At 29.6% G+C, this 72089-nt stretch overlaps 8 protein-coding genes, 1 long non-coding RNA gene and 2 pseudogenes across 9 annotated transcripts in view; 6 read left to right on the forward strand and 5 right to left on the reverse strand.

Moving 5' to 3' along the window:
- The window catches only part of LOC126554451 (uncharacterized), a 3150-nt pseudogene extending 203 nt beyond the window's left edge, over positions 1-2947 (forward strand).
- A 1909-nt stretch (positions 2948-4856) lies between these two features.
- Positions 4857-5846, forward strand: LOC126554450 (uncharacterized). Its single transcript, XM_050209533.1, has one exon. It carries the CDS (start codon positions 4857-4859, stop codon positions 5844-5846), a length of 990 nt encoding a protein of 329 aa, XP_050065490.1.
- A 200-nt stretch (positions 5847-6046) lies between these two features.
- Positions 6047-7210, reverse strand: LOC126554453 (uncharacterized). Its single transcript, XM_050209534.1, has 2 exons — positions 6428-7210; positions 6047-6294 (listed from the first exon to the last, which is right to left on the reverse strand). The coding sequence occupies exons 1-2, from the start codon at positions 7193-7195 to the stop codon at positions 6247-6249; spliced, it is 816 nt and encodes a 271-aa protein (XP_050065491.1). The 5' UTR covers positions 7196-7210; the 3' UTR covers positions 6047-6246.
- A 1776-nt stretch (positions 7211-8986) lies between these two features.
- LOC126554460 (52 kDa repressor of the inhibitor of the protein kinase-like) lies at positions 8987-9916 on the forward strand (annotated as a pseudogene).
- A 3165-nt stretch (positions 9917-13081) lies between these two features.
- LOC126554455 (uncharacterized) lies at positions 13082-15047 on the forward strand. The gene is made up of 2 exons (XM_050209536.1): positions 13082-13332; positions 13965-15047. Exons 1-2 carry the CDS (start codon positions 13249-13251, stop codon positions 15045-15047), a joined length of 1167 nt encoding a protein of 388 aa, XP_050065493.1. The 5' UTR covers positions 13082-13248.
- Positions 15048-16636: 1589 nt separating this feature from the next.
- LOC126554456 (SCAN domain-containing protein 3-like) lies at positions 16637-18298 on the reverse strand. The gene has a single exon (XM_050209537.1). It carries the CDS (start codon positions 18296-18298, stop codon positions 16637-16639), a length of 1662 nt encoding a protein of 553 aa, XP_050065494.1.
- Positions 18299-28757: 10459 nt separating this feature from the next.
- On the forward strand, positions 28758-29488 carry LOC126554452 (uncharacterized). Its single transcript, XR_007606676.1, has 3 exons — positions 28758-28860; positions 28925-29032; positions 29404-29488. It is a non-coding gene; the product is annotated as an uncharacterized LOC126554452 (long non-coding RNA).
- A 15196-nt stretch (positions 29489-44684) lies between these two features.
- On the reverse strand, positions 44685-45212 carry LOC126554457 (zinc finger BED domain-containing protein 5-like). The gene has a single exon (XM_050209538.1). It carries the CDS (start codon positions 45210-45212, stop codon positions 44685-44687), a length of 528 nt encoding a protein of 175 aa, XP_050065495.1.
- A 4285-nt stretch (positions 45213-49497) lies between these two features.
- On the reverse strand, positions 49498-50660 carry LOC126554458 (uncharacterized). The gene is made up of 2 exons (XM_050209539.1): positions 50256-50660; positions 49498-49829 (listed from the first exon to the last, which is right to left on the reverse strand). The coding sequence occupies exons 1-2, from the start codon at positions 50575-50577 to the stop codon at positions 49498-49500; spliced, it is 654 nt and encodes a 217-aa protein (XP_050065496.1). The 5' UTR covers positions 50578-50660.
- Positions 50661-51643: 983 nt separating this feature from the next.
- Positions 51644-55353, forward strand: LOC126554459 (uncharacterized). Its single transcript, XM_050209540.1, has 5 exons — positions 51644-51761; positions 52163-52298; positions 52365-52535; positions 53262-53787; positions 55141-55353. The coding sequence occupies exons 1-5, from the start codon at positions 51644-51646 to the stop codon at positions 55351-55353; spliced, it is 1164 nt and encodes a 387-aa protein (XP_050065497.1).
- Positions 55354-71497: 16144 nt separating this feature from the next.
- The window catches only part of LOC126554454 (uncharacterized), a 719-nt gene continuing 127 nt past the window's right edge, over positions 71498-72089 (reverse strand). The window contains exons 1-2 of the mRNA XM_050209535.1: positions 71863-72089; positions 71498-71787 (exon numbers count right to left, since the gene is read on the reverse strand). The exon at positions 71863-72089 is cut by the window's right edge and continues 127 nt beyond it. Of these exons, the coding sequence (XP_050065492.1) occupies positions 71498-71787; positions 71863-72089 (517 nt within the window). The remainder of the gene's footprint in view (positions 71788-71862) is intronic.

The raw sequence follows: 72089 nt of genomic DNA on the forward strand, positions 1-72089 counted from the left end.
CAACACACCACAGTTGAATTTAAAAGCCTCTACTAATCAACCTATTCAATATCATCATCAAAATAATATTAATAATATAAGTATAAATTTAGGAGAAGTATTAAATTCATCAAACACTGGTTTAATGATACTTCAATATTATAAGTCAAACCAAAAATTGAATGACGGTATAAGATCAATGTTAGTAGATACTGTAATTAACTGGGTCATCACTAAAAAGATAAACATGTCTGTGAACCTGGCAGAACAGTTGGCAAATCAATTAGTGTCTATATTTCCTACAGAAGTGAAAGTAAATAACTATTATTTAATATTACCTAAAATTTTTAAGTACAATCTGTTTTGGCTATTTACAGGATTTGTATTTTATGAAGCACGATTCAAATAAAAACCCTAAGGGAAAATTATACGCTAAATATTATAATTCTATAAGGCTTCTTAAGACAACAGGTTTAGTGGCAACAAAGTTGACTTCTAGAAATCAAGAAAAACATAGTGGTCGTAAGCATTGCACAGAGTTTGGTAAGATTATATAGAACATTTTAAATTGTTAGTTGAATTGGTATTACAAATATGTTGCAAAAGTATATATAATTATTCAAAAACACTACCTTTATTAATTTAACTACAAAATCAAACCTCTACAGTTAGTCGCTCAAAAATGTTTCTTTAGCTTATTTAAGTGCAGTGCCTTTTCAATTTTGTACCTAATTTGATGCATTTGTATTACACTTTTCAACTTACTGATTTATTATATTTTGCAATAATATTATAAACTACTCTAATGTAAAGAAACTAGAAACCTTATTCTTGACCTTACCCTAAGTTTTAAATACTGATTTTTTTTTTTTCTTTTACTGTTATTAGAGCCGGAACAGAGTGTTCAATATGCAGTAGATGAAATAAAAAACAATAATAATTTTTCAAATTTTAATGATTTGGAAAAGTTGTGGAAGGAAACTGTAAATTATCGACTCAATTCCATTCAAAACACTAATTCTACAAAAGAAATAATGGGAATGTGGAAGCCTTACACATTGCCTTATGGGTTTAGATTAGTAAGTTCAATCAAATTTTTTACCAATTTCACTTATATAATATATACAAACCAATTAATTACAAATAAAAATGTTATATGATATACTTATTATAGGTTGACATTGATTTTAAAAAATTGTATCCAGAATGCCCAGACTTTATTAATTCTTATGAACAAAAACACATCAAGGTTAAGGAACTCTTCGAAATAAAAATAAAAGATAGTTCTAGTAGAAAATTATTTGAAGAATACAAAAATTCTTCCTGCATCACAGAAAGTAATTATATTTATTGTTACTACCATAATACAAAATTACTACACTATTTACATCAAATTATAAGTTAATCGTGAATTACTATAATTAATCCCATAGGCGGAGATTCTATATGAAATATTGAAGGGGGCTCAAATATTAGATGCCAAACAGACCTGTAGGGACAATTTTTACATTAAATCACTCATCAAAATCGTGGAAGATTTTCGTTATCACAATATCTTAAATGCTTACAAACAAAAAAAATAGCTTCATTACTTAAAACTTTAGTCTTACCTTTTTCAATACATAATACTGAAAGTTCTTTAAATTCTTTTTGTTGTATATAGATGTTCTTAGCCATGTTTTTATTTTCCTCATACTAGAAAAACCTTGATTTAAATTTAAATATTTCAAACATATTTGAACTAAATTATTTATTAAAAATCTAAATCACAATCTCAAAAGAAATGTATTCCCAATAACATCAAACAATAAGTAAAATAAAATTAAGTACAAAATAGTCAATACGGTTACGCACAAGGTTACGGAATTACTGTACGAATACGAATGAACGATACCCATCAGAATGTACGAATAGGTATTAGGTACATTTCATTCAATCATGATAAACGTTACAACGGGTCTAATACAGGTATAGCGTTTTTCCTATAATAGCCCCCTATCTGTTGGGTTATTAATTATTATCGCTTCTCGAGAAATAACAAATATTAGAAATGAAATTATATTTCCCCCATCTATAAATAGAACAGTACCTGTAATAATATGTTATTATATATTAATGGCCAATTGATACAAAATATGTACAATATAAACACAATATAATTAATGATTATTTATTATTACAATAATTACATTAATATTATTATTACAATATTTTATGTTGTGAATTGTAACTTAATTGTTCGGTATATTACCGTAAAAAATAAATTGGTATTGGGTCTTACCCCCCTGATCTCCGCCTATGATTAATCCTAATTCCATTGGACCCTATCCACGCTTACCTCTAAAGATAATTGTTATTATTGATTTAAATTATATAAAATTCTACAAATTACATTTTGTTTATAGGTGGAAAAAATACAGTTTTTTTTATTTACTACATTCCATATTTGTACCTACTTCTAAGAAAGTAACAAGGGATGGTAATGGGAAAAAAAATCAAATTAAATACTCAATTAGAGATTCCCAAGATACATTTTTTGTATTCAAAAATACAATTGGCGAAATTGAAGAATATATTTTGCATCTTGGAAATGAAAATATGCCTATTCAACCATTCATTCTTCTCGTTGGTACTCCATTAAACCATAAAGAAATTATTGTTTATTTTGATTCCATAAAGTATAGAATGTTTAATATTTTATCTGCAATTGACATATGTTTTAAGATTTTTCATCTTTTTAACTTGGAATATCCACCTGCCAGTAGTATTGTATGGACATTTATACAAAAATATTTTTACTGTTTTAATACAAAATATGACAAACCTTACCATACTTTGAGCCAATTTTTGTCAGATATAAACAATTAAATTAAATACTTTTATTTTCTTTCTTTTATTCGACCATTAAAATCATACTGGCATACATAGGTAATTCTTGCCACTATTCTCTATATATTGACAAAATATGTCAACCAGGATCTAACTAGATTCTTTCTACATATTATAAATTATCATATTATCCTTATTAACTATTACTCTTAGAGTTATATTTTAAGCTGTATGTATTTTTTTTAAATATAGATTTATAGATTACACATACGTTTTATTGCTTAAATATAATAATATATACAAATGTTGTTACTTCGTTAGCTAAAAATTTGCGTTACTTTTATATTACAATTTGAATTTTTTTTCAATTATTAATTTATACAACATAAGTGATTTGATGATATTGTTTTGATTTAATTAAGTTTCATATGTTACACATGCATTTTTTTATTTGAATTAAATAATATAAATGTTAGTTAAAAATTTGTTACTTTTATATTATTATTTGAATTTTTTTTTTAATTACTTTTAATTTAGCAGTACATTTTTACATCATAAATTATTTAAAAATATTGTTTTGAATTAATTTTAAACATTAATTTTTTTGTTTGAACTTTAAATATTGTGTTACTTTTATACTACAATTTGAATTTTTTTTAATTACTTTTATTTCAGATGTAAATTTTTACATTATAAATTATTTAAAGATATTGTTTTGAATTAATTTTATACATTATACATTAATTTTTTTGTTTGAACTATAAATATTATGTTACTTTTATACTACAATTTGATATATTTTTTTTTAATTACTTTTATTTTAACTGTAAATTTTTACAACACAAATTATATAATTATATTGTTTTGTTTTTTAGTTATTTTTTAATTAAGTGATTCAATGAGATTGTTTTGTATTAATTTATATGAATTTAATAAAATACATTTTACATTAACTTAAGTCTAATCATTTTGAAAATTTACAAATAAATAAATTGAAGATTAACAATTAAAATTATTGAAACAATAATAATTTTGTTGATTCAACAATGATATTTGTCGTATTAAAAAAGGTTTTTGTCTTGACAAGAATATATATAATTTTTATTATAAGATGTGTATGTTAAATTAACAATTAAAATTGCTAGAAAAATTATAATTTTGTTGGTTCAACAATGTTATTTGTAGTATTTAAAAACGTTATTGTATTGGCAACAAAACATAATTGTCACTATGACTATCATTATGATTATGATAAGAAATATATTATTATTTCAACCATAAATATTGTTGAATTGACAATTTGACTCATTGGTATTATAAATTCAAAACTGTTATTTTCAACAACATGGTTTATTAATTTCACAATAAAACTTTGTTGGCTCTATACTGACAATGTTATTATCAAATCTACGTACATCATTATCAATATGATTCAAGTTTTTTTTTCAGTGTAGAATAGGCATGATTATGACTTATCAGTTATCACCAGATTTTAATCAATATAATTATTTAATTTGTTTATCACGTGATAAAAAAAAAGTTGCAGGAATTCCGAGGATTTACTGGTGGAGTCCGCAGGAAAACCGAGGATTTTTAAACATTACCTCAGGATTTCAATAATTTTTATATGGCAACACTGGAAGGAGCACACCACAGCACATCGAACGTCGTAAAAAAAAGTTGATAACATTGAAAAAAAATAAAAAGCTGACATTAGTTAATCGTAAATTTTTACGTTTAATTAGCAACAAGTAAATATCTATTCCGTGTTAATATTGCGCGAAAACAATGGATAAATCCTTCTTGGATGTAGGCGGGGCGTATGTTAACGAATCTCCGATACGGGAAATGTTTTTACATTTTTTTTACCGTTTTCATCGTCCGCGCTCGACAATGGTGACGAAATACGTATATCCATTCAGAATCGCGATGCGCATACGTTACCAAGCGATAGTTTTATCTATATAGAGGGTAAAATAACGAAACCTGCCGAACTCCTAACTGAGATATCTATCGCACATAATGGTTTAGCAAATTTATTTAACGAAATGAAGTATGAAATAAACTCTACCGAGGTACAGCGGGTTAAAAAACCGGGAATAACTAGTGCTATGAAGGGTTACTGCTCGTATTCACCCGCCGATGCGAATATCCTGCAAAATGCTGCTTGGGATATCACTAACAAAAATGCTAATTTCGTGAAAGACAACACGTTCAGTGGCTGTATTCCGTTGAAACACGTTTTCGGTTTTTGCGAAGACTACAAGCGAATATTGATAAATTGCAGTCAACAACTAATATTGAATAGATCGATGTCGGATACGAGCGCACTACATTATACCAGCGTGGTGGGCGGGGACATGGCTACCGCGTCGGTTAAGGCGTTCAAAGTCAAAGTTCAGCTAACGCGAGTGTTGTGGAAAGTACCAGTGATCAAAGTCGACGATCGGGAGCTGTTGAAGCTGATGAAAATCATCGATAGCAAAAAAATGATAAATTGCGCTTTTAGAAATTGGGAGCTTTGCGAGTATCCGAATTTACCGCAAACGAGCAAACACTCTTGGATGGTTAAAACGTGCTCGCAGGTGGAAAAACCTAGGTGTTTAATAATCGCTTTTCTCACGAATACGCCTGGAAGCGTGGCGGACGGTTACAGCGGTGATTACGATACGTGTTCGCTGACAAACGTTAAAGCGTATATTAATTCAATCGAATATCCGTATGAAGATTTTAACGAAAGTTTCGACAAAAACCTGTTTACGATGTTCTATCAAAATTACACCGATTTCCAAAAACATTATTACGAACGGGATACCGCGCAGCCGTATCTGTCGAGAGAAAAATATAAAGAGTTGGGACCATTTATCTGCATAGATTGTTCGCGACAGACCGACGATGCTAAAATTTCTAACGTCGATCTCCGTCTTGAAATAGAAGCAGCCAATAATTTTCCCGCTAACACGGCCGCCTACTGTCTAGTTATTCACGATCGAGTGATGCAATACAATCCGTTTACCGGAGAAGTTCGGAAACTATAATATTTACTATTTATTAAAATGCATTCGACCCTTGTACGGTATATCTGTATTCACATTTTACCATAGAATGCATACGACACTTATATCGTAATATAACTATATAATATATATTATACATCCAATATTGAATATTTGTAATTATGTTTTTGTAATAAATGGAATAATAAAAAAAAATACATAACAACTTTTTTTTATTTTTTCTAAAATATAATATAATATGTAAGGAACAGTGCATTGTACAAATCTTATTTTATAACTATATTATGCTTATGACTAAAATAATAGCACCCTATACAAACATATGGTGCATATATATATATTTGTATATCATAATACATGTGTTTAATCTTAATATTATTCGGTCAGCATTCGGGATGTGGAGGTCAGACATTGGGCGTCGTTAATATGTGTACATGGCCGGCCCCTCGTTTTCGTGGAATCCAACAAGCTGTGAAAAATAATAAACGTATAAATGCATGTTATAAGATATATTTTTATACATAATATTACATATTTTATCGTAATACGAAATAATATTATATTATTACATATATTTTAATATTGTACTGTATAATAATCACCTCTTCAATGTCACCGGCCCCGTCATTGCTCGGGATGTAATCTATTCCGTTATTTTGAATATTAGTCGCCCAACACATCGCCAACTGTTTGTTCGCATACAATTTGATCTGATTTACTAAACTATTCTCGCTATTCGGGAATATATTCAACGCGTGAAGATCGGGGTGGATATTGTGGGTGGCTGTTGAAATTTCTTCTGCGGTCGATGATTTATCGGCATAAACATTAGTACTTAGATAAGTAGCTATCTGATCGATCTGAACCATAACTGCACATCGCGTGACGTTAGATTTGCGGGAGATCGATTCGCCGATGGCCCATTGCATTTCGTGTATTCTTAATAGATCACTCCCGCTCAATACCACTCGACATCCTTGTTGTAAGTGCGATTCGACGGCTAGCATCCTTTCACCGCGATAAGTAGTTCTGGACAACGTGTTATTTTCGTCTTTGAGAAAAAGTCTATCGCGGCTTTTAACCGCCGGGTCAGATATATTCGAGAGAATGTACGACATTAGTGAGAAAATTCGTTGCAGAAAAACACTTGTTATGCATACATGTCGTGATGGCGTTATAATCTGTACGGTCACGTTGAAAACGTTCGCGGCGTCAAGTCCGATGTTTATGGATTTCCGTCCCGCAAAGTCTATGACGAAGTTTGTGGAGTCGATTAAATCGTTAGGCGGTTGCACTATTAACGAATGTTGTATATTTTTTCTCGCGCGTTTGCCGCTAGCCACAGAGATAGTTTCAATTTTGCCTGTCATTTTTTGTCCTTTAGAATGAAATTCACTTGTTACACGTTAAGCGAATAGAGTGTTACTGATTTGTCTAAAATAATTATTGTACTTAGCTGGCCCGAAAATCCGCGTAATTATTTAAACTTAACCTATTCACGAAATACGGTGCACGTGGAGGGGGAATAACGTGATAACATGGAGATATCGTACGGGATGCGAGTCGAAAAAACCGCATCAGTCACATGTACGGATAGATGGCGCCACCGTCGAAGATAACATGATAGCGTGATAACATATCGTATTTAGCAGCTGATACGGGGCGGAAGAACCGCGTCAGCCAAATGTACGGACAGATGGCGCCACCGTCGACGACGGCGATAATAGGACATGATAATAGTGTGATGGGCGGGGCGACAGTGACGCGGTATGTTGCTCCGATTACGTAGTGTATGGGGGTGGGGGGGGGCTCAGGGGTCTTGTGACGTAGGGTGGGTTGATATTGGGAGGGAAGGGGCTCGGGGGTCTTGTGACGTAGGGTGGGTCGGTATAGGCGGGGTGGGTGGAGGGGGTAATGATTCGGGGGGTTAGGGTGGGACATGGTGGGTCGGCTGGGAGGGCGGGGGGGGGGTCTTGTGACGTTGGGTGGGTCGGTATAGGCGGGGGGTGGGTGGAGGGGGTAATGATTCGGGGGGTTAGGTTGGGACATGGTGGGTCGGCTGGGAGGGCGGGGGGGGTCTTGTGACGTTGGGTGGGTCGGTATAGGCGGTGGTGGGTGGAGGGGGTAATTATCCGGGGGTTAGGGTGGGACATGGTGGGTCGGCTGTTAGGCGGGGGGGTGAAGCGGAAGGTCACCAGAACCGGCCATTTCACCCTACTAACCTAAACTGTCAATAAAAACATTAAAATTATTTCGTGTTATTTGTGGTGAGTATAATAATTATTTTTTATTATAAATAGTTAAATTGTATATAATAATATAATATTCATAAAATAATTTCATAGAAACTGGAAGAAAGAAATTTCCCAATAACTATATGGATGATATTGTTATTAAAACAACTAGTAGTTGGCTACGCCATTCAAAAGAAAGGATGAAAAGAAAAGAGGCTAATGCCTAAGAAGTTTTATTTTAAAATTATTAATTGTTCTTAAGATACTTACAGTCATAAAGTTTTTTTTTTTTAATTTATATATAATTTATTCTAATAAAAATTATATATATTATGATTATTATTATTAACTTTTACAGCTCCTAATTGGTTTATTGTTGATTACTCAATGTTGTCTAAAGCTAGTTTTGAAATTTAACCAAATTATGTCCTATAGTGGGCCCAGATTGAACCGGCGAACTACTGAAAAAATCTTGGTGGGCCGGTAGCCAAAAAATGGGGAGCAAAAATTTTCAAAAACCCCCAAATTATTAAATATTAGGATTGAAGTCTTCGTAGCTTATCATATATATATAATACAATTAAATATAATACATATTAATTATAATTTAATCTACCTATGAATGGGCAATGCCTATTGGATAACCATAGGAATGATTTCGGACTGAAAATAGTATCCTAGGAATGCCTAAACATTATATGCCAATTTTATCCGAAGTAGGATTGTCACAGGACAGGACATTAGGAATATAACGGAAGTAGTATTGGATTTCCCATTACTTACCCAATACTCCAGTTCCGGATTACCGGGGATCTCCTTGGGTAATTCTAGTACTATGCGGGTAGGTACTAATTGTAGTTAATTAGTTTATGTCTATACTATTTATTTTGTAAATTGTTTTCATTCGTTTTGTAAAAACTTATAAAAATGTGTTCTAAGAAGTCATGTTCAACAAAATATTGTTACAATACAGGGAAATAAAATCCAAACTTGGCTTTTCATAGATTTCCAGCCAATGAAGAATTGTAAGTTTCTGTACAGAAAAATATGCTTCTAAATAAAAATAAATAACAATTGTAGATTAAATAGTTTGATATTATTTTTGGTAATATAATTTTAAATATATTTATACAATCAGAAATTACATTTTAATGATTGAAGTATAAACTAATATAGGTGTAAAAAATGGGTCAAGTAGTGTGGAAGTTCAGAAATTATGGATGTTTTTAAAACTGAAGGTGCTAGATTTTTAAACAAAAACTGAGTTATATGTTCTGATCATTTTAAATCATCTGATTATATTATATGGAAAGGTGTAGGAAATAAAACGTGAGTTTTACTTTTACATAGTATAGCCTTTAATTTTAAAGAAAATATTAGTAAATATTATCTAATTTCCTAATTATTTCAAATTACATATGTACATATATAGATTATTGTTCAAAGACTCTATTCCATCTGTATTAACATCATTACCTAAAGTTTTGAGTCCTTATGTGGTACAATCCATTACTAATTCCCAAGGTTAGTTCTATTTTTTTTTTATACTACAACTATTTATTATTTAATTACACTATTTGCACTATTTTATAATTTACCTTGTTTTTTTTTTAAATTAACATGTAGGTAAATCTAAAGTACAAGAGAAGTCAATGAATAAATTATGCCATCGTAGACTTTTTATTGAGTCAGAGTCTGAGTTGTAATCTCCAAATATTATAACTGTTAAGCCACTACCAACAGCTTCAGAAAATAATATTAAGAAACGTAAGTGTGTTTTTTAGATTCTGAACGAAGTGATGAAAGTATTGATTTTCCAATGATGTGTGGTTTTTTGTTTTTGTTTTTGTGTCTGTGTATAGCATAACTTATCGAAATAATGCTTGTAAGTAACTTTTAGATTTATAATATACCTATTATTAGTTAGTTAATTAATAAAATATATCTAATATTTATTATTCAATATTTTTTGTTTATTTTATTATGAAATATACAATCTGTAATATTTTTTACAATAAGCATAATTATGTGATCTAGTACAAAATGGCAATGAGTAACATGATCAAAAAAATTGCCCAGCAATCATACTTTTGAATTTATTAATTATTATACTGCATATTAATATATTATTTGTTGCATGTATGTATTTTTTTTGTTATTATTACTTATTTGATTTGGTATGGATTATGGATAATGGATTGTTGAATGTTGTAAGTAAATTTTAGATTTTAACAATTTCATTGAAAAAGTTTTGAGTGCTAACTAAGTTTTAACCTAACCTATGTTTGGAGTATACACCATATACAGAGTAGGTAGTTATTAACCACTGTTAATAATAGTAGGCACCTATTAATTAATTATTATAAAAATACTGTATTATATAAGTTACAAATTACTTGTACACCATATGCATGATCAACAATTATGCTCAGAAAGACAAAAATCATTGAAATTAAAAATAATTGCTTACCAAAAATTAGTGTCCAAACAAAAATTGAGAATAGCCATGCTTTAAAATAAAAGTCTAAATGTTTTGGAAAAAAAAAGCTTTTCCAAAATACCATAAAGAATAATTTTATTTTACAAACACAACTAAGACTTAGTCAAGTGAAAAAGAAAGGTTTAAGGTACAAGGAAAATTAAAAATTATTTGCCCTTAGTTTATATTATAATTCACAAAAATCATATAAATTCATGCAGATATGGCTATGTCTTCCAACTGTACGATCATTAAGGAATTGGCTTCAATTATTAGATGTTTCATGTGGATTGAACTCAAATATTTTTGAAATACTTAAAACTAAGTTTACGTCTGTTGAAGATAAGGACAAACTAGTGTCTATAATCATTGATGAAATGTCAATCAAAAAATTAATTTCATACAATTCAAAAAATGATTTATTTAGTGGTTTTGAAGATTTTGCAGATAATTCAATAGTTGATTTAAAAAATATTAAATACTGTGACCAAGCCTTAGTTGTAATGATAAAAGGTCTCACTACTCTTTGGAAACAAGTTATTGGGTACTTTTTTTCAAGTGGACCAGTCAAAGGATATAGGCTTCAACAAATTGTTGCACATACAATAACAAAATTAAAAAAATAGGACTTATACCAAAAGTGATGATTTGTAATCAAGGAACGAATAATTTGTGCATGCGTAATTTGTTTGGAGTCATTTATACAAGACCTTACATTAATTTTGAAGGTGAAAACATTTATTTTTTCCATGATAGCCCACACCTTATAAAATCTGTAAGAAATAACTTTAAAAAGTATGACATTTCCAATGATGGTGAAGTATATTCCTGGCAAGATTTGGTTACTTTTTATAATTTAGATAAAACTAAAACCTTGAGATTAGCACCAAAATTAAAAAAAAACATTCACATGGATCTATCACCATTCTCCCCAATGCGGGTTGGTTTGGCTACCCAAACATTAAGTCACACAGTTAGTTCTGGTATATTAACACTAGTGGCACTGAACAAAATGAGAAGTAAAGCAACATACACTGCCAAATGTATTTCATTTTTTGATATTTTTAATAGTATAACATATAATGAACCAAAACATTTGAGGAGACCATTGACCAAAGATTCCTGTCACTGGGAATTTTTAAAAAATGCTGATAAGTTTTTAAATAATTTGAAAATTCATAATAAGTCAGGAAAGCAGTCTCCGTGTGTCAAAGGATGGAGAGAAAATATAAATGCACTTAAGTTACTGTTTGAAGAATTAATCACAGAATATTCCATAGAATTTCTACTTACCAGAAGGTTAACTCAAGATTGTATTGAAAATGTATTTTCCATAATTAGAGCAAAAGGTGGTAACCATACAACTCCAGATGCTACTAAATTTCAATCTGCAATAAGAATGTTGATGTATAATAATTTGCTTACACTATCAAAAGAATGAAATTGTGAAATGGATGCCTGCCAATTTTTAACCAAACTTAATGAAATACAAACAATTAAATTACAAGTAAATTCATTTAATTCATGGGATAATACAGTTGAAAATGACGAAGAAACGTATAACAATATACTAGATGTATATTTGTCATTACTCATTAACAAATATTAACAGTATACTCATGGATCCACATAATTCATCTGCAGTAACTTATGCCACAGGATGGGCATGCAGTAAACTTGAACATCCTGAATGCATCAATCAATTGGCAGCAAAAAACAAAAGTAACACAGCTGTATTCAACCCATGTACTACTTTCATTGAAATGAAAGAATATGAAAATAGTGATTTGCTGTATCCATTTGATTCAACGATTGATTTTTGTAAAAGAATGACTTATTTATTTAAAGAAAATATTCAAAAAATGTTATTGGAATCAAAAGCCAATGTAAGAAGTAAAATTATTAGTTTAATTCAGACTGTATGTATAAGGACAATAAATATATGTAATACATTTAAACTTAAATTCATCAACAAATTTATAAATGTTTTAAATAATATTAACATAAAAAGTTGTAATAATAATATAGCTAAATACAAAATTAAAACAGCTAACAAAAAGTTAAAAAAAATTACCCATTCATAAAAATAGGATCTAGGACGTTTCGGCGATATGTCAATTCGGCGATGTCTGTTTCGGCGCGTGACCGATTCGGCGATACGGCAATTGACTTATATCTGTACATGGTCGTATTGTTGTAATATCGCCATATGGTGTGATATAGACATTTTATCTTTATTACTTTAAGTTATTGTTGTTATAGCTATGGTGTGTGGTGTAGAAATTTTATCTTAATTAGTATAAATTATTGTTATTATTACTACACTTGGTGGTCACGATATGAAATCTGGTAATTTTATAATTTTTAGTTAGTCGGCGGAAAGTAAAGTACTTATACGTATTATATAGTCAAGTATTTTGTGTGTAACCATCATCGCGATTTATTTTTTTTATCATTCGAAATCCTTATGTCAAAAGTAAAATCAAAAAGAAATAAAAATGTGATCCCCGTGGATGGTTTTATGTATATATTCGATTAGCTTAGTGCGGACGAAACTAAACGGTTTTGGCGATGTCGTCGTAAAGATTTGTCTTGTCCGGCTCGAATACATACCGATATTCATGGTTTTAAAGTTTTAAAATTTTCTGATAAAAAACATTGTCATGATTCTGAAGCAGCTAGAATAGAAGCAGACACGGCTTTAACGAGTATGCGACAACGAGCTGTTTTAACAATGGAACACACGTCTTGTGTAATTAACGAATGTGTAAACGGATTATCAGATGCAGCAAAGGTATACATTATATTTTATTTTTCTATTATTATAATCGACCTATTTTACGGAGCTATTGAATTGGCTCCCTAACTCAGGTAATCGTCATTTTTATGTATTTAATTGGCTTCCAAGATTTATGCATGGAGTTGGCTCCCTACACATTTATTTTATAAATCCATTGGTTATCAAAATTGTTTGAAAATAAATTCAACTATAGGTACGTCTATACGTTAAAAATATAAAAGTTGAAAAATTACGCGACTGTAATATTTTTAACAATTTTGATGGAATATTTGTATTTTAAATTATTTTAATGTTTAGTTGAATTAATTTTAATTAAGTCACGTGTTTTTACTTTTATTTTTGTTAACAATTTTTACGGACTATTCGTATTACTATTAGCATTTTTCTATGCATGCATTTTTATTATTTAATGTATAATTGAATTTATTTTAATTGAAGTCGCGTACTTACTTTAATATTTTGAGAACCACTTGTTAAAAATTATATTGGTAGCCAATTCAATATTGCCTGTCTTGGGAGCCAATTCAAGTCTTGACTAGGTACCTAACCTAATATTGGGAGCCAATTCAATGGTCACCCTATTTTACTGTCCATATACAGTAATAAATAACTATTTTAATTTATAGGGCGTTTTACAATCTTCCGAAGCTCTAAAACGACAAGTTTGGCGTATAAGAAATAATAAAATAGCAGCTTCATGTGATCCATCAGATTTATTATCTTTACAGATACCCGATGAGTATAAAAATTATTCACCATCAATCGGTATTAATGAAAATTTTTTATTGGCTGATAGTGGGCCTAGCAATGAAAGAATTTTAATATTTGGTCGACCACTTGGTCTCAAGTTATTAAAAGATTCCAAAATATGGTACATGGATGGAACTTTTAAAGTGGCACCTACTCTATTTAGCCAAGTTTATGTTATTTTAACTGAATTCTTAGAGGGAGTGCATCCTGCAGTTTATGCATTACTACCTAACAAAAAGGAACAAACATATATACAATTAATTAGTATGATTAATCAATTACAACCTGATCTCCAGCCAACATCAGTTTCTTGTGATTTTGAACTTGGTGCCATAACAGCAATAAAAAATTCATTTGAAAATATAAATAGTTTTGGATGTTATTTTTATTTAAGCCAAAATTTTTTGAAAAAAGTTGGAGAATTACATTTATTATCAAAATATAATAATGAAGCAAACTTTTGTGTTGCAACCAAAACTATTATTGCATTGACTTTTATACCATTATGTGACTTAGATATGGCTGCAGATGAATTGGCAGACGAACTTCCAGATGAGCTTTTACCACTATTTGAGTGGTTTGAAGAATTTTACATTGGGAAGAAAAATCGACGTATAGGACGAAGAAAACCGCGATATTCTCCTGTGATGTGGAATCTTCACCAACGAATATCATATGATACAGACCGGACGAATAATCATGCAGAGGCTGCAAATCGACGATTAAATATTCAAATGGGTACTCATTCAACGATATGGACCTTCATTGCGAATTTAAAAAAAATTCAAGCTGGACGTGACACGTACTATGCAAATCTTGTTTCGGGAAATAGTCCTCCAAGGAAGTTGAAAAAATTCCAAGACACAGATAAAATAATAAAAAGGTTAGTAAATAATTATGACGGGCAAAATAAAATGATATTTCTAAGAGGTATAGCAAATAATATTGCTTTAAAATAAAATTGTAGATAATTTTTTTTATATATTAGCTAAATAATAATGTTATACTTATACTCGTATGTTTAACTGTATTAACTATAAAAAATTATTATTATTTCGACTTATTTATTTATAATTTAAAGTGACTGTGGTATTTATATATGTTTAATTGTATTAACTAATTATCAGTTCAGTTCGTACAGTCGTACCGTAAGGTTGTGCTTATCTCTCCGTTACTGTCTTATTCTGTTGTAATTATTCGTAACTTTTATTTATGGCTTCCAATAATGTTAATTGTTATATTTGTAATCTTGGTTTTGCTGAACTCGATGTTCCTATTAAGTGTGATGGCTGTAACTTTTTAACACATAACAAGTGCTCGGGTCTTAATAGCAGTGAAATTAAATGTCTTGGTCTTAAGAATCGAAATTTGAAATTCGTTTGCTAAGCATGCAATAGCGGGTTACGTGATATTCCCGAGTTCAAACTATTAATTAATCGTTTAATAGCTGAAGTTAATGAGCTAAAGAGTCAGAAAAATGATAACAATGTTCAAAATCATTCTGAGGAATTCATAATTGGTGAAGTCGGGGAACGCAATATCAGAGCTTCTAATTTAATATTTTATAACGTTCCAGAGTTCAACTTAGACAATGCAGTCGACCGAGTTAATCATGACTCTAATAGTGTGAGTAATGTAATTGATTCAATTATTACCGGTGGGAATATTAGACCGTCTAAAGTTATTCGTCTCGGTATTCATGGTAAAAATAATCCCCGTCCAATTAAGGCTGTATTCAGCGCACCAGATGATGTGTTTGAGATATTAAAGTCAAAAAAAAAATTGTTATCATTACAACCACCTTCCACTATTGGTATCTGTTCGGATCGCACTCTTTATCAGAGAAACTATATGAAGAAACTTCGGGATGAACTAGACTCGTAGGACAAATGGTGAAATTGATCTAATCATTAAATACATTAGAGGAACTCCAACAATTGTTTAACTGAAACCTGGCTAAATGATAATGTTTTCGACTCTGAACTTGGTTTCACTAATTATAATTTATATCATTATGATCGTAATAATTTGTCCTATGGGAAAAAACGAGGTGGTGGTGTTCTAATTGCAATAAATAAAATAATAAGTTGTGACGTATTAAATGTCTCTAGTGTTTTGGGTATTGAGCAAATTTTTTTGAAACTTATTTTGAATAATATAAAAATCATTTTAGGTTGCATATATATTCCACCTGACAGATCTTGTGATGTATATTCTAAGCACTGTGAGGTCATTGAGTCTATATATCAGTGGTTCTTAACCTTTTTTAGTTCAAAGCCCCCTTTATCGTAATAACTAATTGCTAACGCCCCCCCTCGTGCAAAATTAAATTTTCTTCTTATAAATATATATATTTGAATAGTTATTTAATCATCAGTATATTATAACATTATTAATTAAACTATTAAAGTAAAAACTCTTATTTTTAGATAGTTATTTTTTACACCAGTATACTTTACACCACTTAAAAAAACAATTTAATACTTAACTACACAAACAGATTTACTGAACTATAAAAAAAAATTATAAAATATACAAATTATACCGATCAATGACTGCCCTGAGCCTGATGAGTAGCTGCTAATGTAGCGATGTCCGGTTTGATATTGGTCAAAGCTAAACGTAGATCACCTTTGTTGCAAATGTCCAACCGATTTCTTTGTTTCGTCAAAAGCTGAACAACAACGCTGAATCCTTTTTCAACTAGATACGTTGACGGGAAAGAGAGAAGCAACAATTTAACTTGTTGCCATAGTTGTGGATAAGTGTCTTTAAGCTTGATCCAGGCAAGCTCGTAACCAACCTGCTTAAAAACAAGTTGTGCCTCACAGTCGTGTTTAAGATCGATAAACTCCATTTGTAAATGAGATTCGAGATCTTCCACAGATTCAAACGAAAATGGATCTAAAATCCAATTACAGATTTGTAACTCAAGTAGGTCTTGAAATCTTGATTTCATGTCTTTTTTGAGCTGCAAAATATGATCAGTGAAAATTAGAATTTCGTCTTCTGGAATTAAACCATTTGCGTCTGAACATGACTTGAGATTCGGAAACTGACTCAGTTCTTGACGATTTATGTTTGTTCTGTAAAGATCTAATTTAAAAATGAATGAGGAAATTATTCCTTTGGCTTTGATAAAGTTCATCTTATTCCCTTGAAGCTTCAAATTGACTTCATTCATCTTTTCAAAAATATCTGTGAGGTACCCAATCTCAATTTTTCGTTGCTTCAAATTTTCTTTTAAGACAGGATCAATTTTATCGAAAAATTCAATGATAGAGTCAAATAATGCAAAAAAACGACACAAACATTTTCCTTTGGAAAGCCACCTTACTGCAGTATGCAAAAGTAATCTTTCAAAATTTTCATCATTATCATGACAAAGTTCTCGAAACATGCGGTCATTGAGTGAACTTGCTTTAATCTTGTTTACAGCTTTTATGACAAATTGAAGGGTTTCGTGTAGCACACCGCTTAAGTTTTTAGCAGCTAAATGTTGGCGATGTATAACACAATGAACACAAATAACACCTGGGACAGCTTTTTTTAAGTGGGCTATAAACTCAACATGACGACCGGTCATCGAAGGAGCGCCATCCGTTGCGCATGCAATAATATTTGTCAAGGGGACATTTTTTCTGATAAAATATTCCTCCACCGCTTGAAAAATCGACGACCCTTTGGTATCAGTGATCAAACTTGTAGCAGACAATAATTCCTCGACGATTTCTTTACGTTCATTAATAAACCTCACGTAAGCTAGTAATATAGCTTTATTATCTGTCACAGTTGATTCGTCAATCTGTAGTGCAAAATTATTTTCTCTTAAATAATTGATAAGTTTGTTTTCGATGTCATCTGCCATTTCATCAATTCTTTTGGAGACAGTGTCATTGCTCAAAGGAATTGACTTAGTCATCTTATTGCTAGTACCCTCTCCTAGCATAGTATCGATTATTTCCTTGAGAGCCGGTAAAATAAGAGTTTCACCGATTGAATGAGGTTTACTGTTTTTTGCTATCAATAAAGACACCTTGTACGAAGCGAAAAGTCCTTTATCAAGATCAGATGTTTGTTTTTTAAATAAACTATTCACAGTAGACCGTTTTTCAATTTTTGCTTTAAGAGCCTGAAAAAACGAAAGTGGTTTCTCCAGTTTATCGGAGTGAATTTTTGATAAATGATCTTTCATTCTTGATGGCTTCATTGCCTCATTCGAAAATGTTTTTTCACATATAAGGCAAAACGGTAACTGTACATTAAGTGGTGATGCGATAAAACCAAACTTTAGATACTCTACTAAATACTGACGGCACTTCTTTTTTGCAGTATGATCACTCATTATAAAAATATTTATAAGTGTTGCCAGAAAAACACACTAGTTTATTCGAAAACGCGACGTTCACTGTAGCGATATCAATCACGTACTGCAAGAGTGCAAGGTATTGATACTGATACAATAGTCCAGTTATGGTTGAAAATGTAAAAATAAATCTATTATAAACAGGACGTTTCCGATACGCAAAATGCGATTAGATAACATGCCGTATGCCATTTCATAGCGTACGCAATTGTCGCAATTACAACTATTCTGATTTCACGTTCAATTATTTGTAATGTTATATAATAATAATAAATTGTATTATTTTTCATCACCGAGTTTGAAAAAGCTCACCGCCCCCTCAATGCCCCCTTCAAAATTATCGCCCCCTAGAGAGACCGAAATGACCCCAAGGGGACGGTACCGCCCCCGTTAAGAACCACTGCTATATATCTTATGTACCCCGATTACAATTATGTTATCACTGGTGATTATAATTTAAATCAGTTTGACTGGTCTATTAATCCAATCACTCAAGATCATAATGCAGGTTCTCTAATTTCTAACTGTTATTTAAATTATTTAAGTTTGAAACAAGTTAACCCTGTTCTTAACTGTAGTGGTCGTACTCTTGATTGCATAATGATTAGTGCTGATGTTGAAATTACTAATATTTTGCATTCGTTAGAATCTCTTGTTCCTATAATTGATAATTATCATCCACCATTAGATTTTATAGTACTATTTAATAGTGCATTGGTTAATGAACATTTTGAATTTCCGCTTGTTTATAACTTTAAAAACTGTAACTTTGATTATATTTCACATTTTCTACGGAGTATTGATTTTGATCTTAATCTGAATAATAATTTATCTTTCAAATCGCTTATCGATAAATTTTATGAAATTATTTATCACTCTTTTTCTTTATTTGTGCCCAAAACAAAAATATATAACAAATATTCACTTATATGGGCTAACGCCGAACTCAGAGTTTGGATAATAAAAAAAAAATGTGCCCACAAAAAATATAAGTTATTTCCTTCGGATGCTAATTATTTTGACTTCTCTAATCTTAGAAAAAAATGTAAATGCTTGATTACTATATGTCATGATCAATATATTTCAAATATCGAAAACAGTATTCAAACTAATATTAAACCTTTTTGGAATTATGTTAACTCTCTAAAGAAGTCTAATAATTCTGTTCCTGATTGTGTTACAATAACTCGTCTTCCACTAATATTTCAGAGACAGCCCATCTATTTGCAAATTATTTTTCCAGTGTCTATACTAAAGATATTCCACTGTTCAATGGAGTTGTTCCTCTTCCTTCTGATGTATCTAATAATTATTTGAATTTATGCTCCTGGACTATTGATCTTAATGAAATTATTGATTATTTGAATTCTTTAAATACTCATTCTGGCACTGGACCTGATGGTATTCCACCCATCTCTTTAAAAGCTTGTAGTTCTGTTCTTGCTCGTCCGCTTCATATGATTTTTAATAAATCATTAGGCTTAGGTTATTTCCCTAACATTTGGAAAAAATCATTTATAACTCCAGTACATAAATCAGGGGATAAACATAATGTTACAAACTATAGACCAATTTCTAAATTGTCCATCATTCCAAAAATGTTTGAAGCTTTAATTACAAAAAAGTTGTCTTTAATTATGGCCCCCTTAATTTCTAATAACCAACACGGTTTCAGACCCAAAATGTCGATTTCTACAAACATTTTACTTTTTCAGGAGAAAATCCTTTCGGCCTTAAATCAACGTGTTCAATTTGGACACTATTTATACTGACTTTCAGAAAGCATTTGATAAAGTTAACCACAACATTTTATTATAGGTATAAATTATCTTGTTTTGGTATTCATGGTACATTCTTCAATTGGATAAAATCTTATCTATGTTCTCGTTCCCAGGTGGTAAAAATTAATAGTTATGTTTCTAATGATTTTTTGGTTAGCTCTGGTGTACCACAAGGATCTCACTTAGGACCCCTCTTATTTATATTATTTATTAATGATATACCATCTATTTTTGATAACTCAGTTAATCTTCTTTTATTCGCTGATGATGCTAAACTATTTTCAATTATTAAGTCACCAAATGATGCATTAAAATTACAGTCAAATTTAGATAAATTTGTTCAATGGAGCCGTGTTAATCACCTTCCATTAAATATAAATAAGTGCAGCGTCATAACATTTTCTCGAATAAATAATATAATCACCTATAATTATTTGATTGATAGTTTTATAGTTACACGAGTTTCTTCCATTAGAGACTTAAGGATTATATTTAATTTTAATATGGATTTTTCTATCCATATTAACACTTTTATTAAAAAAGCTTTTAAGATGCTTGGTTTTATTAATAGAAGTACGATAAATTTTAAAAATACCGATGCATTAAAAACTTTATATTTTTCCCTGGTTAGATCTCATCTTGAGTTTGTTTCAATTGTCTGGTCACCACAATATTTTTCATACATCAGTCTAATTGAAAATGTTCAGTATAAGTTTCTAAAATTATTATGCTTTAAATTAAATATACCAATCACAAGAGATTCATATAAATTGCAAATTTCCCAATTGGGGATCGTGTCTTGTGATTTGAGGAGAAATGTTGCTGATATTATGTTCTTGTATGACTTATTAAATGGTCTTATTTATTCTCCTGAATTATTGTCTCACATTGGACTTAATGTACAAACTCACATATTAAGAAAATCTAACTTTTTTTATGTTTCTCTTTCCAAAAATAATTATACTTCCACTTCGTTTTTCCCCAGAGCTCTGTCTTTGGCTAACAGTATAATGGATTATGTTGATTTTTTTGCTATGACGCGTTTTGTATTCAGACAAAATGTTTATCTGGCTTTAAATTTTAATTATTATAATTATTATTTAATTCTTTTTTTTTTTTTTTTTTTGTAGCCATTTATTGTTAATTTAATTTTTACTGTCCTATATATTTAACTATTTACATTGTTACAATTAACTTTACTTTATTATTGTGTCCAAATTATGTTATAAGATAAGCTGAACTGTACTTATATTTTTTTTTTTTGTTCAAATTTCTAAAGGGTTTAATACCCGTTTATTATACATAAATAAATAAATAAATAAATAAATAAAAAACTATAAAAAATTATAATTATTTTGACTTATTTATTTATTATTATTTAAAGTGACTGTGGTATTTAATATTTATATATTTTTAACTGTATTAACTATAAAAATTATTTCGACTTAGGGTCAAGTGGGGTAATTGTAAACTAAATTCACAAGTTTTTTACATGACCTTAAATTATGGCTTTTTGGATATTTTTTATTTTATTCTTTTAGCATTATCATTGAGTTATACATCTGAGGACTATAATTTGATTATTATTCACAATAATTTTCCATTATTTTATAAATTATAGCACATTTACAATTGCCCCACACATTTACATTTACCCCAATATATTTGGGGCAAATGTAAATGCATATTTCAGTTTGTATGCATTGGATATGATTAAACTCTGGGGCAATAGTTCTTTAGTAGTCATAAGTTTATTAGTTTACCTTGTCATTTAATTATCATTCATTTTTACATTTACCCCAATATTAATACTTGGCTTGGGGCAAATGAAAACAATCATCATTTTTACATTTATATATATTAGGGGCAATTGGAAATGAAAAATTAAGACTGATTTTATATATTAATATGAGAAAAATTAACGATTCTTTATTCTTTAACAAACATCTTATGTATAAAACAGTTAATATAATGTTAAACAGTTTATAAAATTAAAAATTAAAATTATTATCACCTTTAAAATTCATTTCAGTCAATATGTAAAGTAGGTACTTAAAATTAATTTAACAAGTTCTTATTTAAATAGTTATAACAATTTATAAATATAAAACTGGACAATATAGAAACTTATATTTATTGACTAGTATTGGTTTAATTTTTAGGAACTACTTTTCTTTTACAGTCACAAAGCCTTGAAACACATACATGGTTTTTCTCCCTTGTTGTTTTTGATTTGGACGTGGAAGCATTGCAATTATCATTTCTGGTGTAATGGTTGAAATGTCATTGTCTATGAAAGAAAATACTGCACCATAATCATCTTCCTTTTGTAATCCTTGAACTGTTATTTCTCCATCATCTTCATCAACAGTTTTAACCAAACAAACATATTTAAAATGTGTTTTTTTTCTTAGACCACCAATAAAGTCAACTAGTAAAAAACATCCTGGTTTTATATCGGACCATACTGGAGTTTGATATTCAATTTCTTCAAGTCCAATGTCATTAGCCACTTCATAACTCTCTTCCAAACTTTGGTTGTGAATATCTATTTCCATGGTTTTTTCAATTTGATCTTCATCAATTTGAACTGATAATTTTTTTTTTGGTCTGCCTCTCAAACCTTTTTTTTGTTGTTTGTCCGATTTTTTGGTTTCAGCTTCTTTTAACCTAGTTATAACTTCATCTGTGGTTAAAACTTCACCATACATAGCAGTTTTTAAACGGGGTATTTGTTGTTTAGGAACAACAGGTGTTATATTTTGAGATTTTAAATTTATTAATTGATTTGAAAAAATCCCAATGATGTCAACTGGTGTTATATCAGATAGAGCTGTTGTTCCTAAATGATCAATTGTATTATTACTTGTAGATAAATTATGTTGTTCTATATATATCGGATAATCAAGAAACTCAGAATTAATTTCATTAAAAGGTAAACAATTATTTTCTGTTAAGCTAATGAAAGATTCAGAGTTAATACTGATTTCAGGAATAATATTGCTAGGCTCAGTCAATTCAATAGAAGTAGTATGTTGGTGAAATTCCTTAAGTATTTCCATTTCTTGTAACTGTTCTTGGTATTTTTTATTTTTGTACTCTTTGAGGTAAACTGATGGTAGTGTAAACCTGATATAATATTTACAGATTTCATTGACTCTAACCATACAATACCCAATAGCTCTGAAAATTTGCCTTTTGTCAATCTTCCAACTCCTTTACCTACCATTTGTTTACCAAATTGAATAAGTTTTTTATCCCATGCAACTTTTAACGGACCAAAAACACACTTGTCAAGGGGTTGAATTTTATCTGTTAAGTGACTAGGAAATTTTACCAACACTATGTTATTGTCAATCGCAGATTTCAATATCCTAATACTTATGTGTGAACAATGCCCATCAAATAAAAGTAGAGCAGTTTGGCTTTCATTGTTATTATGTTGACGAAGTTGTTGAACATGTTGAACAAAAGACTTTCAAAACCAGTTAAAAAATACAGACTCTTCCATCCACCCATTCTTACTAACAGCATAAAATGTTCCTGAAACAAAAAAAAATTTAGCAAATTGGAAAAATAATATATAACATATGTTAATGAATCATATACCTGGATAGGCTTTAGGTGAGGTCCATCGAGCTTGAACGGCACATCCTTTGAACACAATTAATGGTGGTAAATATTTACCATCGGCTGATACACATGCTAATACAGAAATTGATTCTCTACCTGAACTTCCAACTATACGATTAAGAGGTTGTCCTTTTTCACCAATTGCTCTTAGTTTTGATGGGTCTGTGTGGAACCCACTCTCATCTGCATTAAAAAAGAACTCTGGGTGATTCTGTATATTATTTTCCAAAACAACAGCCATCAGTTTTTCATAAAAATCATATACTACTTCTGGCTTTCTAGCATCTTTTCTTACTTTTTGTAGTTGTTCAGGCTTTTTAAATGATAATTTAGGATGCCTTTTCATAAACCCATAATACCAGTCATCTCCAGGAATACCATTTTTAAATGGTGTGATAAAATTACTTTCCTTAATAAAATGTCCAACTAACTCTTTAAATTCATTTTTATCGCATGGATAACCCATTTTTGATCTGGCTAAAAGGCATTTTTCAAGAACTAATTCTATATCATCAGAAAATACACGAGGCCGACCTGCTTTTGTACATGACATTGGAGTTTTTCTTCCTTTTATACGGTTGTATACAACTGCTTTAGGAACATTAAATTCTTCATGTGCTTGATTATATGTAAGACTTCCACTTTTAACAGCATTCACAGCTTTTTCTAAATCATTTGGAGTATAACAAAGGCCACTTCGTTTTTTCACATAATTTCTCACCCTAATATAAAAAGAAATATTACTTATGCAATACAAAAATTTACTTATGAACTTGTTTACATCAAATAGTGAAAGATTGGGATCAGAACGTGAATAGTTTTGTATTGTTAATTACTATACGTAATTGTTTTTAATATATATTTTACTGTTCTCATTTACCCCAAATTAATGTTTACAAAAACCCCGTAACCAAAATTTTTGGGGCAAATGTAAATTATAAGTTATCTTTAGTAATAGTTATTTAAAATTAAGTAATTATAACTATTATGTTCACGGATGCATCAAGTTCAAGTTTAATGTATAATAAGTATATATTTACTTACATTTTGAAGGAGCAACGCAAAAATAAAAACCAGTAAAAGCCTAGTATCACAGTTTAAAACTAAGGTGATTTTCACAACAACAATTTACTAACATAACCTAAAAATGTTATCAATTATCTTAGTGTACAACTCCGAAACACATGTCTACCACTATAAAACACAACAAATACGTCATTATTACTAAAACTAAAACTTCCATTAATGGTATTTTCAATTACCCCTATTCACAATTACCCTCTTGACCCTATTTATTTATTTATTATTTAAAGTGACTGAGGTATTTATCTATTTTTAATTGTATTAACTTTAATTATAATTATTTTTACTTATTTATTGACTTATGATTTAAAATAACTTTATTCAAAATTATTTATTAGATTATACAATACATTTTAAAATTATTTTACAATTTCTATACTACACCGTATGGTGATATTACAACGATACGACAATGTACCTATCGCCAAAATGGTCAATCGCCGAAACGGATATCGTCGAATTGACATATCGTCGAAACGTCCGCGCCGAAAAGGCCCATTCCCATAAAAATAAATATTTTAATATTTTATATCACTAGGTATAGTCTATAACACATATTGGTTAATATGTATTTATTTATTATATTTATAAATAATTTATTTATCATTATTATGTAAATTGTAAATATATAATAAAGTTTGAAAGTGCATTAAATTATTTTTATATTACCTTAACTAAATATTATTAGTTTCCTCTTCGTTAGTTAGTCTATTAATGAACAAAAATAATAATAATAAGGGGCGAAGGTAGACCACTAATTGTGAAACTGGGGGCATTAGTTTTCGCCACATTATCATTGACTTTCTCGTATTATCATTTATAGTATTTGTTAATAATAGTAGTAATGACCCGCCCGCCCGCCAATCGACGATCGTGACGGTCGTATATCAATACAAGATATATATAACATTGTGTACCCGACACCCGTCCTGTCTGTTGGTAAATCATGTGAAATATACTAAAAATAGTTCTTGCATGGCACAGGCATAATATAATAATAATATATATCATAATATTATTTATGTGTTATTACTTATTATAATATATTATAATATTTTGTACAAAAATTGTATTTTTATCAGTGAGTGATGGTTGTCAATGACTGCTTTCAGACTGCACTACTGTAGAGTTATTTTAATTGTAAATTACAACCTCGTCTAGTCGTCTCGTATATTTTCTTGTTAGTTGTTCTTAGTTTTTCTTGATTACTATCAATATAAATATGGATACATTTTTAAGTAAAACGTCCAACAAAAGAATTCGTCTGGAAAATGTTGATGATTCACCTGCTGTTGACGTTTCGGCACCATTGTCAGAACTTAAATTTCAGTATTTATTCGATACATTTTATAAACTGGTGTCAATAAATGGCGATACAATCAAAGCTTCTTGTCAAAATTGTCACAAAATCATAACTGCATACACAACTTCAAGTGGCAACTTATTAAGTCATATTGAGGTAAGTTTTCATAATAAAGGGTGGGGCAGTGGGTTCTGACGAATTTTAATTATAGTTTATTGGTAAAGTATTAAAAACAAAGTAATGAAACAAATTGTATTTTATTCAACAAAGATTATTTTTAATTGTTATAAACAAAAATCTTAATTTTTAAAAATTACATTACTTAAGTGGCCGCCTCCATTTCGTATACAGTTGGTTATCCGTTTTTTCATACCGTCCATAACTCTGTAGGATATGCACGTCGATGGCTGTAATTTCCCGTCTAATGTTTTCTTTTAACTCTAGTAGTGTATGTGGCTTATTAGTAAATACTTTAGATTTCAAATAATCCCACAAAAAGAAATCAGGTGAACCATTCCGCGAAATCACACGATTCGAAAACATTTGTCTAAGAACAGCCAATGAAATACGCGCTGTATGGCTGGTAGCACCATCTTGTTGGTACCATAGATTTTATCATGTACTCCTAATCGTTGTAATTCAGTTGGCAAGAAGTTGTTCAGCATTTCCACATAACGTTCAGGGATATACGTCAATTTACCGTAGCTAAATTCATCGCGCGTCAAATGATCGCGGTCAATTTATCGTGGTAGCAATTAATCGCACGTAAATTTATCACCAAATTTTATTATAAATTTATAATATTTTATTATTTAAATAATCACAAAAACATTAATCACAATAAATATTGTTTGTCGTTTACATAATATACATTATTTACAAAATTTACAATTGCAATTGAAAATTATGAGCTATTCCTTGTAAATAGTCGCCGATAGATCTATTTTCAAAATCATAGCATATTTGCTTTAGATGTTGAGCTTTATTTTGATACTTTTTTTTTGCTGGTGGACATTCTTCAGCTATATATTGTTCGATTTTTATTTTATTCGTGTTTTCCTCTTTTTTCAATGCTAATATAAATTTCCATATACTTGGATGACATTGATTTAAGATCGATGTAAAACAATTGTGCCATCCTTCAACAGCATTATTTGTTCTTGGTAAATCTTCAGAAACCAACGAATAGCAGTTCCAAATCGAAATTTTAAAAGTAGGCGATCGCCTTTTTTTTCGCCTGTCAGTACGTCCTATCCAAGTATCGTCAAAATAATTAAGAATTGGTGATAATAGTTCGTCATTTTCAATAAAGTATTTGGTGTCCAACAATTTTTCATAAGACTCAATAACCTTATTTTCTGGTACATAAGCTAAGCTTGGTAGTTTACGAATCTGTAGCGCAAAAGTTACGTCATCTATATATTTTTTTTGGAGGCCTGCGGCTTGAATTTGTCGCCAAATACATTGCGACAAATGAAAGAAACAACCTTTTAGTTTTGCTTCAGGAAATTCAGAAGTTATTGCATTCATTGCACCTTTTTCAAAGTCGACCATAATTGTCTTAGGACTTAGATCAGGCTCAATTGTTTTTAGTGCTTGAAACATAAGTTTATAGGTGTTTTCTTTTTTATTTGGCAATAAGATATAAACAGATGGTAACACATTAGAATACTGAATAGCGTGAATTGTATATAATTGATAAAATAATGATGGTGCACTAGAAAATGTGTCATCACAAAACCAATTGTCGCATTGTGTCATAAGCAGGGCCATATTTACCATTAGGCAGGATAGGCAATTGCCTATGGCCTCCGTTATTAGGGGGCCTCGGATTTTTATGAACTTAATATTTTTTTTTCTAGAATACTACTTTTAGTGTATAAAACAAGCATAAGAAAAATAAATATAATATTTCAAAAAAATATAATAATTAATCCTTATCAGCGTAAAATGCAAAGAAAAGAAATAAAAGTCTATTTTTGTACATACTGGAAACACCATACGGCCCACAACCATAACAGATTTATGACGCAAAATAATATAATAATAAGTTATTAATAATAAATTAACAGTAAACACCCATGACCCATCATACGATTATGAGGACGGTCACTCGGGAGTTGACTCGTCAGTTCTCTGTTGATTATTTACATTTACCAAAGTTATTCGTTTGTTGTAAACATTTTTTCTTATAAAATTTATATTTATTTATATTTTATTGTTAATGTTTGTTTTAACGGCATATTATACGTTTTTGGTAGTTGAGATTTTGTCTATATTTTATTTAACTAAATTGTTTTAAATGTCGTCGAGAAAGTTTGAAATCGGTGCTTCTAAAAGAAGAAGAAAAGAGTCACAAAACAAAGAATTAAAAAAATATAGAGGGTTAATGAACGAATTTGTGATCAATTCAGGTAAACTGTGTGGAAATTAAATGTAATAATTTTGTTTTGTTTATTATTAGTTAAAAATAATGTTTAATACTTCAGGTGTACAACAGAAACAAGATAGTATAGTTACACAACATTTGAATGAAAATTTTACTAATTTTAGAAATTCAAACATTTCAAACGTTATTAGTCTAACAATTGAACAAACTCAACAAAGTAATAAACTTCACTTTTGTTTTGTTAATTACCTATTAGTAAACAATAATGTTAAATATTTCAGGTGTACAACAGAAACAAGAAAGTGTAGTATCACAAAATTTGAATGAAGATTTTGGAGATTTTAGAGATTCAAATACCACTAGTCTAACAACTGAATAAACTCAACAAGGTAATTTTACTTTTTTTGTTTTAAATTATAGATAAAAATAATGGAGGGTAAAAAAAAATTAAAAATTATTACTTTAGGTATATTGTAAATAAATAAAACTAAGTATTAATTATAAAATAAATTTAGATAGAATTAGAACCTAATAAATGGAAAAACTAAAAATTGTAGATATCACTTTGATGTGTTCAATTTACAGATAAACTAATCAAATAAAATACAAAATAATTCTAAATGACCATGAACATACAAATAACTATCACAGTTATATTTATATTTTTTGACAATGAATAATTTAAAATGTTATGTATAGTAATTATTTTAAATATAGGTAGTTAATAATTATTATAATTTATAATTTTATAATATTTTAGGTGTAGAACAAAATCTCTTATGTACAACAGATATCAATGAAAATATTGGTGTTCCAATCAGACTACACATACATTCATTGATCAGTATGCTATGTATATAGAAGATATTGGTTTTTGGCCATCAACGATCACCGATCAATTTAAAGAATATTTCACTGAAAGTTCTCCAAATCAGAACATGGATCGCATTTCAAGTTCTGGTCGACTTAATGGTAAGATTTTAAGAAAAATGACAAATGACAACTTTTATTTCTACAAAAAAAATGAAAACAAAATTAAAAGACAATGGTTAATTTACTCTCTCTCTCTAAAAAAAGTGTATTTTGTTATATTTGTATTCTTTATAACACAAGTCATACAGATATTCAACTTTGTAAAAGTAGATTAAATGATTGGAAAAATATTAGTAATAGACTAATTCTTCATGAAAAATCTTTTGGACATCGTCAAGCTGTATGCACTTTTTCAAATAGATCATCCATATTAAGACGTATAGATTCTGCTTTAATTGTACAACAAAAACAAGAAACTGCCTACTGGCGAAGTATCTTGGAACGCGTAGTAAGCACTGTTAAGTTTTTGTCAGTGCGTGGCTTACCATTCTTTGGAAGTGATGAAAAACTAAATTCTCCTCGTAATGGTAATTTCCTTGGTATTATGAAATTAATTAGTCAGTATTCCGTTTCTTTCTCAACATTTAAAGCAATATGGTAATCTTGGTAGTGTCCATGTAAATTATATATCATATTTTACTGTACGTGAATTCATAGATATTATGGCAAATAAAGTTTTAATTAATATAATAGAAAATGTAAAACAAGCAAAATATTTCGGTCTTATTGTAGATTCTACACCAGACATTACACATACTGATCAGTTCAGTGGCGCAACCGGGATTTTTGTAAAGGGGGGGGGGTCCAAAAATATAATTATTTTAAATTAACATGCAAATTTAATTATTATTTTATTGTTTGTTTAATGTAAATATTGTAATATAATATAAAATTGAACGATAGTTAAATGTAAAATATAAAGGTAGGTATGTACATTGTACAATGTTGTATAGTTTATAAAATGAAATCTAGGCGATGTTTTTTACTGCTTAAATGGTGTATTACTTCCTCAGGTGTTACACTGACTTCGTAGTGGATATTGAGAGCAGCTAACCCATTGAGTCTTCTTTCTGATGTGGTATTTCTCAAGTAACTTTTGATTCTTTTAAGTGTGGAAAATAATCTCTCCGCCTCACATGAAGTAATTGGAAGTGTGATAAGTATTTGCAATAGCTTATAAATATTTGGGAAGAAACTGGAATTGCGTTCATTAAGTATTTGAATTACACTATTATATTGGATATTACTATCAGTCAAATAACGATTCCATAAAATAGTTTCTGATTTAACTTGATCAAAATCATCAACATCGTTGGCATAAAACTCAACGAGTTCTCTAAGTTTTTCTTCATCAAACGCAGAACTTTTAAGTAACATTTGAAATCCACATATTATATTTTGATGATTAACAAAACGATCATTTAATTGTTGAACAAACAAATCAAGAAATGGTAGAAACAAAGTGATTCTAAAATATTCTTCGGGGTTTTTTGTTGGAATATTAGCTCGGTTTTTTTGAAGCTTAGCTATTCTAGGCATTTCAATAGAAAGTTCAAAATCATTTAATCTTTTATTGATCTCAACAAATAGTTTGTTAAATTCGGTAGTGGCATTTACCCTAATAAAACTCAATTGATTTTTTACTAGATTAATATGTCCAACAACTTCCACCAAATCAATATTTTTATTTTGTAAATATTTACAAAGATACTGTGTATATTGAAAAATGTAATTGAGAATACCAAGGGCTACATTAAATTCAGAAGATTGCAATGCCAAAAGCATTTGATTAGCTTTACTCAATGTATCAATATCTATCCACGTAATCATTTCTTCCAAACAATAAATAATTGCAGGAAAAAATTCATTAAACGTTTCTATTGAGTTATAACGTTCAACCCACCTAGTTGGGAAAAGTCTTTTAAGTTTTTCCTTTTTAGAAGCAGATTCTTTTTTTTTCAACTCAGCCAGATGTAAATTTAAAAAATGTTGTCGTTTTGTAGTATTTAAAAAGTTATAGCACGCTTCTACAGTACCCATAGTGTTTCTTATTCCTTGAATATTGCAAGCATATAATACGGACAGATTGAGATTATGGGCACTACAATGTATGTACAATGCACTCGGATATTCTTTTCTAATTAAAGCTGCGGCACCGTCATAGCCTTGGCCCCGTAGATTTTTTATCTGAATATTTAAGTCTTTTAACTCGGTAATAATATGATTTGCTAAGCTTTGACCACTAACATCATCCACTGGGACAAATTTTAAAAAACTCTCACACATTTTTTTTTCGTTCAAGTCATAATATCGAGCACATAAAGCGAATTGTTCAACACCTGATATATCTGCCGTTTCATCGGCTATTATTGAAAAAAACGTACTGTCATTTATTTTTTTTACAATTTTTGAAGTAATAATATCATAACAAATATGAACTATTTCATTTTGAATTTTCCAGCTGATATATTGATCATTTTTAGAACAATTTTCTCTGGCTAACCTAAAACTTTCATCACCAGATAAAGTAGTAGCCTTAAGAAAATATCTTTGCAATGATCAAAAATTGCCTTCGTTTATTAATGGTTCATCTATATTTAGTGGTCCAGAGTCGCGGTGACCTCTTAGAGCTAAGCCTTGCCTACCACACAAGATTACCGAATTAATCACAGGGATTATTATTTTTCGACTATTTTCTTTCTGGATTTTTTCCGCTTTGTTTAGTTGATGGTAAACAGAATCCACTTTTCCTGTAATAATTGACGAAATTTGTTGAAAATCTATTACACTATTTTGATGGTAATTAGTTTTTTCATGCGTAGAAAACTTTTCTAAAGCGTGTTTCCATTTGCTAAAACTTTCGGTGCAAAGCTGGCCTAATAGCTGACTACCCTTTCCACCTCTACATTTGGAAAAAAGCACACAATATTTGCAGTAAGCACCGTCTTCTATATTACTATAAGCTAGAAAATTCCATTTTTCTAACCATCAAAATTGAAATCTTAATTGTTTTTTGCCATGCAGAGTAGAAGGAAATACTGAGTTCTTACCTGGTGTCCATAGATTTTCGAGATGTTGAATTTTTTCAGCATCAGTTAATTTTTTAGCAACCAACAGCTTTATGTCAAAAACACTATGCACATTTGAAGTGTCTAGACCCGATTATATTTCTGAAGTTTGGATTTCCAGTAGTTCTTCGGGTTCTTCCGTCCTAGGGAGCTTAGCCGGTACATTTGATGTGACCGAAATGGGATTGAAATAACTACTTATGCTTCGTTTACTCATATTATATTTAATAAGTTATTGTATTGTATATTATATTTAATAAGTAAAATGAAATTTATGTATATTATGCCGAAAAAAATTTGAAAATTACGAGTGGTAGACGACAACCGATTTGTTAACACTAAACAAATAATAAATGATAGCAAATTTCGTAATAGCGATAATGTGGCGATAACACCAATTATTATCTTTGCAAGCGCGTGACAGTATGGTAAATGGTGATACTCAGAACAAGTACATGGTATTATGGTTATCATCTGCAACGGTGACTTCTCGATCCGAGCTTGCACGTTCATTTTTCTTATCAACTACCTATCATGCGTTTTTATTATGATAATATCACAGAAGCTCAGTACTGAATCGAATCAATTATTCATTTTTATAAAACATTTTTATTGTTTTAGAAAGATACGGCATGGTTCAGGGGGGGGTCCGGACCCGGGACCCCCTCCCCCCTCTGGTTTCGCCAATGGATTAAGATATGTAAATGATATAGCCGAACCTATTCAACGTTTAATGACTTTTCATAGTATTGATGGTCACACTGCTGAGTATCTGTCATCTAATATTGTTGATCTTTTTAAAAATTGGAACTTAAATATTAAAAAGTGTGTTGGTCAGTCATTTGATAATGCAAGTAATATGGCAGGTAAATACACTGGTGTCCAAGCACGAATTAAAAATATTTCCCCAATGGCAGACTTTGTGCCATGTGCAGCACATTCATTTAATTTAGTTGGTGTGAATTCAATTGAATCTTGCACACAAGCTGTCAACTATTTTGGATTAGTTCAGGCTGTTTATGTATGTTTTCTTCTTCAACCAAAAATTGGAAATTATTAACTGATAACCTTAAGAAAACAAAAAATACATATATTTTAAAACCACATTCTGAAACTCGATGATCATCTAATGCAAATGCAGTAAAAGCTCTTCAGAATGGTTATAATATAATTTTATCAGTTTTGAATAATATTTATGAAAATGAAAATGAGAAGCCTCAATATAGAGTTGAAAGTAATAACTAATTAAAACAACTGAAAAAAAAGAAATTGCTGTTTTCAATTGTATTATTTGGAACTCCATTCTTAGCAAGATTAATGAGAGTAGTATTCAATTACAATCAATGACTAAAAATTTCTCAAATATTATTACTATTTATAACTCATTAATAATTTATATTCAAAGTGTAAGAGATAATTTCAATTTATATGAAGAAAAATCATCTTGCTTTAATGTTGCAACTGATTATACTTTATTGAGAAAAAAAACTCCTAAAAGTAAATGTCTTAATGCTACAGACACACCTGAAATTATTTTATCAGAAAGACAAAAATTTATCTGTGATGTGCATTTTGTAATTTGTGATAATTTGATGACCGAGCTAAATAAAAGAAAATCCAAATATCAAGAACTGGATGACAAATTTGGTTTCTTATACAAATTAGAATCAAACTCAAGTAAAACCAAATTGAAAATTGAAAAATGTTTAAGCAGTTATTGTGATGAAATTGAAGTCGATGATTTTTTTGACGAATTCATTCAGTTTCAAGCTTATATTGAGTCCATTGATGATGTTTACCAATGTAAGCAGAACCCACATAATCAACTTAAGTATTTGTATGAAATAAATATTCAGCAAACATTTCCAAACGTCGAAACTTATTAAGGATATTTTTATCAATTCCATGTACCAACTGTAGTAGTGAAAGGTCTTTTTCTGTACTGAAGAGGATTAAAACAAGATTAAGATCAACACTAACTCAAGAAAGACTTGATAACTTAGGTTTACTATCAATAGAAAGTGATCTTACATCTTCTTTAAACTTTGATGACATAATAAATGACTTTGCTTTAAAAGAAGCAAGAAAAGTAATTTTATAAAACAGCTTATTTCTATTATAAGTTATAGTTTCTTACAGTTAATATAAAAAAAAAAATGTTTAATTTTTTACATAATATATTATTATTATTATTATTATGAGATTATATCATCATCTCATTGTATTATTATATATATTATTATTTCAGTATCATTATGAACATAAATATAATAACAAAAAAAACAGCGTATGAACAGGATTGGAAGTGGACTTATTGAAATAGAAAGATTTAGAAAAGGTTCAAAAACTTTCATAATTAAGAACTGTGAAAATTATATAGATTACAAATTATTTTTTAACTAAGAAGAAAAAACTCATTTTGATCTATTTTTGGTCAATCATCATAAAACATTGCATTATTGTTATATTAAAGATTTTTCAAGATTTATTAGAAGTCAGAAAACTAAAAATTGTTCTAAAAAATTAATTATTTGTAAGAGGTGTTTTACGACTTTTGGAAATAAACCATGTAAAAGTAAACTCTTGGGGTGAAACAGGATTAACTGAACATAAAAAAATGTGTAGTAAGAATGAATTAGGAAGACCGATGATGTTTGAAGAAGGAAAAGAAAATAAATTCATATTTTTCAAAAGTTATAAAAAAACTTCTAGAATACCATTTGTTATTTATGCTGATTTGAATGTTTTTTAAACCTAAAAAGTCAAATGAATTCACTGAAACTAGTAAAACTTATATCACACATTTACATGAAATTATGAGTTATGCATTTTATGTAAAAGTTGACTATAATATTATCACAGAAAAGTTAATGCGACAGTTTAAAATTCCAACAAACATAATAATTTATAGAGGTATTGATGCGGCAAAAAAGTTTATGGAAAATATGATTCATATTTCAAAAAAAATAAATTATATTTATTAAATTAATGTACCAATAATTATGTTGACTGATAAGGAGGAAAAAGAATTTCAGATAGCAAAGGTTTGTAAAATATGTTCATTATCTTTTGAAGAAAATGAATTATATTAAGTTATAGATCACTGTCATATTACTGGTAAATATAGACAATGTATTTGTTTTAAATGTAATTTTGAAATAACCAACCCATCATTTGTCCCAATTTTTTTTCATAACTTATCATACGATAGTCACTTTATAATTCGAGAACTTGGTTTTGATGATAAGAATATACATGTTATTCCAAATTTTGCAGAAAAATATATATCTTTTAGTAAAGAGGTTGCTCTGAGATTTAGTATAAAATTCGTCGATACATTCCGTTTTATGACCTCTTTAAGCGAGCTTGCAGAAAATTTACTTGAAGATAAATCAAGGTTTAAAGAAACTTCAAAATTATTTTCTAATAAAACATTAGATTTAGTCACACAAAAATGGGTTTTCCCTTATGAATATATTGATAGTTGGAGTAAATTAAACGAAACTCGTTTACCTTCAAAATCTGCATTTGATAACTCTTTAAAAGATGAAGAAATTAATAATAATGACTATTCTCATGCTAAAAAAATTTGGAAAGTATTTAATATTTAAACTTTGGGTGAATATAGTGATCTTTATTTGAAAACTGATGTCGCCATATTAACGGATGTGTTCGAAAATTTTAGAGATTTATGTTTATCTACTCTTAGTCTAGATCCTACTCATTATATGACTGCTCCAGGCAGAGGCGGACTGGCCAGGGGAGTTAATCTAACCTAAGGGAGTCTCAAAAGTTAAATTTTATTAAAAAACATCCAATTCAACCTACCCACACTGGAAATATAAACTTTGATGTTAATAAAATTTACTATAGAATCGTTTCTGGGAAAAAAATTCATAGAACTTGGTTATCTATTTTAGTCGAAGACAATGATTTCAAGTCAATGTTTTGTTCAATTTGTTTAGCATTTGGTTCTGGAATAAGTAATTTTTCAAGTTACAGTGGCTGTACACATTTAAAATCAATGTAATCAGCTATTGAACGACACGAAAAATCAAATATACATACTAATGCAGTAGAAACCTATTTTCAAGCTTCTAAAGAAATGTCTGTGGAGTATCTTATAAATAGAAATATGATGGCTGTTAAAAGGCAAGAAACAGAAAATAATATTCATATGCTTAAAGAAGTTTTTGAAATTATCAAGTTCCTTGGTCGTCAAAATTTACCGTACAGGGGATCTGCTTCAAATGAAATATTATCAAATTTTGATGATATTTTAATAAATAAAGGTAATTTTTTGGAAATGGTTCAATTTGCATTCAAAAAAGATACCATTTTGCATGAAAATTTACGTAAAGCTATTAAAAATAGTAAAGTAAGGAAGGAGAGGTTAGAGAAAAATAAAAACTTGAATTCAAAAGGGCGAGGTTCACTTATTACATTTTTATCGAAAACAACTGTTGATAAAGTAATTTCAGGAATTTTAAAGGCTATAAGAAATAAAATTAAAAATGAACTTGGTGTTCAAAACTTCAGTATACAAATGGATAGCACCCAAGATGTTGGTGTTATGGACCAAGTATCTATTTGTGTTCGCTATATCAAAGATGGTGATATAAAAGAAAGGCTTTTTGCAATTGACCAAGTAAAGAGTTCTAAAGGTGAAGAACTTTATAAATTACTTAAAGATTGTTTTTTTGAACATGGGCTTAAATTTAGTAATATAATTGGTGAGTCATTTGATGGATCTAATAACATAAGTGGTCAATTTTCTGGTCTTCAGTCTTTTATAAAATCTCAAAATGAGAATAGCATCTTCATATGGTGTTACAGTCACATCTTAAATTTATGTATGGTTGATATATGTAAAAACATTGATTCACAAACTTTGTTTGATTTTTTAAACCGTTTAGCAACGTTTTTTGGTAGTTTTTATAAGAGAATGATTACTTGGATAAGTGAAAACACTAAAAACAGCAGAATTGGACGAGATAAGTTGAGAAAATTACATAAGGTAGCTGAATCTAATACAAGATGATGGTCGAGACATAAGGCATTAGAATGGGTGTTTAAAGGAACAGATTGTTCATTTCATACAGTTATAAGTGTGTTGCATATTATTTCAATTGATAGTTCATTTGATAATAATTCTACTTCTGAAGCACTTTCATACTAAAAATTTATGTGAGTTCAAAGTTATATTAACTGCAAATATTTTTTTGAACATTTTTAGTTATGTACGACCAACTTCCGATTACTTACAAACAAAACAGTTAGATTTTTTTATCAGCTTGGAGAATGGTGGAAAACACTAAGAATGATATAAAACAAATATCATTTGAAAATATCATTATAAAAGCAAAACAATTTGCAATTGAAACTAATGAAAAACTTACTAACTTAAAATTGCCTGAACATATTTTAGTAGAAGAAAAACTTCCAGAAGGACGTCGTTTAAGAAGAAAAAAACAATTTTATGAGACAACTGAGGACGAAGCATTAACACCGATTGATCATTACAGGGTAGAAACTTTCCAGACAATAATCGATCAATTAAACATGAGTTTAAATGAAAAATTTTCATCCAATATAGATTTGATTACCGATGCACAGTTATTACATCCATCTAGTTTTGACGAAAATCTTAAAAACTTCCCAAAAAATGGTTTACTAAAGATAGCTAATTTAGTAAATATTCCTCACAATACATTGGTAGAGGAACTTGTAGCATTTTCTAAAATATATCCAACAATGAATGGAACTCTTTCTCAAAGAGCTGAAGAAATATATGATGATATGCACAATAATGAAAATAATTTAGTTGACGATTATTCGATTGATGAAGAAGATGGTACAACTCCAAATGCAACTATGGATAATTTAGCCAATTTAGGTATGTGAAGTTAGCAATATTTAATTAATAACCTGATACATTTTTATTTGTGTTTACTTTATTCAACAGATGTTGATAATGAGTTAAGCTACAAGTTTACCATTCATAAAAAAAAGTCAGTTACTGGAAAACAAAGCAAATGTTCTGGTTGTTTAATTTGTTGTTTTAGGCTATTATTTAAATTTAATATGCATTCGGTGGCATTTACTAATTTATACTTGGCGTATGAATTTATTCTTACTTTGTCCTTAACTCAAGTGAACTGTGAGAGAAGCTTCAGTAAGCTAAAAATTATTAAAAGTAGATTGCGTTCATCAATTGGAAATGAAAAATTAGACGCATTTATGTTGATGAGTGTAGAGACCTCTCACCACTGCTTTACGTACCCCCAAATGTCAATTTATTATATATTCACACACAACACAAATATGATATTATGAAATAAGTTCGATGATGGACAATTTCAAAATAATATTTATTAATTAATTTAATTAGCCATACATACATGTACGTATATGTATATAAAAGTAATATAAACTTTACAATTTAATTTTAATGAAACCCTTGGGCTTGTTTGCTGGCACATAATTTTTTGAAATCTGACTCTTCCAATGATAAGTAAACTCGTAAATCTGAACTCACAGAGAGTCTATTACGATACTTATTTTTAATGTACGTGTACAGTGGTGTAATTACGAGGGGGATTTGGGTGTCGTATCCCCCCCCATGACCCTGTTTTTTTTTTAATCGTCAAACATATTTATGTACTTATTATGGTATATTTTATAGATATAACAAAAATCACCAGATTCCCATAATATTTTATTATTATCTAACGATATTATACCCGCTAAAAATAACTGATGGATTTTCCACATTATCGGTTTATCGGAATATTCACAATCGCAACGACTCTCTAGACTCTGACCTCCGTTACTCGTTAGTCATTTCTTATTTGGTAATAATCGGCTTATATTGTGAATTTGTCAAAATATTCTGATTGTGTCATTGTGTTTTGTGAAGTAAATTAATACATTTATAGTGATTCGTTTTCGAATAAAAGTGCAACACAACTTACAATTTTTTATTTAATATTTATTTATTATTCGTTAATTATTTTTAAAATAAAACAGCGTGAAATTATAATAGCATTTTTTATTTCTAAACATGGAAGGTAAAAGGAAAAATGTTGATAATACTAAAAATACACTTTTTACACATTTTTCAAAAAAAAGTCGTAATAGTAAAGAAAGCTGTGATGATGTAAGTACCATATTACTATGATCAATTTATATCTTGTTTTTATAACTCCAATTTTTATTTATTTTATACATTTTAAAGGATCATCTAAATCAAACTAAAATTAATGACCCAGGGACACAGAATATTGTATTGTCAGTAGATCAGCCTTCATGTTCGACATTAAAACAAGTAATAATAAATATTATCTAGAAGTTTAATTTAGTGCAGATTTTATATAAAAAATTAGTTATTGCATAGTGCCAACTAAGAATACTATTTGCTTAATTGTGTTAATGCTTTAATGCATTGCTAAATCCTGCTTTAAATTTAGATTTTTGTTATTTTCCTCAGGATGAAATTATTGATAATGAATTGGAAACTCATTTCAGATCAAATGATATAGGGCTTTTTACTAATTGTACACTGATGCTGATAAAAAGCTTGTAAGTTAAATATAGTAGTGTAAGCTAGCCACTAGTAAGCTATTTTGCATACCAAATCCATTATTTTATTTATATACAATATTGTACTAACTAATATATATAATTTGATTATTTGCTTTATTTTTAATATAATATTATAGGTGCTTAGAAATGTGTGGGTACCAAATGTAAATTATGAGTTTCCATTATTGGAAAAATATAAAGCATGAGGTCTGAAATTTCAATATAAATGGTTTACAGAATTTAATTGACTAGTTTATTCAGAAATTAAACAAGGAGTTTTTTGCAAATACTGTTTGCTTTTTGCTAAATATGGCGGGATTGGTGGCCAGCCTCTAGGGCAATTAGTTTCAACTGTTTTTTCAAACTGGAAAAAAGCAAAAGAGGTGTTAACTTATTTTCTATATATTTAATTATTTTAATTATTATTGATATTATTTGTTTATATATTTTATAGATTAGTTATATTATATGCACTTTTAAAATTATTATATTTTCTGTATTTAATTGTAGTATTACGTATTATTAATTTTAGACATTTCGAAATCATTCCCAGTTGAAATACCATTTATCGTCTGTATTAAATGCTGACCATTTTTTAACTATACTTGACCATACACAAGTTACTATAATTGAAAAATTAGAAACAAATAGGACAGAAAAAATTAAATTGAATAGAAGTCGCCTAATTCCAATAATTGAATGTGTCATATTATGTGGACAACAAGAAATTGCACTCAGAGGACATCGCGATACTGGAAAACTAAATGGTAACTATTAAAACTTGGTAATATGCACTGTATTTTACTATTTTATATTTTAATAATGTTGAGTGGTTGAGTCAATGATATCTTAATTTATTGGTGGGTATTAAATTGTATAAACTTGATTTTTATTATTGTAGAATTGGAAAATCAAGGTAACTTTCGGGCAAAAAGTATAGATCCCGCGGTGTTACTTTTTTAAATAGTATTATAGAGGAAGAAAGAGGTTACAAATACATATCACTAACAATGCAAAACGAAATTATTTGTATTTGTGATAAATTAATTTTAAAAGAAATAGTTGGGAAAGTAAATGCTGCTGAGGGGTTTGAAAGTTTTAGCTGATGTAACAACAGATATTACAACAAAAGAACAACTGACATTATGCGTTCGTTTTATAGACAACAACAATATGGTTAATGAAAGTTTTCTTCAATTTGTTATTATTCACAGTTTAACGAGAAATGACCTTTCATCTGCTATAATAAATGGTAATGGTTTATAAAAATAATCATTTAAGTAATTTATTTTTTATTGCATACTAGTTGTAATGTGTTTTGTGTTCTCAGGTTTAAAAAGTTGTGGTATTAACTGTAAATATTTAATTGGACAAGGGTATGATGGCGCATCAAATATGAGTGGTAAATACAAAGGAGTCCAAGCAATAGTTAGAGAACAATATCCTAAAGCCATATACGTTCATTGTGCTGCATACACATTAAATTTAGCAGTTTCAAAAGCATCAAATATACAACCGATTAAAAACTGTCTCAGTATTATTGAAAAACTTAACAACTTTTTTAATACCCCAAAACGTAACGATGTGCTTTTGAATTGTATTAAAAATGCAAATGAAACACCAAATGCTAAAACATTAAAGAGGCTATGTGCTACGCGTTGGATACAAAGATATGATGCTGTCAATGATTTTGCTGAACTGTTTCAATATGTCATGGATGCTTTAGACAATATTTCAATTTCTCATGTCTCATCAGGAACAGATGTCTCTATACTGTCTAAATCAATTGACTCAGAATTAATTATATCACTTCAAGTTGTTAAAGTAAATGAATAACTATATAATTAAATATAATTTCTTGTAAATTATTTTTATAATTATATTTATGTAATTTTAGTTATTGTTTTCGTATGGCTTACCTTTGTGTAAGCAATTACAAAAAATAAGGATTGATCTGAAAGAAGCAGTGGAACTTTCTAATGATGTTATAAAGAATTTAGAACTAATAAGGGCCAACGCAGAAGAAGAGTTCCATAAACTATTTTTACAGGCTGAAGTGAGTGTTATTTTCAAAAACTAATTATTAATTAACAATAATATTATAAATGTATTATTTACAAATGTAATACATTTTTTTTTTTAGGCTATGGCTTCGGTATTTGAACTTGAGCTAGCTGTAAAAAGAATTACAAAAAGGCAAGCAAATAGAGGAAATCCTTGTTCAGATAATGCAAATTTAGATGTTGAAGAATACTATAGGATTACAATTTTTATTCCATATCTAGAGTTTTTTATAAGCGAGTTGACTCAAAGATTTTTATCCCATGTATCTATTTTTAATGGTAGCTATTTAATTATTACAAAATTAGAATTTCTTTGCACTTTGATTTGAAAATTTTGTAACATTTTAATTAATTAATTATTTGATTTAATCATTCTATAGGATTTGAATCCTTATTTTCAAAACATGAGCTAACTGAAAAGATAAAGTTGAATTTACTGAATTAATTAAATTTTATTCCCCAATGGTATCTAATGATTCTTTGGTTGAATTTAAACTATGGCGAACCAAGATACAAAGATCTGAAAGAATACCTAACACCGGACTTGAGGCACTAGATATTTGTAATAAAGACAACTACCCCAATATTTATTTTCTCCTTAAAGTGCTATGCACATTACCAGTGTCAACATCATCGCCAGAACGTATGTTTTCAACTCTGAAAAGAGCGAAAACATATTTAAGAAACACAATGTCTGAGGTATGAATCTTAATTAAAATATATTCAATATGTTTCATAATATACTCGTACTTTCTGTGGTAGAGGCTAGAGATTAAATTTATGTATAATGATTTATATTTTTGTTCCACAAAATCGATTAAATGGTCTTGCTATGTTGGCTGTTCATAGAAATATCAAAGTTGACCTTGAAGAAGTACTAAATGAATTAGCATTAAGACCACGTAGAGTGGATCTTTTATTGTGATTTGTTATATAGTATCTAGGACCTACGTAGTAAGTACCAAAAAAGTTAATGTTTAAATGTACCTACATATTTTGTTATTATTTATTTTAATGTATACAATATTGTATACTTGTATTGAGAAGTATTTATTGCTTATATGTTATACAAAAATATTGAGGAGGGAGGGGGGGTAATTGATGAAATGTACAAAAATTTAATTCCCCCCCCCCCCACAACCATGACCAAATTACGCCACTGTACGTGTATGACTTAAAGGCCCTCTCCACCAATACAGTACTCGTGAACGGCAGCAGAACATTAAATGCTTTGTTTGAAAGCTCAGGATACTCTTCTTTTACGTCAGCCCAAAAAGCGATGAGAGATTTTTTTTCAAATATTACCTCAAGTGAAGAATTCGTCTTCAGTTCAATAAGTTTTTCTTTTTCTCGTACTGATAAAACTGCAGATTCGAAATATTTTTCACTGAAAGGGAATGCTATCCAGTGGTCTCCTTTATCACATTTTGGGAAGTATTTATTAAAAGCCACCTTGAGTTCATTCAAATGTTTAACAACTTGGACTTTGATATCTTACGATAGGTTTATATCAGTTTCGCAGAGAAAATCGTGAAGTGTTTCAAAAATTTCTGGTTGGTTATTCTCAATACACGAAGTCCAAAACTCTAACTTTTTAACAAAAGATTCTATTTTGTCAGTAACTTGGAATATTGTTACTGTTGTACTGTTTTGAAGAGTCAAATTTAGATCATTTAATTTAAAAAAAATATCAGATAAATATGCAAGTTTTTGAAGCCATTCATGGTCATTAAACTTTAATGAAAGCTGAAAAGGATGGTCTTCAAAGAACATTAGAACTTCATGTCTAAGTTCAAACAAACGAGTAAGGACTTTGCCTCGTGATAACCATCAAACTTCAGTATGAAGAAGGAGGGTTTTGTGAATATTCTGGAGTTCGTGTGGCGAGACTTGATGAAGTTCACTATTTTACAAGAATCATCCAAAACGTCATTCAAATCAACAGGTAATGCCGGCAGTACACATTCGCCGAGACAGTCTCGACGAATATACGAGAACGCACGAGTATGAACTAGGTGCTCTTGTGCTTGCGACTCTAATAGCCTCGTGTCCTTTGACTCTTGCAATAAAAACCGCCTTCCGACCGAGCGCCGTCGAGGCGAGGCGAGACAAGGTGTGAAGTGACACGAGCGCGTCTAGTTCACTCTCCCGCTCGGCTGCTCTTGCGAAGTCTCGGCGAATGTGTACTGCCGGCATAAAGGTTTCGATGCGAGAGCTCGTCGATGGATGCAACAATGAGTCCACTTTACCAGGGGAGATACCGCTTTGACACGTGCAAGGGGACCAGAGTAACAATCTGACATAGACTTGCCACCATCAGTACTTAAGCCACAACATTTTGACCATATTATTCTCTTTTCGATGAAGTAAGAGTTAATAGCATGGAAAATATCTGCACCTGTTGTGCGTTTAGTAAGAGGATGGCAAAGCAAAAGCCCTTCTATGCTTTAATTTTATTTCAAATACCTTGCAATCACTAACAAAACAGCTAATTGTGCAACATCAGTACTTTCATCAACTTGAATGGAAAATAATTGACTATCATTGATGCCTTTTAGTAGTGTCTCCTTAATGTCATTAGAAATATCTTTGATTCTACGGCTGACAGTGTCATTTGATAGTGGGATAGAATGTATTTTATTGACATAGTCTTTTTCGAACATACAAGAAATTGCGTCTTTAATGCTTGGCAAAATCAAATTTTCACCGATGGTGTGATTTGTACCATTTTTGGCAATACGGTAACTAATTCGAAAAGATGCTTCAAGAGCATCTGCATTAGCACTACCTGAAGATAGATAGGTATGCATATTGCACTTATTTTTGTTTTCTAGTAAACGTTTGAAAAAAGTAACATTTTTGTCCTTTAAATCTGAATGTTTTGTATTCAAATGACGAGTGAGTAGTGAAGGCTTCATACTTTCATTAGATAGTACTTCTCCACAAACAACACATTCAGGTCTAGGAAAATTTTCTATCATAACGAATGAAAATCCTTGTGACAAAAAATCTTCACTATATTTCCTTATCTTTACCGGGAGTGGAACAAGAAGGTTAGTATCATTGACCTGTGGTAATTTTTTCATAGGATTTTCTTCGGCTGGATTAGTAACCGATGACGGCACGTTTTAAGAATCGATTGGTTCTATAGTTTTCCTTTTATTAAAGCAACCAGTTTTTAACCAATGATCCATAGTCGAAAATAATATAAAATATCAAAAAATAATAATTACGAAAGATTTTTATGTACGTCGTATGTGACACGGACACACTGAAAGCAAGCGAAAGACTAATTATTAGAATAGATTTCAATATCAAACTAACAGAGAGTGATGTATATGAGATAAAAATGGTTAATGGGTTTTTAATAGACAAATGATTGACATTGTATTGAACAACGTTACGTAACCCGATAAGATAAAATCCACCGTCTAGCTGTGCCACATTATTAAATATTTCACAAATTACAAACCATTTAAAATACACCAATTGTAATTTTACGCTTTTTTTTCACGTACCCCAGGGGTACGCGTACCACAGGTTGAGAAACGCTGGACTAAACGATAACAGTATCGAACTACAAAAAACGACTTGGGACACAACCGAAAACATAACTATAAATGATGAAAATGACACTCGCGTTACTTTAACCATAGGATGCGTATTTACTATAAGACCAACAATTATCGTATTAAATAAAAATTCAACAAAATGTAAAACATTACACTTATACTGAAACTTATAAAAACATGTGATATACAATTAAAACAGTAGGAGTCAATAATAATAAATTAATAGAAATTCCCGATCAAATTAAACAGTTAAATTTTATGCATACAAAAGAACCATATACCGCGAAACTAAACAAATACAAATCGCCAACAACTACAACAACAAACCAATAATATAACAATAAATGCAGACAATTTTGGTCACCTTGACACAACTATTAATAGAATAAAAAATGACAATGAACACTTAATTAATAACACAACTGATACTCCACCTCTGTCAAATTCGGAAAGTAATAAATTTAAAGTACAATATTATAATTTTGTACTAAGTGTAGTATTGAATACCTTAATAGTGACTATAATGTTAGTAACGATAGGTGTACTCTATAGTTTTAAATGTGTAAACCGATATAAATACAAATACATAGGAAATTTAAAACAGGAGCAAAGTATAGAATTAAATGTAATAAAAGAGTGATTTATAAAAAAAAAAACCAAAAAAAAAATATAAATAAATCTTTTAAATATTATAAGACACGTAGGTACGTGATAATAATAATTAAGATAAAATAGACAATAATAATTAGAATTAGTAAATTAATTTATGTTTAAGTAAATGAGAAGAATAACATATAAGTGACCTATTGAATTATTTAAGGTTTTTGTGTATAATGACGATACAAAGACAATAGCTATACACCATAGAAAAATTTAAAAATGAGATCAGTATAAAATATAATTGTTTAAATTATACAGAAAAGATACACATGAATTCATAATAAAGGATTTCGAATTTTCATTGGTGAGCAAGACAAGCATGGTAGTCATTTTAGGTGCTATATCAAATAGCCTAGACCGATTTAAAATTAGGAAACTAGAAGGACGACCTTTATTGTTACCACTTAATGAAGAAGCTCGACCTATGGGTGAGACGAAGCTTCAGGTAGCAGTAAGAAAGAGAGTTTTAGGGTAAAAACCGATTTGAGAGATGCTTGTCTAGACCAATAGAAACAAAGTTTAAATTAAAAAAAAATAAATAAATAATTTAACGAAGGGGTATATCGACAGTTATATACGAAGAAGTAATAAAGAGAACGTAATAGTAGTGTGGAACAGCCACTCAGATAAAAACATTTTGAAAAGATTAGATTTAGACCATTATCCAATATGAAACATAACATGCTACGACAAATATTTTAATAAAAACTTTTATATTCAATTTGAGAAATTAAGCAACAGGGAATTAATTTTGGAAGTAAAGATATGAAAATTTAATAAAACATTTAAAAAAAAAAATAATAACAGCCATAGCAATAGGTATAATAAAAAAAAACAATGATTAAAAATACGAACATAAATTTGTTTTTCAGAAATTCATAATATTCTATAAATTACAAATCAACTTTACGAAATAAATAATAAACAATAATGGATAGATTGGAGCAATTAGCTTCGGCAATATCGTTTAACATTGAGACACAATTTCATATTAATCCGGCACAGGGAGAATGGCATAATTACACAGATTGTTTTGATTTTTATATAGTTACTGCTAGTGAAAATATACTTGTACTTTATGAGGACGAAACTATATTGGAAATGATTGAGGCAGCCAAGAGATTTTTATCTGATATGGCGGTAGACAGAGAATTTAGTGAACCATACTGTTATGAATTAAACTATTACCTCGAACTAATACAGAATCTACGGGATATATTAAATTACAGTAGATAAAAAAAAAAAAAAAACAAAATATGTCTATAATGAATCAATCAAGTAGGGAAAACTAGTTGAAATTGTACGAAACACCTATCGACATAATAGTTGACACGTGATCGATAGAGTGGTTTCCATGGCATTCCAAATGAATAAAGGTTGATCAAGTAAACGTATTAATCAATTAAGATTGTTGTCAATGTGGATGACGTACTTCAAATAATTAGTAAGTCATTCCATGGGCAGCGAACCATAATTGAGTAAAGGAAAATAAACATAACATACAAAATTAAATGATAAAAATATATATATACACTTAGATTTAAGAAAATGCACTGTATGAATAAGTTACTATTGGGATATGGAAAAAAAAATGTGTGGGTAACTTTATAGATTTTATATTACTAACCTATTATAATAAGCAAAATATTATTTGTATTAATTAATTTACCATATAAGGAATTATTGTAATCAACATATTATACTAACCACATATTTTATAGGAATTATTAAACGCACTATAATCATTATATTATACTATGTACTAACACTGTACCTACTTCATTGTAATCACAAATCACAATTATAAATTATAAGAAAACTAACAAACGTATTTAATCATTGAATTTTATTATAACCAAAATATTTAATCATTATATTACAATTTTATTATAATCAAACCATAATTTAATCAAAACTATATATAAAACATATATACATCATATTATATAACGAAAATAAATTAAATGTAAAAGCATACAGATAATTGTAATGTATGTCTTATTTCAATAACTTGTAATCGAACATTGTAAACACTATAATACTGTAATAATTTGTAACTTAACCATTTTGTACTAAACTTTGAAAGATTTCTGTCTTTGAGACATACACCTTTTTTTTTCGTGGAGAGGTGCAACGTGCTCTGATACTTATATTAAGTATAGTATATAAATCACTACAAACCGTAGCCAACAATAACCAAAACACTAGGGGCATTATAAACATCCCTATAATTACGCTAGGGGCGAGCAGGTGAACAGCCAAGCAATTGGTGATCGAGTATAATAAATTGGGACCTAAAACGAAAGGTAAAAACCAATCAAAAGTATCATCGCCCGTATGCTTTCTACCCGCTAGAATATAACAACTATTGAACTATATGATTGCTGCCGGAGGCATATAATGAATACATCACCACCCGGTAGAATATTCTAGGTACGTAATTACCCACCCGGTAGAATATTATAGATGTATAATTGACGCACGGCGTCGCTCAGATAACGCAAAGCGTGGGAAGAAGCGGATGCAGGTGACGCTAACCATCAGGGACCTGAAGGTACCGCGGGAGTCCCTGGATGATATACCGTGTGTTCAATTTTAAAGGTAACAGGAAATATTTCGATCGTGTGACCTTGAATTTGATTCGGGGTTTTTTTACTGCATATAGGACTTATAAATACATATTTTTTTAATAAATTCAAATTTTTAATTTTTTTTTTTATCAGCGCATGCGCAGTAAAATAAAAATTTCTTAAATAGCAACCACTATTTCGGAGACCGGATTTCGATTTCTTTATTTTTTCTGAACAACTTTGATGTTTACAGTTTGTTGATATCTTCAAAATTGCCATTTTTATGACGGCCGGAAGTTTTAAAATAGTTAATTCGTAAATATCGCATTTTTCAACGGTCTATCGTAATTTATAGGTATTTATATGTATTATTATAACAATTTATTTTTATTATAACTACAAGGTGTATTTATTATTACATCGAATTTATAAAAAAATATCATTACAATTTATTCGATAATTTATTATTCAATGAACTGTTCAAAGTTATTGCCATTATTTTCAACGCATGCTTCCATTCGTCGCAGTAGTTCTCTTTGTGTAGCTGTTATTATTTGGTCTTCAGTGAGTTCACTATACGCAATGATTATTTTGTTTTTCAAATTTTCAAGATTAATAGGCGGATCAGCATAAACTACTGTTTTTAAATGTCCCCATAAAAAATAGTCTAATGGTGTTATATCAGGAGATCTAGGAGGACATTGTACTGGACCATATGTCCCCATCCATTTATGGCCAAATGTTTGGTTAAGGTATTCTCGAACAATTATTGCATTATGGGCGGGTGCCCCATCTTGTTGGAAAAATAAATTCATGCGGGTATCTAAGTTGAATTCATCCAAAAATGTTGGTAGTGTGTTTGTCAAAAAGTCTAGGTATCTCCTTCCTGTCAGAGTACCGTTGTAAAAGTAAGGACCTAGTAATCTACCACATAAAAGCCCACACCAGACATTCATTCCCCACACATGCTGAAAGTTTGAATCATTTGTCCAATGAGGATTAGTATCCGACCAGTAGCGGTTATTTTGTTTGTTGATCACACCATTATTAGTGAATTTTGACTCATTAGTCCAACAAACATAATTTAAAAATAGTGGTTCTTCTTCAATTTTTACTATTAACCACGCAATAAATGTAAGTCTTCTATCGGAATCACCGGGTATTAAATGTTGTATTATGTTAGGTCGATATGCGTGAAATTTATGTTTTTTTAAAATTGAATGTGCTTTCCCCACAGAGACACCGACTTCTCTAGCCAAATTTCTAACAGAAGAACGAGGATTTATTTGAATGTATGCTAATACCTGTAATTCTTCATTTTCATTAGGTTCATGAACTCGCGGTCTCCTATTGCGGCGGTGGTTTGCAATAGCTGGAAGTTCTCCGTTTTCTCTAAGATTTCTTACTATACGTAAAAAATAATTGTGTGGTGGATGATATCTCTCAGGATATCGTTCAGCATAAAGTGCCGCTGCGTTACGCGAATTTTGATGACATTCTCCAAAAATTAATACCATATCGGTTTTTTCGGAATAGTTCGCCATTGTACAGAAAATAATGTGACTCGCGTGACTTACGAAAAACGTTTGACTATTCACAATCAATTTTAGAATGCTATCAAAATATCTTATTCACACAGATTAATAGTATAACTTTCAACTATTAAAAACAAATTAAGATAAAAGTAGTAGATAATTTAGTAGTTTTAATAAAAATAAATTGTTATAATAATACATATAAATACCTATAAATTAAGATAGGCCGTTGAAAAATGCGATATTTACGAATTAACTATTTTAAAAATTCCGGCCGTCATAAAAATGGCAATTTTGAAGATATCAACAAACTGTAAACATCAAAGTTGTTTAGAAAAAATAAAGAAATCGAAATCCGGTCTCCAAAATAGTGGTTGCTATTTAAGAAATTTTTATTTTACTGCGCATGCGCTGATAAAAAAAAATTAAAAATTTGAATTTATTAAAAAAATATGTATTTATAAGTCCTATATGCAGTACAAAAACCCCGAATCAAATTCAAGGTCACACGATCGAAATATTTCCTGTTACCTTTAAAATTGAACACACGGTATAAGGAGGCCCAGATTAGGCACATTTCAGACGTGATCCACCAGAGTTAGAGCGAGCACCTTCACGTCACCCAGTTCAGTAATTTTATCATTTGGACCTAGAATATTTTTCACAGTTTAATTTATTAAATCATTTGGACTTAAAATATTTTTCAATAAAAAACACTTAGAAAATATTTCAACTGTTTTTATTTTTTACAATTAATCCAATCTACACTACATAGTTTGGTTGTTTGTACGTGGCACGTTACAATATTGTAGCAACGACTATTATGATTAATAAATTGCAAAATGTTAAATGGTGCTTTAAATTTTAATTCTATATGTTCTTAAGAGTTGCGGAATATTAGTTACGATAAAATATATTGTAATATATAAGTAAGTATCTACTGGTCCTATTGTTCAATAAAATTAAAATTTTTAGTAGGTACTTGAAACAATATTTTTAAGAAATTGATTTCTCTTCTTATAAGTCACGGATTCACATTCTGGATGTGTAATAATTTTTTATATCTTACTTAGTTATGGCTCCAAGAAGAAATAGGCTTAGTAGGGCTGAATACAAGAAAATAGCTAAGCTCAAAGAATTAAATTTGAATAAAATTGTTCAAAAAACTATTAAAATCGACACAATGTTCAAAAGTATGTATTTTATTTATGTTGACTGTAAAGTAAAGTAATATTAGTAATAATAATATGAAATTTATATAAATACATAAAAAGTTAAATTTTTATTTTTAAGAAATTAAATATTATTACTCTAAAAAGTCTAAACAAATCCTAATGATTGTATTATTACTGAAATTTAAATAGTTAAAAATTACAATTGCTTAAAAATTAAAAAATATTATAGGTACTCAACATTATATATGAATTTGCTTATTAAGTAGTTTTTAGTTATTTTATTACTATATAAATCAGGTATCTATTCGGATAAATTGAATTAAAAAATATATTTTATTTAAATCATGGACCATGGTTAAACACAGTTAGTATTTTTATAATTTTTGATTATACCATTATATTATATTTTCTACTCAAAGAATCAGGTATGGTTAGTAAGTCTGCTGAACCACCTCAAACTGGCCTTACATCTCTTTGTAATAATTTGGATACTGAACCTTCATGTATTGAACAGAGCAATATTTCCTTAGAATCAAAATCCAGTGAAATAGTCAAGTAATATTTAACAATTTAAGTAGTTCTAGCAGTTCTAATTTTTTAATAATTTGTTTTTTATTCTAGTCCTGAAACATTTCATTCTCAAGCATTAGTTGTATACAATGAAAAATCTGTCGAACAACCTCAAGCTGGCATTACATCTCTTTGTAATAATTTGGATACTAAAACGTCGTGTTTAGAACAGTCAGAGCATATTAATATTTTATTAGAACTAAATTCTATTGATATACCTGGGTAAAGTTAAAACACTGATTCAAATTATTTTTTTTTAACACGTTGACTACCATGAAAGTACTAGGGTACTCTCATTATTTTTACTTTTATGTACCATGTATATTTTATATTTTATAAGAATACATTTTATGCAATATACAAAATTATAATAATATGTAAAATGAGTAAAAATTTACTAGGTAAAATATTCTAATATATATGCATTTATTTGTTATTCTTATTGTAACTATTTTCTAAATTAATAAGTAATTTTCTTAATTGTGTTTATTTAAGATTGGATCCAGCATTGTGGTGTATAAATGAACAAACGAGATAATATATCTGTAAAAATGGATTTAGTCAAAATCTAGATGTTAAATTTACAGCTTCAAAAAGATCGTACAGTGTTGTTCAGAGAGGGCATTTCCGCAACTATTTTAGATATCTGAATATAGATTTTTTCAAAACTGTTAAAATCAATGGTGAAACATGTCAAAGAGATTATTTATCTTATTCTGAGAGTACTGGATCAATTTATTGTGTTCCATGTTTTTTATTTGAGAATAAAATTCATTTTTCAAAAGCAGGATTTTCAGATTGGAAACTTCCTAAAAAAATTTCTTACCATGAAAATTCGCCTGAACACAAATTATGTTCATATAAAATGAAAGAACTTGCATCAGATTTAAGTAAAATAAATACAAGACAAATGTATCAAATAGAAACTGAAAAAAAATATTGGATTAGTGTACTGACTAGAGTTTGTTCGGTTCTTAAAAGTTTGGCAAGACACGGATTGTCATTTAGAGGTGATTTCGAAAAGTTTGGATCGTCTACTTCAAACACTGGCAATTTTATTATGATGATGGAATTACTAGCAGAGTATGACCCACTTTTATCAGAACACATATCTAAGTATGGTAATCCTGGTAAAGGTAATACTTCCTATTTATCATTTTCTACTTATGAACAATTCATTAAAATCATGTCTGAAAAAGTCATTAATACCATAGTTGATGAAATTAAAACATCAAAATATTTTTCTATCAGCATAGACTCCACTCCAGATATATCACACACTGACCAACTATCTTTCGTTATCAGGTATGTACTATCGAACGGTGAGCTAATTGAAAGATTTATTGGTTTTTTAGAGAATGTTGGACATAAATCAGAAAATCTAGCAGAATCAGTTTTATCAGTTTTAAAAAAATATAATTTAGATGTTTATTATTTGAGAGGTCAATCTTTTGACAACGCTAAAACATGTCTGGTATTTATTCAGGAGTTCAAGCAAGAATAAAGCAAGTTTCACCATTAGCTGATTTTGTACCATGTTCGGCGCATTCTTTGAATTTATTCTGATCGTGTGCTGCAAACTGCTGCAAAAAAGCAAATAATTTTTTTTCTTTTTATTCAAAATATATTTGTTTTTTTTTCTTCATCCACACACCGATGGCATAAATTAAGTCAATATTATATCACAACTATAAAAAGTTTATCCACCACGCGATGGTCAGCAAGAGAAGACGCTTGCCACAGTTTAAAAAAAAACTGGAGTTCTATAAAACAAGTATTAGAAGAACTAATAATTGATGATAATGAAAAACCATTTGTACGGTCTGAAGCCAGAGGTTTAATTAGACAAATGAATAAATTAGAAACAGCATACATGACTGTATTTTGGAGTGATATTTTACATACATTTAACAAAACTAGTCTTCTATTACAATCTGTTAATATTGATATAAGCACAGTAGTTAGTTTGTATAATTCATAAATTGAATATGTTTAACAATGATGATGACACAATTCCTGATTATGAACACAAAAGTAAAAAACGTAAGAAACGTAATGATGAATCTATTGAACCAGATGCTATTTTCAATGGACGCACAAATTTCAAAATTAATACCATTTACATTATTTGTGAAAAAAAAACCTCAGAAGTTCGTGATGGTACAAAAAAATTAAGAAAAATATACAAGAATGATTTGGATGAAACATTTGAAAACCAATGTGTTCATTTTCAGAGCTTGCTTAAGACCATCAAAAACCCTCCTACAAATATTATTAATATGTGCAAATTTATTAAAGAAAAAAACATAGAAGTTATATTTCCATATGTTTATGTTGCTCTTAGAATGTTCCTATGTATTCCTGCTTCAAACTGTTCAACGAAAAGATCATTTTCTACTCTGAGAATTAAAAAATATTTAAGATCAATCATGTCAACAGAGAGATTGAACAGTTTAGCCATACTTAATATAGAGTCATCTATAACTAAAACAATTAATTACAGTGATATTATTACATCATTTGTTTCAAAACAGTTTCGCAGAAAGTTATGAAGTTATAAATTAATTGAACATTTTTATTTTTAAGTTAATATGTCATTTTAAAAATTGTTTTAAATAATATATTAGTTAATGGTTATAACTGAGTTTTAATTTACATTAATGTAACATTGTAACTATTAACTTCTACAATTGGGTAATATCAATAAAGTAACATTTTTTTTTATTTTTTTTTGGTGGCGGAAGGTGGCAAATTTTCTTAATACGGGCCTGCATATATGTTAAATTATAATCAAGTTGATATTGAAAATCTTTTATTTAAAAAACAGCTGACCTTAAGAAAAAGCCAGGTTCAAGAAAGACAAAAAGTCTTGGAGAGGATAATTGAAACAATTAAAACCATTGGAAAACGAGGAATGAGTTACAGGGGAACACAAAGCGAAGTATCTCAATCTTTAAGTAACACAAATATTGACCATGGAACATCTCTAGAACTAATTTTACTGATAAGCAAGTTTGATCCTATCTTAAAATCGCATTAGACCATGTTATACAAAAAATGCTCCAAAAAAATCATCAAATGATGATGAATGTAAAAAAGTTGGGCATGGAAGTTTTGTATCATTTTTGTCAAAAACTACAGTTAATAATATAATTCAAATTATAAAACAGATTATGAAACGCAAAATAGCTGAAGAAGTAAAAGAGTTAGAGATGTATTCAATTCAAATTGATACCACCAAGATATAAAAGTAGAAGATCAGTGTAGTATTATCATCCGATATGTTAATGATTCAGTCAATGAAAGTTTAATTGGTGTATCTAACCCAGACAGCAATATACAATTATTTTAACATTTTTAGAATATTTAGAAGTTAACATTAATGTTTCCATAACATTTTAATTGCATTTGTTTAATATTATTGAAACTTTCTTAGAATATTAAATAATCATTATTTGTCCTACCTTTATAAGTTTCCTAAAATGTTATGAAATTAACATTCTGAAAATATTCTTGTACTGATCAGATTAAAACATTTCGTGAAAGTTACAGTAATATTTATGAAATATTTTCAAAATATTTTAATTGCATTTCATACCACCAATTTTAATGTTATAATAACATTATGTCATTAAGTTCGTATAATATTTCAATATAATATATTTATAATATTCTTTTGAAATTATAATAAATTATATTTGAAATTTTAAATATGTTTTGACGTATATTATATAATATAAAATAACTTTAAAATACACAAATAAATTTAAAAAATCAAAAGTATTCACTTTCAAATATTTATTTATATTTTAAAACTCAATTAAAAAAAAAATAATTTCATGATATCAGCAATGGTATTTACAATATCAATAATAATAATAAAATAAAAAAAAATAATATAGCATTGATATAGCGCATGATTTCAGCAATGGTATTTACTCAATACCAACAACATAAAAAATATTAAAATAATAATAATAATAATGAAAAAATTAAATATATTATATAAAATAATTATAATGTATTGTCTAGATTATTTAATGCCTGTATTGTAGCATTTGCTTTGCTTAAAATCCTAAATTTGGCATGGGCCAACCAAGTTGATAGTGGTGTGTCAATGTCCTTGTCAATTATGTTTTTATACTTGATGTTAACCTTCAAAGCATCTAAAAATCAAAAAATAATATTAAATATTAATAATATTAGTAAATATAATAATAATTAATATTAACCAATGATTAAACGATAATATCCAAGCTTTGAATTTTTTTTTTTTTAAATCCCAATAGCGAATAACTTTTTATAAGTTCATCTGAAAACATTTTCAACATGATACGTCGTACACTATCTCCAATATCTTTATTTCCAATTAATAAAGATAGTTTTGATACCTAAAAAATGAATAGTTAAGCTGATTTAATATATTTTATATATTATATACATATTTACTATTTATTTTAAATGAGTTCTAATGCATACCATATTAGGTCTAAACATTTTATCACATAGGTAGCAATTTTTGTTCGAAATTATCAAGTTCATCATTCGTCTTAAGAGGGAATATTTCATCGATATTAATTGATTGTGTAATATTGTTTGCCATGTGTGCTGTGATGGTTTCACCAGAAGTATTTAAAAAATTTTGTAATGCAACATGTGATGCATTCAATGTATTGCTCATTGTGATTTGATCATACTTTAATTTTGTTAATGTATGTATAACAAAGTTTTGGAATTCTATTATAAAATAAAAAATTAATTTGCAAATATTATTATATACAATTTATTATTATGCCACAATATACCTGCAGTAGTCATTAGAGGCACATCATTTATTGGTGAAGCAATAGTAGTGAGGTTATTTGAGGAAGACAGTTCACCACTCACCACAGTGGCATTATTTATTGATGCAGAAGTAGAAGTTAGAAAATATTTTTAGTTTTCTTACAATCTTAAAAAAATATTACAAAATTGAATAATAGTTAAATAAATTATAAGAGTATACACAATAATTTGTAAATAAATTAATATACATTTTGAAGTCAATGTGGACTGATGATGTTAAATACAATATAGGTATACTAATTACTATAATAATAAATATGAATAAAGGATCTACTAAAAATAATAGAATAATTTTTACTTCATTTTATACCTGAGAAGTGTGAATTAAGAAATAATGATCTTTTTGCAGGCACTAGTTTTGGTGTTATTGCTTCAGTAGGCATTTGCAGAATGTCATCGGTGGTTTGTAGTTGCTCTAGATTCAAGTCACTACAAACTGAAGTTTCAAACTCAATTCTATCATTTACAGGAGGTGATTTTTCAATATGAACTGAGCTCTCTGTAATTAAAAAAAAAAAAAAACGAGTTTCTCACTGTTGTCACATTTCTCAATATGTGGTTGCTATTATAGATAATAGACAATAATAATATGACACTAAAGAGGTTAAGAAATGATGCATAAGGAACATTGTTAATATTAATTATTGAAAATTGAAATAATCATACCATTTAAAACTAAAAGTAGTTTATAAGATGGATCTTTATCTGAGTCATATAATATACTGTCAGTCTCTGAACTTGAATCAGCTTTTGTAGATAATATATCAATAACCGGTCTACTTCTTGTTGGTAATAAAATATCATGTCTTAAGGAAGGAGGACTATCTATTTTGTTTTTATTATTACTACAACGTTGAATATGTCTATCATTTTGTGTATCCTCGTTAGTAGATAAATCTGATAAATAAACGGCTTTCTGGGATTTTTTACGAGCTTCTTCTAAGTTTTCTAAACATATAATTAATAAATAATAACCATAAGTCATGTATTAGATATTATTTAGTAAATCATTTATAATAAGTTATGTTATAACTATGAGTTTTTTTACCGTATGATCTTCCCAAAGTTCTGGATGGAATCCATTTGAAATTTATTTCATCAAGATTTTTTTGTTTCTCGATATATTTCTTTACTTAAGTTTTGACAAGAGGCCATGCGCATAACTTTGTTTCTTTATTGAACCATGCAACTGGTACTGACTCCACACTGTCGTCACCAAAAAAATGGACAACAATCCACATGGTTGTTTTTCTACATATATAATAATAATATATTTTACGATATTTTATAAATAAAAATAAAGTTGTATTTGGTTTGTACTCTGGTTCAATGAAATGTGTAGAAAGACCACGGAAGAAAGGGATAAAGCGAGATTAAAAGTGCTACAGGACCCAAAAGAAGAAAATAAAAGAGAATTAGCCATGAAACAGCGATAGGTAAAGAAGACAATTAGGATGAACAAGAGAGCATGGGAAAAAGAAAGAGTCCAACTCATAGAAAGTAGTAGAAAGAATAATGCTCGAATCTTCTTTGGGAAAGCGAATGAAGTTAAACATGGGTTTAAACATAAAACATCAATGGTTAGGGGAGAAAATGGAACGTTACTGACCGATAATGGAAAAATAGCAGATGAGTTCAAAAAAATGTTTAGCACACTTTTAAACCAACCTAGTGAAGGGACAATTATATAAGAACGTGCAACAGTAGAACAAAACATAGAACCACCATCAAGAGCAGAGGTAGAAGCTGGTATTGAAATGCTCAAAAGCGGTAAGGCAGCGGGAGAAGATGAGATAATTTCTGAATGCCTTAAAAAGGGAGGACAACAACTAATAAACCAGCTACACAACCTAATTACTAAAGTTTGGGAACATGAAGAAATACCAAGATCGTGGCGTACATCTGTTTTATGTCCTATTCTTAAAAAGGGAGACCCCATGAATTGCAAAAATTATAGGGGAATCTCCCTTTTGAACACGTCATATAAGATACTGTTTAATATTCTACTTACTAGAATTAAACCCTATTTACGAGAAATTATTAGAGATTACCAGGGAGGGTTTATGACAGGGAAGTCAACCCAGGATCAAATACATGTTATTAAGCAAATGATCGAAAAAAGCCATGAATTTGACAAAGATATACACCTCCTTTTTATTGATTTTAAGGCCGCATATGATATGGTGAATAGAGAGAAACTATGGAGCGCTATGTGCCAATTGGGTATACCTGAAAAGTTTGTAAGACTAGTCCGAGCTTGTGTACAAGGATCAAAGTGTAAAGTGAAGTTCGGAAATGCCGTATCGGAGGATTTTGAGGTGGTGACTGGGCTTAGACAAGGTGATGCATTGTCCCCTGCTCTTTTCAATTTAGCATTGGAATCAGTCGTAAGAGATACCCTAGTAACAGCAAGTGGAATTAAAATTGGAATTGACAAACAACTAATTCTAGCTGCCTATGCAGATGATTTAGTGTTAATGGCAGAAAATGAGGAAAATCTAAAGGAGACAACACGAAATTTGCTGGAAAATGGAAAGAGAATAGGATTAATTATAAATGAGGATAAGACAAAATATATAGTCGTAACTAGGAATAACCATAGAGGGGGACACCTGGATATTGGGGAATATAAGTTCGAAAAAGTAGATGATTTTAAATACTTAGGAGTGGACATCAACAAGGATGCAAATAGCCATGAGGAAATAAAGATTAGATTAGCAGCGGCAAACAGATGTTATTTTGGATTGGTCCCGCTATTTAAATCAAAGATATTATCATGGAAGACATAAATAACCCTTTATAAAGTACTAGTAAGACCTATAGCTTTGTATGCATGAGGGACGTGGGCCACTACAAAATCGGATGAACTAAAATTGGCCACCTTCGAGCGGAAGATATTAAGGAGAATCTATGGTCCAAAAACAAACAACGAAGGAGAATACAAAATAAGAACAAATCAGGAGATCCAAGACCTATACGGAGAACCGAATATTAACGGAATTTTAAAAAGTAGTAGGCTGAGCTGGGCCGGACACGTGTGGAGATCGGAGGGGCCAATTGGACAGGTTACGAAATGGAAGCCAAATACAAAAAGGCCTAGAGGACGTCCTAGACAAAGATGGAAGGATAGAGTGGTCAAGGATTTGAGGGAACTTGGAATAGAGGATGGGGAAGAGCTGGCAAGAGACCGAGACAGGTGGAGGCAAGTGGTTGTTGCGGCAATGGGCCTGAATGGCCTGTAAACGCCTAAGAAGAAGAAGAAGAAGAAAGTTGTATTTACAAATAAGTAGTATAAATTTATATTTTTCTAAGTAGGTATATGAAACAATAAGAAAAAATTAGTAATATTTACAAAAATGTATTAATTCAAAAAATTTAAGCAGTATGTATTATAGGCATAACGATTGAATTCCCATTATGCGCAATTAACATTATTTTTTTTTTTTATTTTATTAATTGTACAGGTTTTTAAGCTTTGTGTTAAATCTTTTACAATAACCTACCGTCCCAAGAAACAGGGTACACTTTATCACTCATTACCCTTTTAATATTTTTCAATTCTGTTTGCGGGACATTAAATTAGACTTATAGATCATACATTTCTAATATGAGGGCCTTCAAAGATTTAACATAGAAAATGATGAATATTACAATTTACAATTAAATTAAAAACCCCATAAAATATTATATTTAGTTTTTAGCTTTCCGTACGTTTCTGTAAGTAGGTAAACCATTACGTCATAATTAGCTATGGAAGTTCATAATATTATAATAAAAATAATCTAACTTAAACTATTATAGTAACTAGATCTCAACTTGGTATAATTTGATTAGGTACATGAAAGTAGCTACTAGCCAATATGTTGGAATTATGCATTTATATAATATTTATAAATAAAATATCTGAAAAATGAACTGCAGTATAACTTTTGCAGAACATTTTGATATAATACCAGAGTTTTTGAGTAAAAGAATAATTTATCAAAGTAAACAATTTCACGATGAGCCTTGTCTGCAGAATCAACGTCTTTTGAATGAAAAACACTATTTTGAAACTCAATTTTTATACCCATATATTGTTGTCACACAATTGCAAGTACGATTTGACCATTTGAGCTCCTAAATGAAATAAAGAATTTACCTAATCAGTTGTGTATTAAACTTTAGATCAGTTTTTAAGGATAAAATTAGTATTAGAGTGAAGAAATAATTAGCTGGCGAATTTGATGATTTCAATTCGGCAGAATTAATTAATCAAATTGAATCTTTTAAAACATTATTTGCTTTTGATCCTTTAAAACATGAACTCGGAATCATTTTTCAGTGTTTTTGATATGATTAAATTGTTAGTTTTTAAAAATAATCATCTAATGACAAGCTTCTCAGAATTATTAAGAGCGTTTTATTTATTTCTCACTTTACCAGTAGCTGTAGTCAATGCTGAGAGATCGTTTTTAGAGCTTAAGTTAATAAAAAGCTACCTTAAGGCTTAAATGCCAAGAGGTTTGATTATGATATCTATTGAAAACGAACGTGCATGTCAGTGTTGTACCTACTGATTAATATGGTACTTTTGTACAAAACCAAAGCAAAAAAAAAAAAATATAAATACCTACACAAAAACTAATGGACTGTTTTCGATAAAAGTTATATCAATAGATTGCTTGAGAAAAGGTGCTAATAACTCTTATTTTAAAATTTAAACATATATAAGTTAGAATATAGTAGCCTGTACTGTTGAAATATATGGATTTAAATTATGCTCATGAAAATCAAACATTTTGTTTTTACCTATTATTTCAATTATTGTCATTGATTACAGGTTATATTAGGTACTACTTATCGTGTAATTGATTAAAATATAGTATAAATCATAGTACGTATAGTATAATAATAGTATATTCCATTTTGTACTTAAATTTAGTTTATTAACATTGCTTTTCGAAACATACATTTTTAAATTAAATTGTGTATACACCTATTGGTTATATATTGTGTTTTAAACCACAAGCTTAGTATAATTCTATATAAACTCAGTTCAGACGACTATCATTGTAAGAGTGCAAAACACAGTAATTTTTGTAATACGTAATTAGTTATGTGTTTTTATTCTCACATAATGAAAATGTGTTATATACAATATATTCTTTTATATGGTATATGCTCTTCGAGCTACAGATATATTATTCAGATTAGAAACGTATGTATTTATTTTACAATATATCGTTTTATATGGTATATGCTCTTCGAGCTACAGATATGATATTCAGATTAGAAAAGTATGTATTTATTTTACAATATATTCTTTTATATGGTATATGCTCGTCGAGCTACAGATATGATAAATAGAGATTTAATAAATGAATAATATCAGGACTCACGTGTATTCTCTGCCAAATTTTAATATGGAAACACGGGTAAATAATTGTGTTTAAGGGATAAAGATTTAGTGATTATAAATGTATACTATAACAGTGATAACAATTATCAGACAATATCCGTACTGCGTGGGGAACGGTGGCGCACTTAAAGGTCCGCGATAAGGGACTGCGTTAATCAGCTGTGACGGCGGCGACGGCTGGTTGCGGCGACAGCGACTGGTTGCGGCGGCGGCGGGTTTGACTATTCCCGGGATATGTGCTATTTAGCTTGTCAATACGCCAGAACGTATTACTAAATAGCACACATCGATAGTCGCGATTACGAGCCGCTCCTCTTATTGATGTGTGTGTAGCTTGTCAATACGCCTAGACGTATTACTACACACACGAACAAGAGGAGGGTAAAGTTGCACCGAGCGACGAATGTCCTAAGAAGAACAGTTAGCGTTTATAAAGTACGGTCGGTGACTGCAAGGCGAGGTGAAAGCACCATGGTGCTCTTGACCCTTATATATGCCTGTCCGTTTGGTGATCTGGGATGCAGCCGAGCGTTCCCGTATATTAGGTTAATTATGCTTTTCGCTCACTCACATCGCGTTTCGACGGTAGGCGGCGGCAAACTTTATAAAGTATATGTTTTTGTATAACGATTACACCTAGGATTACCGAGGTTTAATGTTCAATGATTGTATTACATCGATTTCTGTCACATGGTTAGAAAGTGCGTGCGCTCGCACGCGCTCTATGCAAAATGCCGTTGCTGCGTTCTTGGTGGAAGTACGGCTAATAAATCCCTATAGAATTTAGCGTTAGCCGTACTTCGAGCGTGGTCGGTGGTTTTTGCTGATTCCTGATATGTATTATACGGTTATAGTTGGCTTTAACCACGTTGTAACTGCGTTCAAACTCTGAAAGGGTGTTGTGGTCAGGCGTGTTACTAATTTGTAGGTAACTTTTAATTGCGCATGTGCGCTCCACTAGAGCGCGCATGCTATTTCATATTTTCGTCTCGTTACATCATGCCTTGGTATGCAGAGATGACCGAAACTGGAACAATTTTTGTCTGTACGAGGTGCGTTCTGAGTTCTCTCATGGATAATGTATAGGAGATTTTCAGAATAAATAATAATATTAGTAGCCATAGTGTTACAGAAATATTATAGAATGCAAAAACTACAAATAAAACTACAAACTGGTCTGCCATTATTAAAATAATTCCCATTAGTCTACCTTATTAGTAACACTGGAATACTGGATTGATACAGATATTTTTCGGATAAAATACGGTTCGACTGAAATATTTTAGGGTATAGTATAGCCCCTCCGAAAAAGCGTAACGGTCGTAACGAACCGAGGAGCGCGGACATAGATTAGTATATATAGTAGACATGCGACTCCTGAGTTAAATATTGAGACTGCGAGAAGCGCTTCTGGTAACCGCACGACGAACTATTCTGTAAGAATCCATGTTTACAGCGACATTGATAAAAAAAAAAAAGAAAAAAAGATTTTTAAGTCTCTTGGGTTCGAACCACAACTTATGAAATCAATGTTTTTCCTGCCTACCTATTGAAGCGCCCTAACCTATAGCCTATCATAATATTGCGAATTAGTCAATGAAAATCAACTATATAACATTTTAACGTTTAGCATTGCTCATAAATATAGCATAATATTATTATGTTATTCATTGATTACTAATAAACTTGGGACATGGTTTTGAATAGTTTTGTCTGTTTTTGCTTCTTACCGTTGTTTTTTTATGTTTGATAATTAATAAGTAACGAAGTTATGTTAATAATATAATTTTGAAACTAAAATTATACCTATTTTGTTTAATTTTAACCCAAATAAAACAAGGCTGATTATTAATTGTTATGAGCCAACAATAACCAAAACATCGGGGGTGCAACAGATACTTTCATAATTACGATAAGGGTGTAACAATTTTATTAACCGTGAACGATTAACACATTAAAGTAGCAACTGTCGATTATCAACGGCGGCGGAGCGGCACGAGAACACTGCCGTATCGACAATATTATATTATAACAATTATATTATGTGGCGGCATCGTTCATGGTCAAAGAGAGATCATTGCACTTACGCTTGCCACCCGGTAGAATAATATAGATATGTAATTACCACCCGATAGAATATTATAGTCATCATATATTGACGCACGGTATCGCGCGGATGACGCAAAGCGTGGGAAGAAGCGGATGCATGTGCAGAAGACCATCAGGGATCTGAAGGTACCGCGGGAGTCCCTGGATGATATACAGTGTGTTCACGCTAAGAGGTACCACTAAATATCCATCAATTACATTTAAAAGAACGATTGAACATGTATTAAATTATATTGGAGAAAATATATCTAAAATATGTCACCATGAAAATATTTATTTAAAGTTTACAAATCAACTTTCTTCACTTTATAACTTTAATGATATACTACACTGCCAAGATCATGAACATTTTTTTCAAACAAAAATGATTGGGATGGTTGTTAAGATAATGATCAACCACTATTGCACGGAAATCAACCGAATCCTTCACGGTAAAAAAAAAATTATCAGACTTTGAAAAAGATGGAGTAAAAAAATTGGCTCACACATGGTACATATTTCATTCAAAACAAAAAAAGGTACAAGGAAAATTTAATAGTGTACCCATGTAAATAAAATCACTTTGTTTTTCACTATTTTTTTGGCATATTATAAAACTATGTCCTATTTATAATTATTATTTTTGTATATTTATTTGTATGCTGTGTAATTATACTGTATAACCTGTATATTTGTAATTGAACTGTGATAACTTTTTATACTTAGTTGTTGTTTATTTGTAATTGTATATTACGCTGTGTTTTGAAATTAACTACTTAAATAAAATATTGCTCAAAATAATACATTTGTGTATTGTAACATGCCCACGTACAAGCAATGGAATGATGTAGTGTAGTATAGTTTGATTGAAAAAATTGGAAACTGTTGTAATATTTTCTAAGTGTTTTTATTGTAAAAATATTCTAAGTCCAATTATTTAAATAAATTAAACTGTGAAAAATGTTCTAAGTCCAAATAATTAAATTATTGAACTGGGTGACGTGAAAGTGCTCGCTCTAACTCTGGTGGATCACGTCTGATTTGTGCCTAATCTGGGCCCCCTTATACAAGATTGGAGGAAAAAATTTTTTGATTTGGTATTTGGACCTGCTATAGTACGATTAAGTGCTAAAAGCCCTAGTCGTTTTAAAGGGGCTGGTAATGTTTATATAAAAAAGTGGCACATTCATAATACCGACTGGTCGAAAATTGCTTACCACGTGGACAAGATTTTGATGGAAAATAATATTTTCGGACAGCATTTGTGAGTTTATCTTTTGTTCGTATAATTTTGCGTTCACTCTTTTTGTACATTGATTTTGTTTTTTTTTTTATTTTATGTATGAAATGTAGTTTTATTGTGCCGCTCATGGACTTCAACTGCCCCCAGATGGAACTGTTTCATTTATAAGTAGGTTATTAGATCCATTTAATCATACCATTAAAATAGTACAGTTGCATGTTGCGGTTAATCTTCGGATGCAGTCAACCTGCAGAGCATTAATGTCAGGCCCGTAGCCAGACCAAATTTTTTTGGGGGGGCATTATATATAAAAACAATGTCTTTCTTATATTTTTAATATTTATAGAGGGGGCAAGGTTAGGGGGGGGGATCAACGCCCCCTCTCTGCCCCTCCTGGCTACGGGCCTGATTTATGTTTAAAAGGACCAACGTATTAAAAATTCAAATAACGTTCGTAATTGTAAAAATAAGTTTAACATTAACAAAATTGTATTTCATACTTTAAAAATACACACGCTAAATTAGAAAACTACATAAAAGCAAAAATAACCCAGACAATAATTGAAAATGTTAGTTTTGAAGAAATATGTTTTATATATTATATTGAAAAGAACTTTTATACTTTTCTACCTAACCTAACATTTTTTCTAAGAATTATCTTTGTTGCAAATTATTTTAAAAAGTACATTTAATGACAGCGTATTCACTCCCTCCGACATCAAAATCAAAAATATCCTTCTACCCGTTGTTTAAAACCACTCAGGGAATTAAAAGAGAAAAAATTAAATTTTTGTTTACGAGAAAATTAGTTAATTTGCTATACAATTGACAGTACAATATTGCAGTATGTTTAAATACGTTTTATATATTTTTTTTTACATATCATTAAGCGACAATGATTTCCCATTTATTCACCGTGGTCGCACAAATAGTAAGAAGTTCTCCTAGGGCCTGAAGCCTTTTTAATCACTCCTGTGATCCAAATACAGATTGGTTCCCTTAGGAAAATGAAATATCAAATTTTTATTACGACCACTAAACCCATAGTGTGGTAAAGTAACAATCTAGTACAGTGATCTATATTTTGGTGTTGACAACAAAAGTGCAAATTTTTGTTTACGTAAAGACAAACGTGTTGCATGAACGTCAAAGAAAAGTTGCCTGATGCAGGAGCACCGGACCCAGGTCCTCAACGCTTTTCGCTCTCCACTCCGCCACAACATGGCATTAGTATTACCAAATATTAAATACCGCACATAATATAATTTAATTAATATTACAAAGAATATTATTAAATATTAATTGTCAATCGTTACTGATGGATAGACCGATGGACCAGACTTGCAGTTACTTATAGTACCAATACCAACCATAAATGCGTAATATGCAATGGAACAACGAATGTCTTACGGACGCCATTCAATTTGAATTGTTCCTTCGTAGTGAGTAAACGTATTAGTAATTTTAACCTTTTCGCGTGTATTTTTTGTTTGTTTATAGGTTAACTGTAATATGTCATTTTACTTAATTAATAAATTAATATTAAATGTTATAGATAATGTTCAACGTAAAAATCAAAAACTGCGCGGTGATGGTCAACTCTCGACCAAAAAAGCCAAAAGTATGAATATCAAAAATAATGAACATTACAATGTTACCTATACACTTTTATTTTTCAGGATGCTATAGCTGTGGCAAAAAAGGCCATCTGGCCCGTGACTGTACGTATATTTGTAATTATATATTATTATTATTATTGCTATTATTGCGTGTAAGCATAAATCTTCCTAAATTATTAATAAGGTATGTAAATAATAATTACCTTTTTTTAATAGGATATACCAATGACAATACCAATGACATCAACAGATATGAGGCTAGAATGCAAAATGACAATATAGGTATTCAATAATATTCTGACAAAAAATTGTAATACCGTGAATATTTTGTAAACAAATAAAGAAATGTAGGTATCTATGTAACAATATTGTAATAAAATATTTACAAGCAGAGGACTGTGTTTTAAACTTTTTCTTTGAGTATGTAACTAAAAACCTCAAAAACAGCCCAACAGTATTAATTGGTATGTATAAAATAAACTATAGTCAACAATAGTTAATATACACATGCCTATTTCAAAACCAATTTCATAGTACGTTGTTTCCAATTTTTTTTCTGTTTCCTGCACCATCAGCACAAACATTAATAGCACAACCAATAAAGAAAAAAATTAAATAAAAATGTTATGTATAATGTAATACAAAAGATATTTTTATTTTTCTCTCTTCATTGAAAACACACTAGCATATACCTTAAAAAACATAGTATATTATAAAAACACGTTCTTACACCAAATTATATTCAACTCATAAGTTCGATTGTTGTTAAGTAATATTGACCTAACATTAGAATCATTGCGTGTAAAAAAATATAAATATTAATGGAAACTATTGAGAAAAAAAACTCTTCGCTCGCACGATGGAAAAGATGTACTGAATACCAACGCATGATACACAAAAATACATGGATAATTTTAAATTATCAACCAATTAAAACTCTTGTTAGGTATACGTTTTTAGTGTTTCAACATATTTCGGATAGATTTAATAAATTTATTGGTAAGAGAATTGTAAGTAAAACATAATATTATTTTGTATTTGATTTTTTTTCTTTAGTTAAAATAATGTGTGGTTTTAAGTACAAATACGATGCGAGACACTTAAAAAGCCTAAGTAAGTTTATGACAAATAAATAAATTAGTGGACTAATTTTTACACACCAATCACTTTAAGTCTTGTACATTTCTACTTTTTGAGAAAGGTTTTGTTCATAGTTACACCAATAGTAACCCACGTTTTCTGAGCTCATAAAAATATATTTTTCAAATAGATCGCATATTATCAAGTAATAGTAAACAGCGTTATATATCATACAATCGTAAGCTAATTTGCGCAGACCAATTGTTTGGAAAAAAAAACCTTTGTGTTTTAAATTTCGTTTGTCCACTTAGGTTTTTGTTCTTGTATTTCAATAATTAATGGTTGCTGTTAAATAATTACGTTTTACACGTCAAAACATTAAATAATATACGTATCTCGTTTATATTATATATCTGTCATGATAGCCTCATAAAATTTTATACGTTTATGAGCTAGGTAATAGAATAGTACTATTTCACTAAATAAACTGATTTCTTAACACGTGGGTAACGCGAACAAAACAATATGTTAAATAGTCCGTGCTCAATCGTTTAACCACACGCACGACGTTAACGACAGATTACCAACAAGTGACTAGCTGCCGGCGCGGCAGCGCGACTGCCGACTGGTAGGTACGATTCGCCTGTAGATGTAGTTAAAAAACAATCCGCCAGGGGCGTTATATTACATCTAGCCGATCACAAGCTAGTAATCGGGTGTTATTTAAATATAGGAATGCTATTTTCATTATTCGAAAAATAACTGAAAACATGGCGGCCATTTATCAGCTTCAGTGATAAGCTTCATAGCTTGCAATGGTTATCATACTAAATACCTTATCTAGTATTATATACAAATGGATCATCGCAGGAAAAAACTCCGGATCCGTGACGTCATTATTAACGTTATCAAAGTTAGTGTTATCAATATTATCCAGGTGACCACTGACCAGGTGTACTTATAAATACACCTTGTATTAAATTGTATTATTTATTTTTATAATAATAATTATTATTAATAAATAAATAGGTATGTAACTGAAACACTAAAATACTTAAAATAAATTATATAAAAATTAAAAATACAAAATACAAAATCGTTAAATCAATAATTAATACTTAAACACACGAGTGTCAAGTAATCGTCAAAAAATATAATAAAATGGAAGGTAATTATAGTTTTAATAATAATTAAAAATAATATTTATATGTATGAGTGGTCAAACGATTTGCTTATGTTAATTACTTCGTCAGTACAATCTTTTAAAGATTTTTAATAATAATTTCTTCAGCAGGGGACATTGTACGTACATGTCCCCGGCCCCACCCAATAGAAAATTTAAAATTTTTTTCAACTCAACATTTAGCAGTCAATTAGCAACAATTTGCAAGACTGGTTTCACAATTTGCAAGCCATTAGTTGAATCATAAAATAAAAAAAACTAAGGGTGGGGTTGGAGACATGTGTCTCCAGCCCCACCCATCTCATCGAAAACACTTTTTTTAATTTTTCTTGAACCATCATTTAGCAGCCAATTAGCAACGATTTGCAAGATAGTTGTCGAAATTTGCAAACCAATATTTCGTCTGTTATAAGCATTTCAGAAATTTGCACATGTCCCCAGCCCCACCCCGTACCGATATAATGCGATTTTCGAGTTGCGATTCATGTCAACATTTAGCAGCCAATTAGCAACGATTTGCAATGTAGTCGTGGAAATTTGCAAACAAATATTTCGTCCGTAAAAGAGGTTTCCGAAATTTGCACATGTCCCCAGCCCCACCCCGTATTTAAAAAATGCGAATTTCGACTTGAGTTTCATGTCAACATTTAGCAGCCAATTAGCAACAATTTGCAATGTAGTAATTTTCTTATTTTATTCTAGTTCACAAACGAATATTTGTGGATATTTGAAATGGTCATCATATATGTATATGTTTATTACACCACTTACATACTTGATAAAGTTTTCAAAATAATTTTACTCCTTTTTAGCTGTTTATTGATATTTTCAATTTTTAATTTTTTTAATTTGTTTTGTCTCTTTACATCAGTAAAATGTTATTCGTTCTGCCATTAAGCTTAAAAATGTAATACAAGGGTGCCGATGTGTTTGTAAACAAGTGTTTTAAAAATATTAAAAGTACAAATTCAATATTTTTTTTTTTATAAGTATTTAAAGTTCTAACGATTTTAGTTTTTTTTTTAATTTAAAAATATTATTTATTGGTATTCGAAATTTCTTAAGTATATTGTTGTATTATACAAATATGATAATACCTATGCAAATAATATTAAATCGACCTACTGGCTATCGTATAATGCAAACAGTATTAAAAATATAATATTAAATATTCAATTCCCTACAAACCGTCTCCGCTCAAAATCGTTTTTCTTATACAATGATATAAGTAATATCATTGAATTCAAATTTAAGTAATACCTTCATTACAGCGACTCACTGGTCACTTGTGACTTATTGTACAGCTGAGAGTCACCCATTTGCCCGCTCTCATCCCAAAGCAGTGGTGACGGGAACTTAATGTAGGTATACTTTATAACTACTAACTAGCCTAAATTTATACATCCAATAACTACGATCTTTTATTCATTTTTTTTTTTAAGAAATTTATACCTTATTGGATATTACTAGGATTGCTAATTTTTTTACTTTCCGTTATTTTTCATGATCAGTATTGTTAATAGTCGTCAACCTGTAAATCAATTTAGATTTAGTATATGTTTTATATTATATATAATAAAATTGTATGATATAAATATTTAACTGATAAAAAAATGTACACTTAAATGTGACAATGAATGATAAGAGTCAAATAAGATTAAAAGAGATCTTGTCTTTTCAACTAATTTAACATATAAATCTTATAATAATTTTAATATTAAGTAATTATACAGTATAAACTAAAAATTCACAATTTACAGTTGTCGTTTCTTTGACAGGTATTGGTTTTTTTTTTAAGTCGTCAAACAACTCCCAGTTTCGGCCATATCTTTTTGTGTATGCCGTATAGTGTCCCACTGAGCTTCTTAAACCACCTTTTCCTTTGTGAAAACATAGTACACCCCTCAGTTCATAATTTTTCGTACCGTGTGTAAGTATTTGAGGAATATCACACAGTTTCAATTTCATTAGTGTAGCAGCTTCACTGCTTCGCTGACTTGAAATCATGTCTTCTCCTAAAATTAAAAATGTTAAAAAAAAGTTAGGTGTGTACCATGAATAAATATATATTTACAATAATAAATTATTACCTTCCCTAAATAAAACGTCAATGAATAGGTGCATTGGTGAAATTAAAAATTTTGTTTTTTTTATTCCATCACACTTTTCATTTGAACATTGTTGGTGTTCTTTAATACTCGTGCGGTCATTTAAATACTGCTGAAGTTGACTTATGTTTGTTTCTATGTCAGTTTGAAATGTTATAAAATTATAATTCATGTAAGATTTATTAAGGCACACGTTAGATGAACACTCA

This window comes from Aphis gossypii, unplaced genomic scaffold (genome assembly GCF_020184175.1).
Source record: "Aphis gossypii isolate Hap1 unplaced genomic scaffold, ASM2018417v2 Contig00509, whole genome shotgun sequence".
NCBI lineage: Eukaryota > Metazoa > Arthropoda > Insecta > Hemiptera > Aphididae > Aphis > Aphis gossypii.

Coding starts and splice junctions, on each gene's coding strand:
- LOC126554450 (XM_050209533.1), top strand. CDS start 4,857: ATGAAGTATGAAATAAACTCTACCGAGGTACAGCGGGTTAAAAAACCG.
- LOC126554453 (XM_050209534.1), bottom strand. CDS start 7,195: ATGACAGGCAAAATTGAAACTATCTCTGTGGCTAGCGGCAAACGCGCG. Junction 6,295..6,427: donor GGGCCGGTGACATTGAAGAG/GTGATTATTATA, acceptor TATTTTTCACAG/CTTGTTGGATTCCACGAAAA.
- LOC126554455 (XM_050209536.1), top strand. CDS start 13,249: ATGCGACAACGAGCTGTTTTAACAATGGAACACACGTCTTGTGTAATT. Junction 13,333..13,964: donor GATTATCAGATGCAGCAAAG/GTATACATTATA, acceptor TTTAATTTATAG/GGCGTTTTACAATCTTCCGA.
- LOC126554456 (XM_050209537.1), bottom strand. CDS start 18,298: ATGAAGCCATCAAGAATGAAAGATCATTTATCAAAAATTCACTCCGAT.
- LOC126554457 (XM_050209538.1), bottom strand. CDS start 45,212: ATGATAGAAAATTTTCCTAGACCTGAATGTGTTGTTTGTGGAGAAGTA.
- LOC126554458 (XM_050209539.1), bottom strand. CDS start 50,577: ATGGCGAACTATTCCGAAAAAACCGATATGGTATTAATTTTTGGAGAA. Junction 49,830..50,255: donor TGTCTCTGTGGGGAAAGCAC/ATTCAATTTTAA, acceptor TATTTTTCCAAC/AAGATGGGGCACCCGCCCAT.
- LOC126554459 (XM_050209540.1), top strand. CDS start 51,644: ATGGCTCCAAGAAGAAATAGGCTTAGTAGGGCTGAATACAAGAAAATA. Junction 51,762..52,162: donor AATCGACACAATGTTCAAAA/GTATGTATTTTA, acceptor TTCTACTCAAAG/AATCAGGTATGGTTAGTAAG. Junction 52,536..53,261: donor AATTCTATTGATATACCTGG/GTAAAGTTAAAA, acceptor ATATTGGATTAG/TGTACTGACTAGAGTTTGTT.